Source organism: Lathyrus oleraceus, chromosome 7 (genome assembly GCF_024323335.1).
Source record: "Lathyrus oleraceus cultivar Zhongwan6 chromosome 7, CAAS_Psat_ZW6_1.0, whole genome shotgun sequence".
NCBI classification, from domain to species: domain Eukaryota; kingdom Viridiplantae; phylum Streptophyta; class Magnoliopsida; order Fabales; family Fabaceae; genus Lathyrus; species Lathyrus oleraceus.
The window spans coordinates 512,812,338-512,884,426 of record NC_066585.1 but is presented as its reverse complement, the minus strand read 5'-3'; positions in this window follow the sequence as shown (position 1 = coordinate 512,884,426).

Sequence of the window (72,089 nt, the reverse complement as noted above, 5' to 3'; positions counted from 1 at the left end):
GGTTTCTAATTTTTGAAAACAAATGTTAATGTTTGCACAAAATTTTTGGCTTGGGTTAGAGTGGAGGGAAGAAGAAGAATGACTAAGTCCTAAACATACAAAGATGAAGGAAAAGAAATAAGACCACAATTGAAGTTCCCTTATTGAGATCATAGTGATGATCCAAGTAGCTCTCATCATTTGGAATAAGCAAGCAAATAAGCAACTATTCAAGCAATCAATCAATCAAGCAAGCTCTTAGGAATCTTCCAATGGATCTTGTATCTCTCACTTTAGATGCACATGACAATGGTTCTTCAATTTGGCTCAAGTAGGAATCCCTAGCACAAGAACACGCACATCAAAAAGTTCTATAATGCAAACAAAAGAATTGACAAGAGTGAGTTTAGAGATTAGGTCCTTCCAATTCATCTTCAATATTAAGTCCTTTTTACTCCATTTTTTGAATAGGGAATGTCCTAAAGTCTAAGTCCTTTTGTCTCATTTGGTTCACAACAAACAAAACAAAACACAAGCACAATAGTATATACACAATTATATGCTCAAGTGAGCAAAAGGCTAATTGCATTAACATAAACATGTGCTCAAGTGAGCAAAGGGCAAAAGCAAATGAATAATATGTACAAGATATTAAATTGCATAAAGTAAATTGCAAGAATTAAATGACTTGAAGTAAAAGTTAATGGTCAATGGTTAGTGTTAGTGTGCCATAAGGCAATTTAGCGCTATGTTAAGCAATCATAAATGGACTAATGTAGTAGTCACACCTATCTGAGGCCGGTCAATAAAAATATAGGCAACAAACACAATTTAGAGACCTTGACTAGTAAGCCAAGCTCCTACAAATTGCCATGCCAAAAGAAAATGAAAATGATCTTGTATTGATTTAGGTTTTTTGCTTGATTAAGAAGCAGCCTATCCTTAATGCAAAGCCATTCACTTGATCTTTGGATCAAGATGAATTAGATTTGAATCAAGGAAGGTTAAACCTCCTATACATCAAGGCTAACCACCAATCTTTAACTCATTGATCAAAAAGAAAAAAGATGGAGAAGAAGATGAATAAGAATGTACATTAATTGAATTCAAATGAAATAAGCAAATCACATTGACCAAGGATAGATGAAACCAAGGTCAAACACTAGTAAACAGAAGCAAATTGAAACTTAGATGTCAAGAAACAAATAAAATATTTTTGGTATTTTTGAAAGTTAAAATAATACTTGAATTAAAATAAACAATTAAAGGTCAAATTTCAAATCCATTTCAAATCAACTTTGAAAAGTCCAAATGGATCATTGATCAGTGCATTTTGGATGCACGTTCTTCCATGTTTGTACTTAAGCATTTCTTCGGTTTACTTTGATTATTTTTATGTTTTAATGTATTTTCATAATTTATGTTATTTTTGCATTTATTTAATTTTCGTATTTAATTTTCAGCATTAACAGCTTTTGCGAGAAAAATCATATCTTGAGCTAGGAGTATCGGATTGAGACGTGCTACCAGTCGATCGAAAGCTAAGAAAAAGATCTACACCTTTTGTTCAGAAGTCAGAAGCTGATTCGGCCTGTAACAGGGCCAGAAAATTCGTTGAAGTTGCAGCATTAGTTTTATTTAAGTTTTGGATCATTAGTTTTGGGTTTGGGTTATGTTTTCGATCCAGTTGGGTTGTAAACCAAATTCCTTATTTTCCATATACCTAGCAGCCGCATAACATTAGGGGGATCACTGTTCACGAAATACTTGAAAGCTTTGGCAAGAATTCTCATGAAAAACTAATCGATCCAAACAATTTGCTGTATTCGGGTTCCGATACCTTGAGATTTTAGTAATTCTTATTCAGGTTTTTTATTCCTTTCAATATTAATATATGTATTTTGTTTGCTTAATCCGATTTATATATGCTATATTGATTTAATCTGATTGATTGTGTAATCCTAACTATAGTCACGATTTCGTTTGCTTAATTCGTTATCGAGTCCGTTTAATTCATGTTTGCTTAATTCATGAAACTTAATCCCGTTTGCTTAATTCGGATAATAGGAACATACAACTTATACTATCAATTACGCTTGTCAGTTGAAATTATAATCGAATAGGAATAGTTAATCTGCGTTGGAATTACGATAGTTGATGATAGGCAAAGACCGAATCAGTAAATTATTGCTACAATTTATTTCAATAATCACTTATTTTAATCTATTTTTTTAATTAAATCCTAAACCAACCAAAACCCCATTAATCGTTACTATCATTGGTTAATTCATTCAAGAATCCTTGTGAGAACGATAATCCGAGTCAATTTGTCGCTAACTACGTTTTGTCAAAAATACTCGTTTTTGATCCGCGCGCGACTGCGGATCAAATTGGCGCCATTGCCGGGGATTCTTGTTGAATTAGACAAGAGTTTAGTTTTAAGTATTGTGTGTTTTGTTGTTCTGCAATTTCCTGTTATTTTTCCGAGTTTTTCTACAGTTTCGCGTTCGGAGTTGCGTCTAGAGTTAGAAAAAACATGTTTTTGGAAAATTTGTGTTTGAGTGTATAAGTTTTTTGCCTACTGGAAGCAAAAAAATCGTGTGATCAATACTCCCTTAAAATAAGGGATTCTGACGTCAAATTTGCCAAATTCCTTATTTTTCTATTTTTAATTTTTTTTTACTGTTTTCATAGTGTCGAAAAAATCCAAAAAAAATCTCAAAATTTTTATTTCACGTCATTAGATTAAGTTTGGTGCTTTTGTATTTTTCTGAATTTATTTTAATCGTTTTTCTTCTTTCTATTTGTTTTTGTCTATTTCGGACATAGTTGGTATTTTTGTGTTTTTTTTTATTACATGGATGATCAAAGAACATTAAGGCAGTTTGCTGCTCCTGATGTTAATTATAATGACTTTTGTATTGAATATTCTGATGTTTCAGTTCCTTTTGAATTGAAATCTGGTTTAATACACTTGTTTCCAAGGTTTAGTGGTCTTGCAGGTGAGGATCCGCATGAGCATCTGAAGGAATTTGAGGTTGTGTGCTCTGCACCTTCTGGACCTTCACTAGAAGATATTGTCAAACAAATGGCTGCAAATAATCTCCAGTTTCAACAACAAGTAGATTCTACTTTAAAGACTTTGCAAACACAGATTGGGCAGCTTGCCACTTTGGTGGATTCCATGCAGCAAGCTCAAGGATCAAACCAACAACCCTTGGAAGAACATTATGTTTTTCAAATAGATTTGATTTCTGAAATTGTTGATGATACTTGTAGTGATTTGTTTGCATCTGATTTTCCATCATTGTCTGGTTTTGATGATGTTTATTCTTGTGATATTTGTACTGAAACTAAAATTTGCTATGTTTATGCTGAAATTGAGGTTGCCTTGCAAATTGATATTCTTACTGCAGATGAGGTTGCAAATAAAGTTGTCCATGTAGATAAAGCTCTTGACATCCCGGCTGCCCCAAACACTCCTTCTATTGAGCAGCCACCTTCCCTCGAGCTGAAGTAACTTCCTGAAAATATGAAATATGCTTATTTAGAGATGAATGAAAAAATACCGGCTATAATTTCTTCTAACCTTGATTTCGATCAAGAAAATAAGCTTTTGCAGGTTTTAAGGAAGCATAAAAAGGCATTTAGTTGGACATTGGCTGACATTCCAGATCAGATCACCTTCACGTGTCCATTTGACACTTTTACTTTTAGAAGATTCTTTGATCCTGGAATAAGAGGCGAAGATAGTAATAAAAATTTCAAGTTCAATGGACATTACCCAAAGCTATTCCATGACAGCCCCACTTTGGAAGAAGAAAATGTAGAATATATCTCTTTGGGAAATGCTGCTTATGTGATCATCTATCCTCCTTGACTACTCGGGTGTGTTCTTTCCTCTCTCTTCTCTCTCTTATTTTATGTTTGTTTCTTTCATTGAGGACAATGCATATTTTAAGTGTGGGGGAGGGAATACTTTATTTTCTTTGTTTTTGTTCTTTGTTTTGTTTTGTTTTTGTTTTCTTTCTAAAAAAATTGCATTTTTGTTGAAAGTTTTAGGCTATAGGTTACTTTGAGTCGAGTTTGCCGAGACTTGGGAAAAATTCACAAGATCGGTATTATTTTAACTCCGTAAGTCTCTGGCATATGGAAATTGAGTTGAATTTTTATTATGTTTTAGCCTTACATTCTCATCCTCTGACAGCTCTTGAGTAGTTTATTTCAGCAGTCAGCACCATCTCACACACACTCTACGCAGGGAAGCCGATGAATATAAGTGAGTGTTCCGAAAAGAAAAAAAAAAGAAAAAAAAGGAAAGAAATGCACCTTCTAAGTTTGGTGACCCTCACCCGGTCACTTAACCCAACGGTTGTGGAACCTTCAAAAAAAAGTTGGAAATAAGACTCTTTTGTAGTTGGTTCAGCGGTTTCTGGTGCTGAACTTGGTAGGGCGGATTACGGTCCGATCCCCCGCAACTACAATTGAGTAAACAAAGGGTTATGCCACTTAAGTACCAGAACCCCATGCAGAAAAGGATCAGAGTCACTAATCGGTCGCCTTGCTATGAGTGTGTGGAGATAACGGGCTTAATGTGATTGCGCCTAAATGAAAAAGAGCCAAAGAAGGATGAGTAAGTTAGGCTTTAATATAATAACATGATTCGAGTTGATTTGTGTATTCAAGAGGTTTATGTCTGCATAACTGTGGATTAGTGTTCTTAGAATGTCCTTAGTGTGCAAGATTAGTACCTATCGATGCAAACTTAACCGAAGATGACTTGTAGCCTAGAATGAGTAACTGTTGATGTGTCTGTGTTTTGTTTTGTTTTTCATTTTGCTCGGAGTGCAAAAGTTCAAGTGTGGGGGAATTTGATCAGTGCATTTTGGATGCACATTCTTCCATGTTTGTACTTAAGCATTTCTTCGGTTTACTTTGATTATTTTTATATTTTAATGTATTTTCATAATTTATGTTATTTTTGCATTTATTTAATTTTCGTATTTAATTTTCAGCATTATTTAATTTTCGTATTTAATTTTCAGCATTAGCAGCTTTCGCGAGAAAAATCATATCTTGAGCTAGGAGAATCGGATTGAGACGTGCTACCAGTCGATCGAAAGCTAAGAAAAAGACCTACACCTTTTGTTCAGAAGTCAGAAGCTGATTCGGCTTGTAACAGGGCCAGAAAATTCGTTGAAGTTGCAGCATTAGTTTTATTTAAGTTTTGGATCATTAGTTTTAGGCTTGGGTTATGTTTTCGATCCAGTTGGGTTGTAAACCAAATTCCTTGTTTTCCATATACCTAGCAACCGCATAACATTAGGGGGATAACTATTCACGAAATACTTGAAAGCTTTGGCAAGAATTCTCATGAAGAACTAATCGATCCAAACAATTTGCTGTATTCGGGTTCCGATACCTTGAGATTTTAGTAATTCTTATTCAGGTTTTTTATTCCTTTCAATATTAATATATGTATTTTGTTTGCTTAATCCGATTTACATATGCTATATTGATTTAATCCGATTGATTGTGTGATCCTAACTATAGTCACGATTTCGTTTGCTTAATTCGTTATCGAGTCCGTTTAATTCATGTTTGCTTAATTCATGAAACTTAATCCCGTTTGCTTAATTCGGATAATAGGAACATACAACTTATACTATCAATTGCGCTTGTCAGTTGAAATTATAATCGAATAGGAATAGTTAATCTGCGGTTGGAATTACGATAGTCGATGATAGGCAAAGACCGAATCAGTAAATTGTTGCTACAGCTTATTTCAATAATCACTTATTTTAATCTATTTTTTTTAATTGAATCCTAAACCAACCAAAACCCCATTAATCGTTACTATCATTGGTTAATTCATTCAAGAATCCTTGTGAGAACGATAATCCGAGTCAATTTGTCGCTAACTACGTTTTGTCAAAAATACTCGTTTTTGATCCGCGCGCGACAGCGGATCAATCATCCTAAGTTCAACAAAGTCAAACAAAGTTTGACAAAAAATTTCAACATTTTTAGAAACCAGAAACTATTTTTAATCAATTAAAATGCATAAAAAATAACCTAATTGAACTAAAATCTCGAATAAATCTCAAATCAATTAATAAATTGATGAGAATATTTTTCATAGATCCATCATCATTCAAAGAGGTTAAGAAAATATTTTGTATTTTTTGGATATTGAAAACTATTTAAAATAAATTAAAAATAACTAGAAAAGAGAAAATTCATAAGAAATATCAAATGATAAAATAAAAAATATTAAAAATCATTTTTAGAAACAAGAAATTAAAAGAGAAATAATGCAATTGGTCCCATATTTTTTGGAATTAAAATGCGAGAGATATGATTTTTTGAAATAAAATGAAATAAAAGAAATAAAATGGAAATTAAATCAGAAATTGGAAAATGCTAAAATATGTGGTGCGTTGGATCCAAGCTCATTAATTAAGCTGGCACATCCAAGGGTCCAGACATGCGCGCGCATCAAACACCTTAGTCAACTGAGACACATGTGGTATTTAAAAAAGTCATACAAATGAAGAGTGGAGATTAGATCTGGAGAATGCATCGCACGACTCACATTTGATCTAGCAAACAGACGGTGGTGTACACCACCGTCTTCTCCGGCGAGCTCATCAGCGCCGGTGAGAATTGCAGACATGGCAAACTCAACCAAATGGAGCGATCTATATATCAATGGAAAGCTGGGGTGATGTACATCACCCCTGTACCATTTATTTTCACTCTAGACCTCCATGGAAGGAGAAATCAGAGGTGGAAAATAATGGTGTTCAACTTGAACTCAATGGATTTTCAAAATTAAAAGCACAGTTCAATTGCCTCTGATGAGAGGACTTCAGCCAAACCAATAAATGCAAGAAACAAGCTACAATTAGTGAGTTTCGAAGAAGAAAAGTTTGAACATCCACCTCTGAAATGTGGATCTATGGAGCACGATTCCTCTTAGCTATTGATTGCAGTGTGATCTAGAGATGAAGATGAAGCAAGGCCAAGGAATTTTGAGTCTGATAATCAACCAATGAAGTTGAAAATCAGATCTGAAATTTTGAAATGAAAGAGTGAATTTCTTTAGGTATGGCTATGGAGTGAGTTTTGCAGCATAACAGGCGCTATCAGGTTATTGAATTATGAAGCCTAGCACTCTTATTTATAGCAATTGGCAAAGGTAAGCATGAACATTGTGTGTGCATGAATGAAGAGGGCCTCCATGCATGGGCCTGTACAGGCGCATGGAGGGCCCAAATCTTATTGCAAATGAGTGCTGATATCACACTAAGTTGAAATGGACGTGCAGAATTGATGCAATTGGCTTGTGCACACATATTTGGCATGGTTTCTAAAAATGCACAAAAACTTTCTCCTCTTTGAAAATATCCCTTCCAAAAATAAAACATGGCCTTGTGGGTAATGGTTGGAAAGCCCTTGACATGAGGATCATTTGTTATGTTGGACAAAACTTCATTTGGAAATGGTAAATTAGTGAAAATTGGTCATAAAGTTCAATGTGCAAAACATGTGCATGTGAAAATTTCCAAAATGGACCAACTTCAACCCCTTCTGTTCCAATGATGCAAGCTTCAAATGGAAAAACCTTCAACATCAAAGTTTTAGATATTTTCAAGGAAATAAATTTGGACTCAACTTTTGCATCATTTGGATTTTTTATGAGGAAGTTATGGGTACTTGAAGTTGGACTTTTTCACATTTCAATGCCTTTGGTCCAAAGTGACCTATAATGTTTTGCATTATCACATGTATTTATTCTAGGATTATGAAAATTTGTTCAACATAACAAATGAACTAGACATCTTAAAATTTCCAATGCATTTGATCCCACCCCAAAATCATAAAAAATGAGTGAGTTATGTTCTTGGGAAGTTGACCCAAAATTAGGGCTTCAGTCAAAATGACCTATAATGTTTTGAAATGAATGATAACCTTCCAAGCTTCAAATCAATTTTTGATGAACATGAAAGTTGTTCATGTGGTTCTTAAGAAATGTTTTTCTCTTGGGGTCATCTCCATTTGACAAACACATTAAAAGTTAGGTCTCAGTGTATTTCAAAATAGTCAGATGAATTGACTGATCAACTTTTCAAGTCCAAGCCTCAAATCTTGATGAATTGATGGTTGAGGACACTCCAATAATCTCAAATATGCATGAAATGATGAATGAAAGAACTTCCCTTGATTTTATTTGATCATGGTTTGAGGTTGCTTCATGAGCAAGGCACAGTTGATGCACAGATGAATTAGGGTTTCCTTGGGAAACAATCCTCAAGCCTTTTGGTTTTCTTTGATCAAATTGACAAATTGAGATGCTTGGGAGGCATATATGATGAATGAGAGCTTTGTTAACCATTGTCATGCTTGCTTTCCACCTTCACCTGGCCATTCTTTGAGCATAGGGACCATCTAGGAGCTTTAGATCTTATGATTGCTCAAGCTACAAAACAAAAGATGTTAGTGACATATTTTTGTGCTTTTGGTTAGTAAACAAAATAAGGAAAGCAATAATATACAATTCAAGCATGCTTGGTGGTCTCAAACCAACTCACACAAGTTCCCACCCAAAGGTTAGGAGCCAAGATGTTATGATCCTTGAGGCAAATGCAAACGCAATGATATGATGCCATGAGGGATCTTAGGGTCAAAATTGGGGTCTTACAAGAGCACGAAACACATCGTCTCAAGTTTTGCTATAATAAAAAAATGGGGAGTATGTGAGTGCAAATTCTGTTAGATGTATTTTGCTTGATGTCAAAACTAGGATACTTTAGCATTAATGTATATTGGACGGTATCATCTGATTCTATATGTTCATCTTAGGATTAGGAAGCATAAAACCTTTGGAAACAAGTTAGAAAAGGTCTCATGCATAAAAAATGCATAAAAAATATTTTTTATAAAAAAATGCATTATAGGTCGGCACATACGATTACAGGTCAACCTATAGAATTTTTCTTTTGGCTATAGGTCGACACATCCATCCCATAGGTCAAAACGTATGCTACACTATTAAAGCCTGTAGGTTTTGTTCCATGTGTCGTCTCTTCAGGTCGACACATAGGTAACACGTGACCTTTACAAGTCGACGCATGACCTTATACAGGTCGACACATGACTTTCATAAGTCGAACAATGCAACGAAATTTTTCAAAATTTCACAATTTTTTCAAATCTTTTGCATTCCTTTTGCCTCAAAATATGCATGCATATAAATACTTCATACATGCATCATTTACTAGTAAGGTTTCTAGTGAGTAAAACCTATACGAAACCAGGATTTGAAGGCATTCTCATCATCTCCAACCTCTCTTCTATGCATACAGATAATCAAACTACACATAATCATTTTTTGATTGGGTTCCATCTAGGTTATGATTGATAACGTCCAATTTAGGTTTGTTGTATTGTCAAATTGGGTTGAGAAATTTGAGGGTTTCAAATCAGAAAACCTAGGTGGGGTTTTCCGTCAAGATGTTTAGGGTTTGAAGGTTTTGAACAAGACTACGCAATCCGGATTCGACTGAGGGAAGTTTTTGAAGAATGAGAAGCTCTTCGCAAAGGAGTAGCGTGGGACGGTGGATCACATTGGTAAATATTGGGTTTCAACAAGTGTGCGCTTGGAATTAATTCGACCGAGTGAAAGCTTTGAATAACAAGGGGTTTCATTCAAAGAAGTAGCATGAGACGTTGAATTGAAGCGACATTGTTGGTTACTTGATAAATCTTTGATCAAGGGAAGAGAATGTGGTAAAATCAACATCAAGCCCAGGGTTTGTAACGTTAGATTGCTACATCTATCTTGTATTCATACATTTGTAAAGTAAGATATATTACACTATCTCAATTCGCATTCGAATTGAGGGTAGACGTACCCATAACGAGGTCATCTGGGGTACCTCCTAAACAAATTCTTGGGGTATTCATACATTTTTTTTTTCGGTTTGCAAATTGTCGATTGCATTTGATTGATCAATTTTGTTTAGATCATAATTTAGAACACATTTTGAACTTGGTGTTGTTGTGTAGATCACAAACAATTTGGTTGTGATTGGATTTTTAGAACAACAATACCACATAGAAGTCCAAACATTATTGATCGCACACTAAATGTTCGACAAATTAATTCACTTGATTTTTCGTGTGAATTTTCGTTGGAGATAGACTTGTCCTATTACTTTGCATTCAAGTAGTTGTGATTAGTTGTTGTTGATCGATTTGCGAATCACTATCATAATGTTGTCGTTAATCCGCATATTCGATCTTGTTGATAGCGGGTTCAATTAGATGATTTTTGATCCGGGATATTTGTAACTTGCTTTTGCACCATAAATTTTTCAAACTATTTTTTTTCAAGTTTTTAACTCGGGATATATTCACCCCCTATAGATATAAGTCTATCCTCTAGCAATATTAATAATAATAATAATAATAATAATAATAATAATAATAACGATAATAAATTCATAGAATAAAATAAAATTTGTAAAAACTAGAAAAATAATATTTTAGTTATTTTGGGGTGTTACATACATTGCCACATTGTCAAATAAGGATTCAGAAGATGGTGATGAAGGAGAAAATGCAAACAACTTTGTAACATTCATAGCCCGTGTGAGATCCAAAAAAAATTGTTCATGATAATAAGTTAAGTGATGAATATCTCTCAGATGAAAATGTTTCTAAAGCATGCATGTTGTTGTATCATAAGTGGAAATAGGAATGCCTTTTAGATGAGAAACAAACGGCAAGTATTAATTTTATGCTTCAAGACGAAGCAAATTTTATCAAAACAAGCTTGAAGGTATGAGCAAATCAGTTTGAATGCTAAATTATGGTTGTAATACTCTTGATGATATCTTAGGGGTTATAAAGACAACAAGAGATATGAAAGGAATTCGGTTTCACTATAACTCAATGAATGTAGAAAATAAGTTTGTTCCTCATGTCAGAAAGAATGAGTTCATAATGTCAGACTATATGTCACAATATCATGATTGACATCATTACCGACACAAAACTGTCTACAACAAAGCATCATGGATGTGTCACTACTATGGCCAACAAGGCCATATAATACTTTTTTGCTACAATTGTATGGAAGACCCTACTTCGAACATCATAATCATCCTATCATAAAAAGTTAAGGAATGGACATCCTCAACAAGTGTGGTGAGTCAAAGAGGCAACTACAAGTCATATTTCTCACACCTTGCTAAGAGCCTCCTCCTGAGAAGATTGGTATTTTGACAGAGGTTTCTCCAGACACATGACACATGAAAAGAACTAGTTAAAAGAGGTAAAACCTTCGTCAAATAGTTATGTCACATTTGGTGATGGTGATAAAGGAAAGATCATTAGAAGAGGGAAACTAGATTATTCAGGCCTTCCTAGTTTTGATGATGTTCTTCTAAATGAAGGTCTCACTACAAATCTCATTAGTATCAACCGATTATCTGATCAAGAATAATGTGTTAATTTTAACTGTTTTGAATGTATTGTAACTAACAAACATCTAACTCATCAGACATTTTCTATATGTCGAGTCCAAAACCAAAGGATCAGTCTCTAACATGCATGATATCTAAAGAGGATAAAACCAAGTTGTGTCATAAAAAAAATTGGTCATCTAAATCTCCGAAGCATGAGGAAGATTATATATGAAAAATATATCATTGGTTTTCCTAGTATTAAGATTGAGGAAGGGAAAATTTATGGAGACTCTCACATAGGTAAACAGACAAATATGTCACACAAGAAGGCGCAACATCTTACCACCACTGTTGTTATTGAATTACTAAACATTGAACTCATATGACCCATGCAAGTAGAAAGCTTGGGTGGAAAAAGATATGTTCTTGTATGTGTTGATTACTTCTCAAGGTACATGTAGCGGTAAATTCATGACCATCAAGCTATGGATAAGCTAGACGTCAATAAAACCAGAGTCGCCACCGCGCTTTTATTGTTTTCAAGGGAAAAGGGAAAAGTACGAACAAAACCCAAAAGATAAGAAGTTTTCAAATCAAAACTAATAAAATGCCAGAGATTACAGGTAAGGGGGTTGGTTACACAGAGGGAAGGTGTTAGGCACCCAAAGTGTCCTAGGTACTCCTAGGGAGCCCTTTTTTGTGTGCATATGTATTTTTGTACAAAAGATCTTTGCAATAAATAGAGTGGAGAGATGAGAAAAGAATTTATTAATTATATTTTTGTGTTTGACAAGACCTTCGGACTTGTGCCTATGTACCAACATAAAATGAGGGATCAAAACCTCGTAGTTCGTGGTAATAATTTCAAATTGAGTGCATTGTTTTTTAACAAAAATTTAAGTTTATCAAAGGCACAAGAGGCCTAAAAATGGTTTGAATGAGTGTTAGTTCTTTTTGGATTTTGAAATTTTAAGTCAAGTATGATTAAGTTAATTTACAAGTTTAATTAAGAAAAGAGTTTAAAAAAAGCAATGGCATAAGGCCAAAGTTTCTAATTTGCAAAATGGTATTAGTTTAGAAAACAAACACAGTCGAAGAAGATTTTAAAAGGAGGGAGAGATTTGAAATTAAATAAATGGGGAGGAGATGAAGAGACTAATCCTAAGCACCAATTTAAAAGTTAAGAGTTGAAGAGATCTGACCAATGGGCTGCAATCCAATAGACAAGAATGTCACATAGAAACCCAAAATTCCCTTGGACTTTAGAATCAAGCAATATCAATACACAAATAGTAAAATGAAGAGAAAGGCATCAAATAAAGATAGCCACATCCAAGCTTAGAAACTCCATGATCTTCTTCATAATCTTCCATGTATCAGATGACTTCAAAGATAAGCATTAGACATAGGTTCAAAGTAACATCTCCAAAAGATCATGTTGCAGATGAACTCAAATGGGATCACAATACTTGCATCAGATAAAAGTTCACTTCAGGAGCACTTGGTTTCATGAAAGTTGGCATTGGCGGAGTCCTTTTTCATAGGGAGTGTTGCCTAGTTCTAAGTCCAATGTCTCAGAGCAAACCAACAGTCCATACAAAAATATCTTTTAGGGTTTTTGTTATTATTATGTACATTAAGGTCAAAAGAACACAAACAAGTATATACAATCACAGAATAATCACAAGATATGGATCAAATGAGCAAAGTGAAAATGACATTAAAGTAAACAAGTTAAATGGTATGAATAATGGCAAATGAATAAGAGCTCAAAATTAAAGTGTATAAAAAATAAATGGCTTGAAATTAAATGTTAGTTGTTAATTGATTAGAAGTTAGTATTGCTTTTGCTTTTGTTTTGTTTAAGTCATTCTTTAGAGAACACTCAACCAACTATTCACAAGCATGAAACCTTGAACCAAGATATCTCCCAAAGGAAGGAAAAAGGCCAAGTTTCCACACAATACCATGAAAGAGGGGAGACTTACAATCTCACTTACTAGAATGATATGCCTTTTGTGTCACAAATTTAGCGTTATATTAGGCAATCTAATTTGACTTATGTAGAAGTCACAACTATTTGAGGTCGGGCAATAGAAATTTTGGTGTTAATGCATGTTAGAGACATAGTATAATGAACTATGCTCCTAAAACGTACCACACACAAAAAGAATATGCAAAAGAGGTGGACCTAATCTCATCCACACTTATGTTGATTTTGCAATCAACTAGCCTTATGATATATAGATATCATAGGTCCATCACATGAATGAATAGATAAGGGGATTGAGATGAAGAGGGAGGGGGAATGCAATCAACACAAATTGGTCAAAGGAGGACTTTTATCAAATTAAAATCATTCATTCATTTTGGGAGATGAAATGTACATTTCATCAATCCCCTAAATCCAATGATTTTAACCCAACAAAGTCAAATCAACCTTGACCAAGGTCCAACAACACAAGTCAAACTCAACAAGTTAAGGTTAGAAGCTCAACACAATTTACTTTGCAATTAAACAATTAAAATCAATTAAATAATGCATTAAATTAAATTATGGTTTCAAAATCCTAAAACCTCATCAAAACACCAAATAAATGGCCATGAGATTTATCATAGGTCAAACAAGGTCAAAGGACCTTGGAGAAATTTTTTCATAATTTTGGAAACTTAAAAGTATTTCTAAACAATTAAAAATATTCACAAAATCAATTAAATCATGAAAAATATCAATAATGATCCAAAAAATGATTTTAATTCAGAAAATGAAAGAGGAATTTAATTAAAATTTGTTGGTGAAACTCTCATATTTTTTAGATCAATATTAAAATTAATATGAATTAATTAAAAAACCAAATAAAATGAAAATAAGAAAATAAGAAAAAACGTGGACCACTTGATCTCCCTCATTAATTGAGGTGGCAGATCAAGTGGCTGCTAGCGCATTCCACCATAGTCACGAGTCAAAGCGTAACACAAGTGGTAATTAATTTCAACGCGCGAGATTAGAACATTTCAAATGGATCATGTGGTTCTGATGAGTGTCAACGCATCACCGAAGGCAAAGCTCCGGTCTCGTTCTCCAGTGAGCTTCATCGGACTGGTTCACTCACAACCATCACCAAAATTAAAAATAAGGACATGAAATTAAAGTAAAAATGTCTCTGAGCTCAAATTTGGCCTCAATTTGTCCTAACTCCAAGTATGTTGAGAGATACAAGGAGTTGAAATTTGAGGTGCACAACCTGAGTTGCTTCGATTTAACCTTAAAGCAACTCAATCTTGTTGCCTACATTGGTAGGACTTCATACAACCAAAGATCCAAGAGAATTATGGAGAATTAAGTGAGAATCAAAGAGATGAAAAATTATGGAAAATACCTTCAATGCAGGTCTGTGCTTAATTGATCTTGCTCTTGCTTGCTCTTGATCTTGTCAGGACACTTGAAGGAGTAGAATTGAATGGATGAAAAGCTCAGGTGTCTTGGAGTTTTGAATCTCAAAATAGTGAGATTCAAACTCAATTTCCAATGGAAATTATCAAGGTTATCCTTTGAAATGAGAGGGTTTGAAGGTATGGATTCAAAGTAGGCGCGCAGGGTCCTTGTTTCTGAGCATATAGGGCTCTATTTATAGCCAAATGGATTGATATTTGCACACTTGAAATGAAATCCAAAAATAGCAATGTACATTGCATGGGTGCATGGGCGTGTAACAGACCCATGTAATCACTTCTTCTGATCCATAATTGAGTACAAGCCTTGCTGAGATCATGTTGGAGTGTTATGCATTGGTGTATGGAATGTTTGAGTTCAATTTGTGTCAAATGATCATTCATGTTCAAGCCATACGCAACCCATTCAAATCTTGTCCAAAATGGATGAAATTGGACTTTTGGGAAAGGTTAGATCAAGAGGAACAACTTTCGTGTTTAATACTTTTTCATTTGAAGCTTGGATCATGATGAATTTTAAGGTGGAAGTTGGGAAAATCAAACATGTCAAAAAAAATTATCAGTGTCAAGCCATATGTTCACTTATTCCACCTTGGCTAACTTTTTATGTGAGCTTCAAATGAGAAAGGTTCCTTCATAAAAGTTGTAGCTACCTCAAATTCCTTTAAAATGGTCACAAATTTGACCTCATCTGGATTAAATATGAAGGAGTTATACATTTTTGAAGTTGAGGAAAATCACTTGTTCAATGGCATTGGTCCAAAATGACCTATAATGTATCCTCATATCACATGCACATAAACGTTGAATTTTCTCTTCCTCCAAACATCAAAGTTAAATTATACATATTGAATTTGATTGTACAACTTGGAAATCCTTCATCTTATAAAAATTGAACAACTTATGGCCTTTGGAAGTTGACCTCCAAATTAGGGTTTAGACAAAATGACCTATAATCTTTCACCATAAAAAATGACTTTCCAAGAAAAGCTAGATCTAGACCTCAACATGAAAGTTGTTTGTAATGTCATTTAGAGTAATGTTCCTCTTGGAATCATTTTCATATGACGAATATTACAGGAGATAGGGTCTAGGGAACCCAGTTTTGATCAGATGAATTCCTTTAGTCAACCACCACCAACCAACTTGCTAACTTGCAATTATCTTGACCTTTGGGACTCATGGGAGATCATATATGCATAGGATGATGAATTTTTAAGTATCCCTTGAATTATTTGATCAATTGTTGAAGAAGCTTGTTGAAGAAGTTACACAAGATACCCAGATAAATTAGGGTTTCCGAGGCAAACGATCTCCAAACTCTTGATGATTACTTTTATCAAACTAACATGTGAAGCTCATGGGTGTAGCGGTGTATTCGTCGCTATATGATTTATTGATTAAACCATAAGCAAAGCATACAATGAATTCGAGTCGCCACCGCACTTTTATTTATCCAAAGGACTGGCTAAAAAGCGAACAAAAGCCTAAGAAGTTTTACGCGTAGAAAACTAATGAAAAGATCAGAGAGTCTGGGTAAGGGGTAAATTACGCAATGGGAAGGTGTTAGGCACCCACTACGTCCTAGGTACTCCTAGGGAGCCCTTTTCACACTTGTTGTATAAAATTGTTATTTGTTATGAAATATTCATTGTGCAAACATGATTGGGATGATGAGAAAAGAATATACAATTTTTATTGTTTTTGTGTTCGAACGGATGAACCCGTTGCCTACGTACCTTCCATCAAAGGTAAGGATCAAAACGCCGTAGTTCGGCTAAAAGATTTCCAAAAGTTAGTGGATTCAATTTTAAACACAAGCCCTAAGGTCTTACGTTATCCACGGGAGAAAACTCAACCTTATACAAACAACAAGTGCACCATGTGAGAACAACTTCAACTTGCTAGTGAGGGGTTAACCCTATAATAAGCAAGGAAGACTTACAATTCAATCAACTAAGGACAAATAGGTGAGATTGACATCAACCAACTAGGATAAATCAAACCTATGGCTAATGTATGAAAGCTTAACAAGAATGGACAAAGCCACAAAACAATTGAATGGGTGAAGTTAATTGATTATGATTATTCACAAAAGGAGGGTCAAAGTATGATTAAGATTGATTCAAAAGAAGTATTATGAAATGGAGTTTGAAAAAAGTCATGGACTTGGGGTCCAGGTTTTTAATTTGAAAGCATGAAGATGTTTGCACAATATTTATCTCAAGTTTTGAAAGTAATGTGTGAAAAGGTTTAGGACAAAATGGATGAATGGATGAAGATGGAGTGTAAAAATTCCTAGAAGGTTCACCTCTTGAAATCATATAGAAGATGATTCAAGTGTGTCCTTTGGAATAGACAAATAGCAGACAAGCAAAGCAAAAAGAAGAAAGTCAACAAAAGCGGATACCGGATGCCAATCACTGGACTTATACCAATCTCCTAAAACAGAACTGGATATCAGAGGCCACTCTATGGACTTATACCAATCTCCTCAACAAAGAAATAAAAAAGTGGATACCGGATGCCAATCTATCTGGACTTATACCAATCTCCAACAGAAAACAAAGCAAACACTTGGATGTCAGATGCCAATCTATCTGGGCTTACTCTAACCTTCAACATATGATCATAGGAAAGCAAATGCCAAATTACACGGACTTACAATTGCATCCTCACATAAATCAAACAAATGCATCAAGCAAAGAGAAGATGAGTGGCCAATGAAATGGTCTTATACTCACTTCCATATCATAGGAACAATGGCCAATGAATGGTCTTACAATTGTCCTCAATGGGCAAACAACAAAGATATGTCACAAAGACAAATGAAATGATCATGCACTAATGAGCAATTAATGATGATAAATGTACAAAGCATGCAAGCAAACATGTGCATATGAAGTAAGCAATCAATCAATCAAAGGCATTCAGCACACACTATAACCAAGCAATTAGGCTCATACAAAGGGTTAGGCATTGAAGCCAACTGGAATAGGGTTAATGGTGCTCTTAACCTTGACATTGAGAGCCAAGGTGAAGCAGATGAAAGGATATGTGGGGTGTGCCTCATGCTCTTATCCCTGGTCAGGGAGAGCTTCAAATATCAGAAGGTGTGGGAGTTCAGAAAGATGGAACTCTCTCCACAAGTTAGACTCGATAAATCTTGGGTATTTACTCACTATGCATCAACACAAGTAGTGTGAGCAAGGTGAGTGACACACAGAATAGTAGGAGATAGGTTACATATCTCTTTTGTCTACCAATTGCCTTATTCAAAGGACTTTTCCTGCTTGGGACAAAAGTAAACAAGCAAAAACATCGCCTCTTAAGGAGGACTTCAGACAGTTGCCTGGCCAAGTAACAGGCCAGGTCTTCCAGACTACATGAAGAAAAAGGATTCTACCTCAATGCAAATGCTATCAAGCAAAGCAAAGCAAGTTCTTAAAAGAACTGAGCAACTAATGGTACCTGAAACCAGTCAAACAGAATCAGTATACAACTCAAAGTCAAACCAATATAAGGTAAAGATCAACAGTCAACACAATTAGTCAAATGTGCAATGCACAAAAGCTCAAAGCATATGAGCTAAACATCCTACAAAACAAACAAGTTAGTTCATGATAATCAATCAAACTCAAGCAACTTGCATAAATTTCCTTAAGGCATTTGCTTCTTAACCTGAAAAAATGAACTCAAACATGAGCAACAAGACCACTAGGACAAGCCTAGGGTCAAAAAGAGATAAGAAATTCAAAACAGCAAGTGAAATCTATCCCAAATCAAGTTCAAACAATTAAGAAATAAACCCAAGTGGTTTCATGTTCATATCATTCATCATTATCATTTCACAAGCAACTCAGGTCAAAGCATGTCATATAGAACCTCAAAGAAGTCAACAGAATGATTCAACTCAAATCCAATCACAAACATTTCAAAAAATTCTCAAATAATTCATGATCAAACATCATCCATAACATGATAAGCATACCAAATTTCAGCTCATTTTGATCAAAGGAAGTAGGTCAATGAAAATCAGAAAGTCAAAGCAAGTTCAAGCATACTCATACAAAGCATCAAAACATGCACCAACTTCAATTAATCATAAAACAGTGACAACACATGATAAATGAATGGGACTAAAACCATGACAAACTTTAAGATGTCTACAAATCACATGTCAAATTTCAAGTCCATCCAATAATGCATGAGGATTTCACAAATCATATACAAACATGTGTCACAAAACGTCAACAAATGACCAAACAGGGGAGAAAATTCCAAACAAATAGAAAATGCCATCAATAATTCCAGAAACATTCACATGTAATCTCAACATCCATAAGTATGTTCATGCAAAAATCCAGACCATTTTGAGTTCAATAAACATGGTAATAAAAATCAAGAAGTTGGTCATGAATGGTGTGACACAAATTGTCACACCCCTATTCAAAAAATGATATCTCAACAACCAGCAATGATAAATTCACAAACTCTACACCAAAATCACCATGAACATGTCTAGTTTAAGCACAAAAAAGTTGAGAAGCATTTGATTAAGTATCATCATTTCACAAACAATTTGGCAAGGCATACATAAAATGGACAACATGAACAAACCCTAGCACATTTTAAAATCCACACATGCAAAAAATCTGGAAAAATCATCATAAAATACTAGAGGTCATAAGGATCATTTCACAAAAAATCCCATCAAATTTGGATTAAAAATGAAGGACTTATGAATTTTGGAAGATTGGCATATCAAATGAAATAAATATTGAAAAATAAAATGATTTAAATAATTATTGAAACCGGCAGTGGCAAACTTGTACTATTTGGACTCACTAAGTGAAACGCCGCGTTTCACTTAGTGAGGTGGCACACAGCAATTCGTACATGGCAATGGAATAGTGATTCTTCATGCAAAACACAAACTCCAGCGACCAAACACGATCTGGGCTTAAGCAATTAGGGTTTTTGAGCTACAGTACATGTTCATCATTTCCAGATTTTCCAGCACAACTTTTTGCAACCAAAATCGAAAAACAACATATCAATGAATTCATCTCATCATGTACATCAACAAACCAACAATCATTAACACTAATTCATACTGAAATGGAAGCATCAAGCAAAACAAAGTTTAAACATCAAATTTCATTTCAACACAACTCACTTAATACTCAACCATTTTTCACGATTCAAAGTTCAAAATAATCAGCATGGCAAGATCTTCATAAAGCATAGCATGATTTTGAAAATAAAGAGATTCGAAATCTTACCAAATTTGAAGAACAGTGATGATTTGATGATTCTTTGGTTGTGTTGAGCTGAAACAGCAGTGCAAAGATGTTCCAAGAGGTGAATGGAAGAAGGGTTCTAGCTCAACAAAGCTGGGTTAGGCTCAAATCGAAAACTGCCATGGAAAAAGCTCAGTAGAACAGTGCTGGAGAAAGGCTTTACAGCTGAGAGATAATGCTTGCAATGGCTTCCAAAATGTTGGTAGATGATGGCACAATGGACCCAGGCTCGAGCTCTTTTGATAATTTTCAGAAAAAATTCCAAGTGAAGAAAATGAGAGCTTGAGAGAAAATGAGATTTGATCTGGTTTGGTGAAGTGTGCTAGGGCTTTTGCAGTCAGAAATGTCAAATATATACTCTGATTAATGTTGCATAACCTTGGTTAATGGAGTGGTAATCACAATTTGCTTAATGGAGTGTTTTTGGTTAATTGATGAATTTCACTTAAGTGGCAAGGTGCATGTGCTACAGTGCGAAATGGGCTTAGGCAACATATCCCAAATGAGTTTTCTGAACATTTTCAATTGGTAGCTGTCGCATTACGCGAAAAACCGGCGGGAAAACAAGAACAACAAAGCCGCCACCGTGCGTTATTTATCCCAGAAGAGGGAAAGAAAACGCTCAGAGTAAACCTGGAAAAAAGCATGGTCTCGCGACCAAAGAGAATGGGATCGGGAGTCGGTTATGCGAAGGGAAGGTATTAGCACCCCTACGCATCCGTCGTACTCGACGGGATCCACGCACAAAAGGAAGGAAAATGGTTGCTAAAACACTGCTCAAACACACACACCCTGGCTGGAAGAGACACAAGGAAACAAACAAGACTGACTCGGCAGGATATCGCATCCTGGGCCTACTTAGTCTATCAGGCATAGACATCAGAATCAAAGTAGTTCGGACTGGGGAAACGACACATGCTCGCTAGGATATCGCATCCTATGCATACGTATCTCCTTTGGACGAAGGAGAATCAGAGCATTCGTAGCTCGACTAACACGCACACAAACAAACACAGGCAAAGGCAAACATGGAGCCTGAATGCCAATTGCTGGACTTACATCAGCATCCGAACCCAACACACACAAAGAGTGTGGAGACACAAAGGTTGAAAAAAGAAAAAAGGCGCCCGGAGAGATCAGCTCAATCTCCTGCCTACGTACCTCATCTGGTATGAGGATCAGGGCGACGTAGTTCCCCTACGGAGGGACACAGGACTAGCCTAACCAGATAACAGAGGGAGACACAACTAGGGAGACTACGACTCGAGCCTAGATGTTATCATGCAAATCATCCCTAAGTCAAGGTTTCTAGCTAACTTGCACAGGAAGCAAGCCTATCCTAAACATGACTTGCATAGGAAGCAAGCCAAACTAAACCTAACTTGCACAGGAAGCAAGCTAAAGCAAACACACAAGCACAAATAGCACACACTATATGCAATCAACGGGCTCAATCAAGGTTAAGTTTTAGTCGAGGGGTCATATCAACCTCAACAAACAAACCACTGTAACAGGGCAATGTTAGCTCTTAACCCTAACATTGAGAGTTAGGGTGAAGCTGATGAAAGGTGAGTGAAGATGAGACTTCACAGCTCTTATCCCTGGCCTGGGAGAGCTTAAGACAAGAATGTGTGGGTTCAGAAAGTGGGAACCCTTCTACACATTTGACACTGACTCAACTGTACAACTGTACAAGAGCTTGGGTTAGTATCTACAATGCATCTACACAGTGGTGTGAGCAAAGCAGATGACACACAGAATAGCAGGGGATGGATTGCACATCCCTTGTATCTGCCAATGCCTCTTCACTTAGGAGGTCTTTGAATAAATGCCAGGACAAAGGTAAACAGTCACAAACATTGCCTCTTAAGGAGGACTTCAGACAGGTGCCTGGCCAAGTAACAGGCCAGGTCTTCCAGACTACATGAAGTAAGGAAATTATACCTCAATGCAAATTGCTATCAAGCAAAGCAAAGCAAAGTTCTCAAAGAACTAAAAGCAACTAATGTACCTGAAATCAGTCAAACACAATTAGTATACCAGACACAAAGTTAAAACAAACAGCATAAACCAACAGACAACACAATCAAATATGTGTGCAAAGCATAAGCTCAAAGCAAGTGAGCTAAGCAACCTACAAAACAAACAAATTAGTTCATGATAAACAATTAAACTCATTCAACTTGTATTAATCTCTTTGAAGTATTTGCTGCTTAACCTGAAACAACAAGCTTAAACATGAGCAACAAGACCACTAGGACAAGCCTAGGGTCAAAAGGAGATAAAAAGTTTAAAACAGCAAGGGACAAGTGCCCAAAGTCAAGACAAATCAATCAAGAAGCAAACCCAAGTGGTATCACATTCGTATCATTCATCATTATCATTTCACAAACAGATTAGGTCAAAACATGGCATATGGAACCTCAAAGAAGTCAACAGAATGACTCAAATCAAATCCAATCACAAACATTTCAAAAATTCCTCAAATAAATCATGATCAAACATCATCCACAACATGATAGGCATACCAAATTTCAGCTCATTTGGATCAAAGGAAGTGGGGAAATTAAATTCAGAAAGGCAAGGCAAACTCAAGCATACTCATTCAAAGCATCAAAACATGCACCAACTTCAATTAGTCATAAAACAGAACCAACACATGATAAATGAATGGGGCCAAAGCCATGATGTACCTTAAGATGTCTACAATGCACATGTCAAGTTTCAAGTCCATCCAATAATGTATGAGAATTTCACAAATCATATGGCAACATGTGTCACAAAAGTCAACAATTTGGTCAAACAGGGGAGAAATTATCAATCAACTAGGAAATGCTTCCAAAAAATCCATAAAATTCACATGTATTCTTAACATCCATAAGTATGTTCATGCAAAAATCCAAACCATTTTGAGTTCATTAAGCAAGGTAATTAAAATCATGAAGTGGGACATACATGGTGTGACACAAATTGTCACACTCCTATTCAAAAAATCATAACTCCACAACCAGCAATGAGAAAATTACAAACTCTACACCAAAATCACCATGAACATGTCTAGTTTAAGCACAAAAAATTTGGGAAGCATTGGATAAAGTATCACCATTTCACAAGCAATTTGGCAAGACATACATAAAATGGACAACATGAGCAAACCGTAGCACATTTTAAAATCCATACATGCAAAAAATCTGGAAAAAATATCATAAAAAACTAGAGATCAAGAGAAGCAATCCACAAAAAATCCCACGAAATTTGGATTAAAATTGAGCAACTTATGAATTTTTGAAGTTATCATGCCAAAATGAAATAAAAATTAAAAGTGAAATGGATTAAATGATATATTAAACTGGCCAGTGGCATAAACGTAATTACTTGGTCCCTTAAGTGAAACTCTGCGTTTCACTTAAGGAGGTGTCATGCGCGGATTGGTTTCATGGCAATGGAACAGTGGAATCATGCAAAGCAACAACAAAACACGATCCAAAACAGAAATCTGGGCAATGTTCTAGGGTTTAATGCTACAGTGTCGTGTTCATCATTTGGATGAACAAATTTTCCAGAAATTGGAATTAAGCACACCAATCGAACCATTCAAACATGTACATCATGAATATAGCCTTGATTTTCTCTAATGCAAACTAACAATGAAGAACAAAGCAAAAACATATTTGACAACACAACTATAAATCCATGTTTCTCCCTCAATACACAACCATTTGCTACGATTCAAACTTCAAAATGATCAGCATGGAAAGACCTTTCTAAAGCATATCATAATTTCAAGAATGGCTAGGTTCGAGTTTTACCTAATCTTGAAGAACAGTGATGAAATAGGAGTTGTTTGGCTGTGTTGAGCTAAAACAGAAGTCCAATAATGCTCCAGATGATGATTGAATGAGTTCTGAAAGTCCAGTTGCCTTGCTTTTAGCTTCAAATTCGAGCTGCCATGGAAGAGAGCTCAATGGACAGTGGTAGAGAAAGGCTTTACAGCTGGGGTTTGATGCTTGCAATGGCTCCCAAAAAGATGGTGGATGATGGCACGATGCTCAGGAACAAAAGTTCTTTGACAGTTTTCAGAAAAAGGTTCCAAAATGAGGAAATGAGAATTTGAGAGCAAATGAAGTTTGATCTCGTTTTGTGTGTTGTGGCTAGGGTTTCTCCAACAGAAATGAGCACTATATACTCTGATTAGTGAAGCTTAAGTTTGGTTAATGGAAATGATAAGTGGAATTTGGCTTAATGAAGTGTTTTTGACAATTGCTAAAAAACCAACCAATTTGCATGGGGTGCATCGCTAATGGACGAAAATGGGCCTCAAACAAATTCCAAATATGATTTCTGAACCTTTGTAATTGGCATAATGCATTGGAAATGAATTATTTGAAAGTCCATTTTTCAACTCACCTCTTTTTTAATTCATGTACTTGGAAAAAGGCCATTTTGAATGAAAGATTTTTGGTGAATTGTGATGAAAGATTTGGATAGAGCACATCAAATATGACTTGTAGCAAAAAACCCCACCCAATTTGGCCAAATGGTTTGGAAGATATGCCACTTTGAAGTTCAAATATTTTTGAGAATGATTTGATCATAACTTTCCAACCATAAATGGGAAACGAGTGTTCTTGGACTTTTAGGAAAGGTGTGAACAAGATCTTCAACTTTCATGTTGGACAAAATTTCATTTGAAGCTTGTATGATGATGTAAATTTGAGGAGAAAAACCTTCTATTTTTGGCAATTTCCAATTACAGGTCAACTTACTATTTTAGGAAACTTCTTGTCTGACTTTATTTTCTCCAATCTTGATCTTTGAAATGTCAAATGAGACTTGTATGGACATGAATGAAGCCTTTCAAACCATCTCCCACCTTGAAATCCATAAAATCAGGCACAGTTGACCACAGTTGACCATAGTTGACTTTCTAGGGTTTCTGGTGAACTGCACAATGACTGATGACTTCTGAGCATCCAATCCCTGACCAAACTACTTCAAAAGGACCCCTAGGTCATGTGAACATGTTGGACCAACCCTAGGGCCTTGTCTCAATGAAAATTGCACTTGCTTGCTTGACTGACTGATCTCCTGACCAGTTTGACCTAATTTGTCAGTTGAACTTGCACTTGGGCCAAGGACAATGCAATGCTATGCAGTGGACTATGTTATGTTAATGACCTAATATGAGAATGTATGTACAAAAGGTAGGTGCAAATTTGAGGTGCTACAGCTGCCCCTATTCAATCAGCTGGGAACCCGAACGGATGAGAGCAACGACTATCAGACTTTCAGGGTACACAGGGATTGAATACCAAAGAACCGCAAAAATTTGCACTCTGCTGGATATGATACAAGAAAAACCAAATCATTTACCGATGACGGCTGCACGACAACTTCAGAAAAGCGAGACCATTTACCGATGGCTAAATACTCGAAACTTGATATTTACCGATATCAACTTCAGCGAGACCATTTACCGATGGCTGCTGGGAAACAACTTGATGTTAAAAAGGAAGCAGGACTATTTACCGATGGTGGCTTCAAAATAACTTGATATTTACCGATATCAACTTCAACCAAACCATTTACCGATGGCTGCTCTAACTGGGGATTCGATATTTACCGATATCGAAGAAAGCGGGGCCATTTACCGATGGCGGATGAAACTGGGCATTCGATATTTACCGATATCGAAGCAAACGGGACCATTTACCGATGGCGTCTCCACTTGGGGGAACAAAGATATATTTGTAATGGAATCAGACAAGACGTTTACCGACGACTCTTGGGGATTTCGATTCTATCAACAAGAAAATAACGCACGACAGACATTTACCGATGACTGGGATGAGACTCGATGTTTACCGACATCGGAAGATGATGTTTACCGACATCAAAGAAAATGACCAGACATTCACCGATGACTGGGAAATACTTGAGAGGCTCGGTGTTTATCGACACCAACGGAGAGGTGAATACTTTACTGGGGAAGGAAAAACAAAACTTGCAATCGGAAACCAGACAGGACGTTTACCGACGACTCTTCTGGGGATCTCTAGCTGGGGATTACCAGACATTTACTGATGACGGGAAAAACTCGACGTTCACCGACATCGAAAGATGATGTTTACCAACATCAAACAAAGGCGACCAGACATTTACCGATGACTGGAGTGAGACTCGATGTTTACCGACATCGAAAGATGATGTTTACTGACATCCAAAAAAATGACCAGACATTTACCGATGACTGGGGAGAGACTCGATGTTTACCGACACCGAAATAATGGTGTTTACCGACACCAAACAAAGAACACACGCGGGTGCTGAAATGACACTTACTGGTATCACAAGAATGACATCTTAAGTATGCCAAGGCAAGGCTGACCACTTGCTGAGGATCTCACTGGGGAGAAACAAACTTTCTGTCACCAACGGGTGAGGAAATAAACCTCTGTGGGGATATCGATCCTGAATACTGTCAGGAGCAATTGTAGCAGACGTGTTGTGCCGATGTTGAACAAAATGATCCGCCTCTGCCGGGGATACGGTCTGGTTGGGTTAACACATGAATGCATATGTTTGAATTTTTCTATGGCGTAATGCTCCGAATGGAATGGGAATGCTACGCAGTTTGAGGATGCAATGATCACTACATGCAAGATGCAAAATGATGAAAATTCCGCCGGGGAATACACAGGACGACTGTGCTGAGGAACCATCAATACAAGCCCGCTAGGGGGAAACAAGGCAACTTGCTGGGGAGTAATAAAACAACTTGCTATGGACAAACCGGCAGCCTTGCTGGGGAAAGCCCAACCAATCCACAAGTAGGATAAATTCTGCTCTTGGAAATAACTGCTGGGGAATGCTCACAGATGACGACCTGCAAAACAGAACAACAAATGCCCCCAGGGGATACATGGACAAGATACGCTCAAGTGTCCTCAACATTCAAAATGATTTTCAAATGTTTTATCTTTCTGCAAGTGATTGTTCAGCCTTCATGTTTTTATATGCAATGTTTATCAAAAATTCGGACGTTTTTGCAAACAAAACAGTAAAAATAAAAAACAAAGAGCTATTTATCTGAATAACGACTTTTATTGATTGAAAATGTGCCTGAAAAGGCGAATACATTGGGAAGCAATTCCTAGGAAGAGGTAATTGCGCACAAAAGGAAAATAAACTATCCTAATGGCAATGTGAACACGGCATCCACTATTTCCCAATTCTGTTATAACTCATAGATCATCAGTTTTTCTCCCAACTTCCTTGCATTTTGAGAAGACTGACTGGACCGATCACATCTTTCGAGATGGCAGCTGACGAAGCGCGATGAAGTACAGATGACTCAGACTGTAGCCTTCGCTTTAATCCCTCTTTTAGCTGGATCGCCCTTTCGGGTTTTCAATCCACCGGGATACCCAATTTTGCCTAAGCCGCCCTTGCGGGTTTTCGACTTACCGGGTGTACAAATTCTTTTCATTTTTATCCCTAATTTTTGCCCGAACCTTTTCTTTCTGTTTTTTTGGTTCGCCGGGATGCCCTTTTTTTCCTGGACTCTTTTATTCTTTTTGTCCAGCGGGTCAATTTATGCGAAGTATTTTTTGACTACATCTGAGTTAACAGGGGATGGAAAATCTTCACCATCCATAGTTGTAAGCATCAAGGCTCCACCGGAGAAGACCTTCTTCACAACATATGGACCTTCGTAATTAGGAGTCCACTTGCCCCTGTTATCTGTATCGGGAGGAAGGATCCTCTTCAAAACCAGATCGCCAGTTTGAAATGTCCGAGGACGCACTTTCTGATCAAAGGCTCGCTTCATCCTTCTCTGATATAACTGCCCATGGCATACAGCTGCTAGCCGTCTCTCTTCAATAAGGCTCAACTCGTTAAACCTTGTCCGAATCCACTCGGCTTCGTCCAGCTTGACATCCAACAATACCCTCAGAGAAGGGATCTCCACTTCAACTGGTAGGACTGCTTCTATACCATACACAAGGGAGTACGGGGTTGCCCCGGTCGACGTACGCACTGAAGTACGGTACCCATGCAAAGCGAAAGGCAACATCTCATGCCAATCCTTGTACGTAACGACCATCTTCTGCACAATCTTCTTGATATTCTTGTTAGCCGCCTCTACAGCACCGTTCATCTTCGGTCTGTAAGGAGAAGAATTGTGATGTTCAATCTTGAAATCTTTGCAAAGCTCTTTCATCATCTTGTTGTTGAGATTCGAACCATTATCAGTGATGATTCTCTCAGGAACTCCATAACGACAGATGATTTCTTTCTTGATGAACCGGGAAACCACTTGTTTGGTGACACTAGCATAAGAAGCTACTTCTACCCATTTGGTGAAGTAGTCAATCGCAACCAGGATGAAGCGATGTCCACTCGAAGCAGTAGGCTCGATCTTCCCAATCATGTCAATGCCCCACATGGCGAACGGCCAAGGCGAGTTCATGACATTCAACGGGCTTGGTGGTACATGCACCTTATCAGCGTAGATTTGACACTTATGGCACTTCCGAGCATACTTGAATCAATCAGATTTCATAGTCATCCAGTAATAACCGGCTCTCAACAATTTCTTTGACATCGCATGACCACCAGCATGGGTACCAAACGAGCCCTCGTGTACTTCTTGCATCAACATGTCTGCTTCGTGTCTATCCACGCATCTGAGCAAGACCATGTCAAAGTTCCTCTTGTACAACACGTCATCCTGATTCAAGTAAAAGCTTCCAGCTAGCCTTCTCAGGGTCTTCTTATCATTCTTTGACGCACCTTCAGGATACTCCTGAGTCTTGAGGAAGTTCTTGATATCATAGTACCACGGCTTCTCATCAATCGCAACAGACTCGGCTGCAAACACATATGCAGTCCTCTCGAGTCGGTTCACCGCAACATGTGGCACATGATTCCACCAATGAACTTTGATCATGGACGATAAAGTAGCCAAAGCATCAGCCATCTGATTCTCGTCCCGGGGGACATGATACAACTTCACCTTCTTGAAGAACGTCAGTATTCTTCTGGTGTAATCTCTATACGGAATCAAATGTGGCTGGTTCGTATTCCAATCTCCATTGACCTGATTGATCACTAGAGCGGAATCTCCATAAATGTCAAGCGTCTTGATTCTCAGGTCGATGGCTTCTTCTATCCCCATGATACAAGCCTCGTACTCAGCTTCATTGTTGGTGACGTCGAAAGTCAATCTGGCAGAGAAAGGTATATGAGCCCCTTTAGGATTAATGAGCACTGCCCCAACACCATTACCGTTCATATTCACAGCCCCATCAAACATCAGTGTCCACTTGTCATCAGGATCCGGTCCTTCCTCGACAGGTGGCTCTTCGCAATCTTTCACCTTTAGATACATGATGTCTTCATCAGGGAATTCAAACATCATTGGCTGATAATCATCAATTGGTTGCTCGGCGAGATAGTCTGACAGAATACTACCCTTGATGGCCTTCTGTGACGTGTACTGAATGTCGTATTCTGTTAAAATCATCTGCCATCGAGCAACGCGCCCGGTGAGAGCCGGCTTCTCAAAGATGTACTTTACTGGATCCATCTTAGAAATCAATAGGGTAGTATGGTTCAACATATACTGCCTTAGTCGGCGAGCAGCCCAGGCCAAAGCACAACAAGTTTTCTCGAGCAGTGAATATCTTGTTTCACAGTCGGTAAACTTTTTGCTAAGGTAGTATATGGCATGCTCTTTTCGACCAGACTCGTCATGCTGTCCCAATACACACCCCATCAAGTTCTCGGTTACTGATAGGTACATTATCAGAGGTCTCCCTGGCACTGGAGGGATCAGGATTGGAGGATTCTGTAAATACTCCTTTATCTTGTCAAAAGCTTTCTGACAGTCATCATTCCACTTGATTGCCTGATTCTTTCTCAGCAATTTAAAAATTGGTTCACACGTGGCAGTTAGGTGAGATATGAACCTTGCAATGTAGTTCAACCTCCCTAAAAACCCACGGACTTGCTTTTCCGTTTTCGGTTCAGGCATTTCTTGAATAGCTTTGACTTTTGCTGGATCAACCTCAATCCCTTTCTCGCTGACAATGAAGCCCAACAGCTTCCCTGATCTCACCCCAAACGTACAATTGTTCGGATTCAGCCTTAGTTTGAACTTGACCAATCTGTCAAACAACTTCTGCAAATTAACCAGGTGCTCCTCTTCTGTCTGCGACTTCGCAATCATATCATCCACGTACACTTCGATTTCTTTGTGCATCATGTCATGAAAGAGAGTCGTCATTGCCCTTTGATAGGTAGCACCGGCATTCTTCAGCCCAAATGGCATCACTTTATAGCAGAATGTGCCCCAAGGTGTAATGAATGTCGTCTTTTCCATGTCCTCTGGCGCCATCTTGATCTGATTATAGCCCGAGAAACCGTCCATGAAAGAGAATACCGAGGATTGAGCCGTATTATCCACCAATACATCGATGTGAGGTAATGGGAAATCGTCTTTCGGACTCGCTCTATTTAAATCCCGGTAATCGACACACATTCTGACTTTGCCATCCTTCTTCGGCACAGGAACGATGTTGGCTACCCACGGTGGATAACTGGTAACAGCCAGAAAACCTGCATCCCACTGCTTTTGAACCTCTTCCTTGATCTTGACAGCCATATCAGGACTAGTTCTGCGGAGCTTCTGTTTGACCGACGGACACTCTTCTCTGAGGGGTAGTCGATGCACCACAATGTCTGTATCCAACCCAGGCATATCTTGATATGACCAGGCGAATATCTCCACATATTCTCTCAGCATCTCAATCAGCCTCCTCTTGACAGAGTCTTCTAAAGCAGCCCCAATCTTGATCTCTCTTCTGGCGTCCTCAGTACCCAGATTAACAATCTCCAACTCCTCCTGATGAGGTTGGATGACCCTCTCCTCTTGCTTCAGCAATCTGACCAATTCTACGGGGAGTTCACAGTCTTCCTCACTCTCCTCTTCAGCTTGGTAGATGGGATTATCAAAATCATGATGAGGCATAACAGAACTGTTCATAGTGGATGCCATAAGGTCACTTCTGCATGTTTTAATGTTTTGTTTTAGAAAAAGAGTTCAATAAAGTCACAAAAAACAAAAACATTGCCATTTTTATTGTTTTTATTTTTAGAAAAAGTGAAAACAAAAAATAGAAAGACAGGGATCACAAAATTTGATTGCAAAACATCCTTTATTTATGATAATCATTAAAACATGATGAGGCCCTACAATGAACCACTACGCCTTGGGCAGAACGTAGGGTTTCCATGCAAAAATGAAAAAACAAAAGAAAATTACTCTGTCAGAAGAGTAACTTGGACCACTTCTTCAGCCGTCCAGTTGTTGATAGACTCCCCTGGGGCACACGGGCGGACCCAGATGTCTAAATCACAGTCGCTATCACAGTCTTCACCACCGGTTGCAAAGACGTCGCCATGATTCATCAGCCCAGCGCTGGTGAAGGTACTCGGACCCGTCTGCATGCTCTGCTCTGCTTAGAGAGGCTCATAACCAATGCCGAATTTGTCTTCCTTGACGGGCAAGTCTACCATCTTGCCCCAGCCCTCAGCTCTGCCGGAATCAACAACTTCCTTGGCTTGCTTGTATGAAGCAATCGAAGCACCCGACTTCCTCTGATCAGCATAGGCTACCTTCTCCAGAGCCACGGTCTCAAATGCCTGGCATAAAGTTTCGTGGATCTCGCCATCCACCTCGACATACTTGAACGAGGATAGGTGACTCACCAGAATCTCTTCTTCGCCACACACGGTCACAATTTGGCCGTTCCAGACATACTTGAGTTTTTGGTGGAGAGTTGACGAGACTGCTCCTGCTGCATGAATCCAAGGACGCCCCAACAGACAGCTGTAGGCGGGTTGAATGTCCATAACATAAAAAATGATGTCGAAAACCTCTGGACCTATCTTCACTGGCAAGGTAACTTCACCAAACACAGAACGTTTGGATCCATCAAATGCGCGCACAATAAGGTCACTGGGAGTGAGCACAACTCCTTCAACATCAATCTTCTTCAGAATCTGCTTCGGTAAGACATTCAACGACGACCCGGTGTCTACCAACACGTGAGACAAAACTGCCCCCTTACATTCCATAGTGATATGCAAGGCTTTGTTATGATTGCGACCCTCAGGCGTTAGGTCTAGGTCAGTGAATCCTACACCATGCCTGGTGCTCACGTTGGCCAACACACCCTCCAGCTGGTTGACGGAAATCTCTTGAGGTACGTATGCCATGTTCAACATCTTCAACAAAGCATCACGATGTGCCTCAGAGCACAGTAACAAAGAGAGAATTGAAATTTTGGACGGAGTCTGGTTGAGCTGATCTACGATCTTGTAGTCACTCTTCTTTATGACTTTCATGAATTCCTCCACGTCCTTTTCAAATGAACCCTCAGCCTCCTTCTGAGCCGGTTCCTCGTCAACAACAACCTGTTTGCCTTTAGCCCTAGCAGATGCCTCAGCATTAGCATCTCTCAACGGCTGAGGAGAAAACAGTCGTCCACTCCGAGTAAAACCTCCTGGTCCACCTACGTTGTCCACAACAGGACTCACAACGGCCGGAGTTCTACTGGGTGCACTGATCGTCACAGGCGCTTGACCTGCTGGCCTTACCTGATTATCAGCCCTTCGATTGCTGCGATAGGCATTATCATACCTCCATGGCACAACCCTACTATTCTCAACTGGTCTTCTTCCAGACGCCACTATAGTAGTTGGAGCACTGATGGTTACCGGAGCGGAAATGGTAACTGGAGTACCACTTGCTGCAGATGAACTAACAACCCCTTGTCCTCGTCCTTCAGCCGGTTTAAAGTAAATGGGGACAGTTGACACCGACCCATTATCTCTGACAGCCCGACTGAACTGCACACGGCCTTCATCAATCAACTTTTGAATACCAGCCCTCAACTGGTCACAACCGTTATCAGCTTCTACACAATCAAAACAACCCTCATCACAACCCGGGTAGACACCCCCTTTCAGCAGACGGCCCTTTACAGTCAACAAAGGAGTCCGAATCTCATCCACTCTGACAACAAAATCTTCAGCTTCGGCCCCTTCAACACAATTCACCCTATGTCCTCCATGTTGAGGCATAGGATTGTTCACGACGTTAGGCATGGGAGAAAAATTGATCGCCTTGGAGTCGATCAAATCCTGGACTTTGTGCTGGAAAGCCTGACATTTTTCAGTGTGGTGCCCTGGTGCCCCAGAGTGAAAATCACAGCGGACGTTGGCGTCGTATCCGGGAGGCAATACTGTTGGTGGAGCCATCGTACGCAACTCTACAAATCCCAACCTGAGTAGTTCGGGTAACAGTTCGGCATACGACATTGGTAGCGGATCAAAACGTCGATCAGCCATTCTTTGTCTGGGCTGATACGGACGTTGTTGCTGTTGTTGTTGTTGTTGCGGTTGTTGAGCCCTTTGTTGTTGTTGTTGGCGAGGTTGAGGTGCAGGAATGATCACTGCAGCAACCGGACGATATTGATCCCTATTCACACTTCCTCTGTACACATTCCCCCGGTGTTGTACAGCGTTGGTTTCACCTTCTCTACGGCGAGGTGCCCTAGAGAAAGGTTTCTTTGATGACGAAGAAGAACCCACATCTTGAATTTTGCCGGCCTTGATCAGACTTTCAGTTCTTTCGCCACAGATGACGACATCAGAAAAACTACCGAATGGGCAGCTTCCCATCCGGTCCATAAATATACCTTGAAGAGTGCCGATGAACATATCTGTCAACTCCCTCTCCAGCATAGGGGGTTGAACTCTTGCAGCAAGTTCACGCCACCTCTGGGCGTACTCCTTAAAGCTCTCGTTGTTTTTCTGGCACAGACTCTGCAGCTGAGTCCGGCTAGGTGCCATATCCATGTTGTGTTTGTATTGTCTGAGGAACGCTTCTCCCAAATCCCTCCAGCATCTGATCGAATCTCTTTTTAACTCCATATACCAGTCCAAAGATGCCCCAGATAGGCTATCTTGGAAAAAGTACATCCACATCTTCTCGTCGTCAGTATACGCCGAGATCTTTCGATAGTATGCCTGCACATGAGTGCGAGGGCAAGAAGTGCCGTTGTATTTGTCGAAGGACGGTGCTTTGAACTTATACGGGATTCTCAAGCCTTCCACTAACCCCATATTAGTTACGTCAAAACCGAGAGAATTTTGACACTCCATAGCCCGGATCTTTTCAGCAAGGGCCTCAACTTTGCGATCTCTCTCATCAACCCTTCCCAGAACATCCTCGTCTTCACTGAGCATAGTAAAGATATCCTCTTGTCTGTCCACCATCGGAGCCTGATTACGGGCCGGAGCACGGACTGCTCTAGCATTGGCGGTCTCTGGAGCAATCGGTTGACCGTTGACTCGAATACCTCTTAATTCATCCCCTACAGCATAGTTGTTGATGGGAACAGCAGCAGTAGGGTTGTCATTGATCGGGCCTCCCTCTGGCAGGGCTTGGTTGGGTGGTGGAATTACAGCTTCTTGCCTCTGAACTAGAGCTCGGAGTTCTTCTTGTCCTTGTGCAACCCCTTGCATCATGTGCATGAACTGGGCCATGTTAGCCCTCATCTCAGCTAACTCAGCTTGCACCTGATCCATATTCCTTTGATGGTTGAGTCTTGTTGAGTAGCGATGCGGTCTCTGATCAGCTATCCTGCCTAAACACAGGAACCAAAGTGAGAAGTCGGCACAAGAACACCTGTTATGCAAATGAGATGAGTATGATGTTAATGATGTGTATGATGCACATGATATGCTCATTTCTCAAGCATTCAAAGAGCCCGATTCATTCTCAAAAGATGGCAACCTGCAGCAACAGGAGAACAACAAAATACAAGGTAAATGAGAACAACAGGAAACACCAACAACCTTATCTATAAATAAGAACAAAAAGATCATACAACCAAGTCAACACATATTCGAATAAACGGAGTACAACAACGAATCCCATCCAACAAGCCTGGAGGTGATTCTCAACATAGACATCAAAGAATACAAGCTAAGATAAACGGTCTTCCGGAATGAGGGTCTTCAGGTACTGGCACTGGTCTATCAACAGTGTGCATTCTGAACATTCTGGTAGAGGGGTGATCTTCTCCTTCAATTGTCTTCTAAGCTCCATGACTTCTCCTCCAAGATATTCCTCTGATGTCTGCCTCAAATCTACCTCTTTCTTCAACTGGATGTCTTTGTCTCTGAGTTGCTTCTCCAGGTCTCTAATCTTCTTCTGGTAGCTGGCTTCTGCTCTCTGCAGCTTCAAACATTCCCGATGTTCTGAATCTAACATGGATTCCATCTCTTCGTAGGATCTCTTCTTGTTTCTCACTCTACTAGCATCCTCTCCTTGCACTTCCCTGAGTTGATGGGCCAAGTGCAACCTATCAGCTTTGGCTTTGTAGAGCTCCATCTGGGTATCTTGCTCCTTCTCTCTCAACCGGCGATTCTCCATCAAGGCTTGCTTATAGTGCTCAGCAGGCACACTCTCAGCAAGGATCAAAGGTGGTTGCTCCTGCAACGGCTCCATCCTATCGTAGGGTAGCAACAAATTTTCCACTCTCTTCTTTACCCAATCGGTGTAATCAGGCATAGCAATGGAAAACTTCTTCCCTAAGACAGATCCATCCTTCACTCTCACAGACCTCCAAGCTCTTCCAATCTGCTCCAATCTAGTCGGGTCACTCTGCTTCTCAAAATACACACTTTCAGCTATCTCAGCTTCAAGTGGTTTTCCCTTCATTACAAACCCTAACCGACGAAGAGAAAGAACTGGATTATAATTTATGCAACCTTTGGTCCCCACGGGTGGCACATTCCGGAATTCTCCACAACTCATAATAACATTCTTCACATCCATCCGGTAAGATTGCCATCTGATGTCATAAGAGGTGAGCGACATGACCCTCTGAGTCCACTTGTGAGTGCTCTGAGCATCCACAAAGGGTCCACTGGCCGGCAGAAGGGACATGAACCATCTGAGTAGGAGAGGTAGACAACATCTGATAGCTCCACCCTTACCATGCCTACTGTGAATAGCATAGTAAGTGTCAGCTAACAGAGTGGGAACTGGATTCCTTCCAATGAAGACACTGATGGCAGCATGGTCAATGAAATTGGGCATGCTCGGGAATAGGACGATCCCATAGATCATGGCAGCAAACTGGGCATGAAAAGCTTCCCAATTCCCCTTCTTTGCTTCTCCTATGGCAACTCTCAGCAGAAACTTCAACGGCAGATCCACAACATCCCCACTGGGCTTCCAATTATCACAGACTTCTTTGACACTCAACTGGAGAGCTCTGGCAACAACTCTGAAGTCAACCTCCTTTGGTACGTCCAAGAAAGGAACCTGATGCTGAATCGGGACACTCAGCAGAATAGAATACTCCTCGAGAGTAGGTGCCAACTGATAGTCTTGGAAGGTGAAACATCTAAGCTCCGGGTCGTAGAACTGAAGAAGAGTCTGTAGCGGCACCGGGTCTACTACCATCTTCAACAGCGTCAGAATATCCCCAAACCGGTCAACAAAACCCTTCAGCTGATCACTAGTCACAAGGTTACCCAACTCTATCAATGAAGTCAACGGCTCACGATGAAAGCTGTAGGAACAGGTCTTCCGCTTCGGCTCCGGGACTATTGTCATCTCTATCGGTGAACAAGCTCTGGAATGTACCTGAGAAATGATATGCATGCAAAGATTAGTTTTTTTTCTTTTTTTTTTCTTTTTTTTTTTATATTTTTTTTTATTGCGTATCTTTTGAAAATAAATATGCTATGATGCACATGATGCAGACAGGACTGGCTGGCAGTGCATCTCTGAACACAAGGTCGAAGCTTCGGTCTAAACTCAGAACCCAAATCCGATTTGAAAACCCAAGGTCAACTGAGACACTGTCGTCTGAACCCAAAGTCACCAACAGAACCACAAGTCACCAACGATACCTGTAATAATGATCAAACCCTTCCCCACTCACGGGTGTCGTCTAGGCCAGGGTAAAGTCGAGAGAAACGCAGCATAAATAACCTTTTGCAGAATACCATCATATACACACCCGAAGTATGTAACGACAATATCCCACCAGGGTCTGAACTGCTCGTGATATCAATGTTCCGCTAAGTGGCGCAATACCACCCGCTTCCCATGAATCACTCTATTCCTAAGCATCCTAGATTTCACTCATGGTCTGGGTATTGGACCTTTTACCTCAAGTTACTCCCACCCCAACAAAGAGAAACAGACAACCAGCCAGCCAGATAAACAATGAATGTGAATGAATGCAAACATAAGTGCAAACATAAATGCAAACAAACAGAAAATGAATGCAAACAATAAATAATGAATGCAATAACAAAAAAGCAAACATCAACCAAAACCCTAACCTAGAGAGCGCTAGGAGAGACTCGCTCAGGGAAGACGGACCAGCACAGGTCAACTTCTCTTTATCCCCAGCAGAGTCGCCAGCTGTCGCATTACGCGAAAAACCGGCGGGAAAAGAAGAATAACAGAGCCGCCACAGTGCGTTATTTATCCCAGAAGAGGGAAAGGAAACGCTCAGAGTAAACCTGGAAAAAAGCATGGTCTCGCGACCAAAGAGAATGGGATCGGGAGTCGGTTATGCGAAGGGAAGGTATTAGCACCCCTACGCATCCTTCGTACTCGACGGGATCCACGCACAAAAGGAAGGAAAATGGTTGCTAAAACACTGCTCAAACACACACACCCTGGCTGGAAGAGACACAAGGAAACAAACAAGACTGACTCGGCAGGATATCGCATCCTGGGCCTACTTAGTCTATCAGGCATAGACATCAGAATCAAAGTAGTTCGGACTGGGGAAACGACACATGCTCGCTAGGATATCGCATCCTATGCATACGTATCTCCTTTGGACGAAGGAGAATCAGAGCATTCGTAGCTCGGCTAACACGCACACAAACAAACACAGGCAAAGGCAAACATGGAGCCCGAATGCCAATTACTGGACTTACATCAGCATCCGAACCCAACACACACAAAGAGTGTGGAGACACAAAGGTTGAAAAAAGAAAAAAGGCGCCCGGAGAGATCAGCTCAATCTCCTGCCTACGTACCTCATCTGGTATGAGGATCAGGGCGACGTAGTTCCCCTACGGAGGGACACAGGACTAGCCTAACCAGATAAAAGAGGGAGACACAACTAGGGAGACTACGACTCGAGCCTAGATGTTATCATGCAAATCATCCCTAAGTCAAGGTTTCTAGCTAACTTGCACAGGAAGCAAGCCTATCCTAAACATGACTTGCATAGGAAGCAAGCCAAACTAAACCTAACTTGCACAGGAAGCAAGCTAAAGCAAACACACAAGCACAAATAGCACACACTATATGCAATCAACGGGCTCAATCAAGGTTAAGTTTTAGTCGAGGGGTCATATCAACCTCAACAAACAAACCACTGTAACAGGGCAATGTTAGCTCTTAACCCTAACATTGAGAGTTAGGGTGAAGCTGATGAAAGGTGAGTGAAGATGAGACTTCACAGCTCTTATCCCTGGCCTGGGAGAGCTTAAGACAAGAATGTGTGGGTTCAGAAAGTGGGAACCCTTCTACACATTTGACACTGACTCAACTGTACAACTGTACAAGAGCTTGGGTTAGTATCTACAATGCATCTACACAGTGGTGTGAGCAAAGCAGATGACACACAGAATAGCAGGGGATGGATTGCACATCCCTTGTATCTGCCAATGCCTCTTCACTTAGGAGGTCTTTGAATAAATGCCAGGACAAAGGTAAACAGTCACAAACATTGCCTCTTAAGGAGGACTTCAGACAGGTGCCTGGCCAAGTAACAGGCCAGGTCTTCCAGACTACATGAAGTAAGGAAATTATACCTCAATGCAAATTGCTATCAAGCAAAGCAAAGCAAAGTTCTCAAAGAACTAAAAGCAACTAATGTACCTGAAATCAGTCAAACACAATTAGTATACCAGACACAAAGTTAAAACAAACAGCATAAACCAACAGACAACACAATCAAATATGTGTGCAAAGCATAAGCTCAAAGCAAGTGAGCTAAGCAACCTACAAAACAAACAAATTAGTTCATGATAAACAATTAAACTCATTCAACTTGTATTAATCTCTTTGAAGTATTTGCTGCTTAACCTGAAACAACAAGCTTAAACATGAGCAACAAGACCACTAGGACAAGCCTAGGGTCAAAAGGAGATAAAAAGTTTAAAACAGCAAGGGACAAGTGCCCAAAGTCAAGACAAATCAATCAAGAAGCAAACCCAAGTGGTATCACATTCGTATCATTCATCATTATCATTTCACAAACAGATTAGGTCAAAACATGGCATATGGAACCTCAAAGAAGTCAACAGAATGACTCAAATCAAATCCAATCACAAACATTTCAAAAATTCCTCAAATAAATCATGATTAAACATCATCCACAACATGATAGGCATACCAAATTTCAGCTCATTTGGATCAAAGGAAGTGGGGAAATTAAATTCAGAAAGGCAAGGCAAACTCAAGCATACTCATTCAAAGCATCAAAACATGCACCAACTTCAATTAGTCATAAAACAGAACCAACACATGATAAATGAATGGGGCCAAAGCCATGATGTACCTTAAGATGTCTACAATGCACATGTCAAGTTTCAAGTCCATCCAATAATGTATGAGAATTTCACAAATCATATGGCAACATGTGTCACAAAAGTCAACAATTTGGTCAAACAGGGGAGAAATTATCAATCAACTAGGAAATGCTTCCAAAAAATCCATAAAATTCACATGTACTCTTAACATCCATAAGTATGTTCATGCAAAAATCCAAACCATTTTGAGTTCATTAAGCAAGGTAATTAAAATCATGAAGTGGGACATACATGGTGTGACACAAATTGTTACACTCCTATTCAAAAAATCATAACTCCACAACCAGCAAAGAGAAAATTACAAACTCTACACCAAAATCACCATGAACATATCTAGTTTAAGCACAAAAAATTTGGGAAGCATTGGATAAAGTATCACCATTTCACAAGCAATTTGGCAAGACATACATAAAATGGACAACATGAGCAAACCCTAGCACATTTTAAAATCCATACATGCAAAAAATCTGGAAAAAATATCATAAAAAACTAGAGATCAAGAGAAGCAATCCACAAAAAATCCCACGAAATTTGGATTAAAATTGAGCAACTTATGAATTTTTGAAGTTATCATGCCAAAATGAAATAAAAATTAAAAGTGAAATGGATTAAATGATATATTAAACTGGCCAGTGGCATAAACGTAATTACTTGGTCCCTTAAGTGAAACTCTGCGTTTCACTTAAGGAGGTGTCATGCGCGGATTGGTTTCATGGCAATGGAACAGTGGAATCATGCAAAGCAACAACAAAACACGATCCAAAACAGAAATCTGGGCAATGTTCTAGGGTTTAATGCTACAGTGTCGTGTTCATCATTTGGATGAACAAATTTTCCAGAAATTGGAATTAAGCACACCAATCGAACCATTCAAACATGTACATCATGAATCTAGCCTTGATTTTCTCTAATGCAAACTAACAATGAAGAACAAAGCAAAAACATATTTGACAACACAACTATAAATCCATGTTTCTCCCTCAATACACAACCATTTGCTACGATTCAAACTTCAAAATGATCAGCATGGAAAGACCTTTCTAAAGCATATCATAATTTCAAGAATGGCTAGGTTCGAGTTTTACCTAATCTTGAAGAACAGTGATGAAATAGGAGTTGTTTGGCTGTGTTGAGCTAAAACAGAAGTCCAATAATGCTCCAGATGATGATTGAATGAGTTCTGAAAGTCCAGTTGCCTTGCTTTTAGCTTCAAATTCGAGCTGCCATGGAAGAGAGCTCAATGGACAGTGGTAGAGAAAGGCTTTACAACTGGGGTTTGATGCTTGCAATGGCTCCCAAAAAGATGGTGGATGATGGCACGATGCTCAGGAACAAAAGTTCTTTGACAGTTTTCAGAAAAAGGTTCCAAAATGAGGAAATGAGAATTTGAGAGCAAATGAAGTTTGATCTCGTTTTGTGTGTTGTGGCTAGGGTTTCTCCAACAGAAATGAGCACTATATACTCTGATTAGTGAAGCTTAAGTTTGGTTAATGGAAATGATAAGTGGAATTTGGCTTAATGAAGTGTTTTTGACAATTGCTAAAAAACCAACCAATTTGCATGGGGTGCATCGCTAATGGACGAAAATGGGCCTCAAACAAATTCCAAATATGATTTCTGAACCTTTGTAATTGGCATAATGCATTGGAAATGAATTATTTGAAAGTCCATTTTTCAACTCACCTCTTTTTTAATTCATGTACTTGGAAAAAGGCCATTTTGAATGAAAGATTTTTGGTGAATTGTGATGAAAGATTTGGATAGAGCACATCAAATATGACTTGTAGCAAAAAACCCCACCCAATTTGGCCAAATGGTTTGGAAGATATGCCACTTTGAAGTTCAAATATTTTTGAGAATGATTTGATCATAACTTGCCAACCATAAATGGGAAATGAGTGTTCTTGGACTTTTTGGAAAGGTGAGAACAAGATATTCAACTTTCATGTTGGACAAAATTTCATTTGAAGCTTGTATGATGATGTAAATTTGAGGAGAAAAACCTTCTATTTTTGGCAATTTCCAATTACAGGTCAACTTACTATTTTAGGAAACTTCTTGTCTGACTTTATTTTCTCCAATCTTGATCTTTGAAATGTCAAATGAGACTTGTATGGACATGAATGAAGCCTTTCAAACCATCTCCCACCTTGAAATCCATAAAATCAGGCACAGTTGACCACAGTTGACCATAGTTGACTTTCTAGGGTTTCTGGTGAACTGCACAATGACTGATGACTTCTGAGCATCCAATCCCTGACCAAACTAATTCCAAAGGACCCCTAGGTCATGTGAACATGTTGGACCAACCCTAGGGCCTTGTCTCAATGAAAATTGCACTTGCTTGCTTGACTGACTGATCTCCTGACCAGTTTGACCTAATTTGTCAGTTGAACTTGCACTTGGGCCAAGGACAATGCAATGCTATGCAGTGGACTATGTTATGTTAATGACCTAATATGAGAATGTATGTACAAAAGGTAGGTGCAAATTTGAGGTGCTACAGTAGAATGTATTAGAAATGGTCAATTTGAAAAGTCACTTTTTCACCTCCTTTATTTTAAATTCAAACCACTTGAAAAAGGCCATTTTGATTGGAAGATTTTTGGTGAATTGTGATGAAGGATTTGGATAGATCACATCAAATATGACTTGTAGCAAAAAACCTCACTCAATTTGGCCAAATGGTTTGGAAGATATGCCATTTTGAAGTTCAAAACTTTTTGAGAATGATTTGATCATAACTTGCCAACCACACATGAGAAATGAGTGTTCTTGGACTTTTTGGAAATGGGAGAACAAGATCTTCAACTTTCATGTTGGACGAAAATTCATTTGAAGCTTGTATGATGAAGTAATTTTGATGAGAAGAACTTTCTATTTTTGGCAAATTCCAATTACAGGTCAACTTTCTATTTTTGGAAATTTATCATCTGACTTCAAATTCTTCACTGTGGATGTTTGAAATGTTATATGAGGCTTATATGGACATGAATGAGACCTCTCAGACCAATTCCCACCATCAAATCACTGATTAAATGCACAGTTGGCCAAGGTTGAATTCAGTTGACTTTGCTAGGGTTTTGCTTGACTGAACCATGTTCTGATGAATTCCAAGCCCCTACCACTTGATATCTTGATCCAAAATGATGTCACAACTCATATGAACTCTTGATGAATGATCATGGTGCCCAAATTCTTCAAGAATGGCCACCATCTATCTCAATGACTGATTTTGACTGATTTGACCTAATTGGCTTCATCTGCAAGTAACATGGTTAGATGACAATATTTTTGTACCTTTGGTTAATAGACAGATGAAAAGCAATGATATACAAATGCAAAACATGCTTGGTGATCAAGAACCACACTCACAAGATAACCCATCCACTAGGAGGGAAACAAAGGTGCACAAAGATCCTTGAGGCAATGATATGGTATGATATGATGCCATGAGGGATCTTAGGGCCAAAATTGGGGTCTTACAGATGCCCCTATTTAAGGTCATTCTAGCCGGAGAAGTGAAGTTTAGAAATCTTCAACTCGACGTGGTAGAATGGGCTTAAATAACAGTAATGAGACAAATTTTGGTCCCTAAGAGACCTCATGATGCAAATGTATGTATGCAAAAGACATAAACTCTATGGGGAATACAGTTCACACAGAAGAAAAGAAGATCCATCGGATTAATACACTCACCAGGAACAGAGACTCTAACAAGGCTCTTGTTGGGGATAGTAAAAGAAAAAGAATGCGTGAGCAGGACACGACTTTGAGTTGGGGAAAAACAAAACTGACACAGTGTGAACAAGACACGACTCTGATTAGGGTAATAACAATCAGACTGGAGACCTCACTGGGGAGTGAAGGACTCACACTGGGGAAAAGAAAATTCCAAAGGAAAAACACCTATTGGAGAGACACAAGCTGACTCCTGGGAAAAGCAACAAGGAACCCCACTGAGGGAGCACCAAAGAATGAGATGTTACCGGTATAAGGGCAACAAACTCAGGAAGAATGAATATCTAAGACCGGTATAAGGGTGAGGGATATCAATCAACCAAATATCTGAGAAAGACCTGAAAAAGGTACATAAACTCAGGAAAATCTGACTCCACAAGGGGACCGAGGTCATAATAGGGAGCAGAAAGGAAGGAACACCAGGGATACCGAAGTATATAATAGGTGACCGACCAAAGCGTGAATTGGTATATATGCCAAAACACTCATCATCCGAAAGGAGGGCTTGAAAAAGCAAATCGACTTACAGGATGGACATTCGAATCCACAACGGGAAAACGAACCTTACTCAACTGGGGACACAAACCCAAAGAGTGCATGAGATATAATATCCATTACCGGCAGACCGTGGATAGGAAAACTCGCATGAGATATATTATCTATTACCGTCAGAACGTAGATAATAAACTCACATGGTAAGAAACACCAGAGATACCAAGGTATATAATAGGTGATCTACCGAACACGTGAATTGGTATATATGCCAAAACACTCATCATCCGAAACGCAAACTGGTTAGAGGATGGATATTCGATTCTACAAAGAATACGAATCTTGCTCAGCTGGGGAAAATCAACAAAGGATTCCAACTAAAGAGCGCATGAGACATATTATTCATTACCGGCAGACCGTGAATAATATACTCGAAAGGAAAAGACACCAGAGATACCGAAGTATATAATAGGTGACTAACCAAAAAGAGAGACAATCGATACCAAGCATCCGGGTAAATGAAAGACAACTCAAAGGGATAAATCGCAAGCATCCGGCAATTATCCAACACAACAGATAATATTCGATTCCACAAAGGGAAAAAACGAATCTTACTCGACCAGGGAAACACAAAAGGCTTCGACTGAAGAGTGCATGAGATATATTATTCATTACCGGCAGACCGTGAATAACATACTCGCATGGAAGATTATCCACAACCGGTATAAGGGTTAAAAAAGGATAAATCAATCGAAAAGAAAGGCATCGGGATACCAAACTAGGTATATAATGATGACCAATCAAAGGGAGCAACAAACATTACCAACAAGAGGGTAAATGAAAGGCGATCTGCTGAGGATTCACTGGTGAGAATCAATGATCCGGGGATGAATTGCATAAACAGCAATTATCCACAACAACAAGTTGGGGATATATTGATGACAATCAACTATCCGGGTAACGCAATCACTGACAAACGGTGAAGGGACCCGCTGGGGGATAAATTGCAAGCATCCGGCAATTATCCAACTGTACCACAAGGCACAAACTCCACTGGGGAGAAACATCAACACTTGGGATTTACAACTACCGAATACGGGGTAGAAGACCACAAACTCAACTGGGGATAGAAATCACCACAGGGAGATACCAACTCTGTTAGGGATAAAACCACTACAACAGGAATCCACTTATAATCAGGACGAACCACAAAGGTTACTCTGTTAGGGGAAAAAGAGATAGGACTTACAACTACCGAATACGAGGTAATAGCCATACTCTGGTGGGGATAACCATGAATTAGGGTTTACATCTACCGAATACGGGGTAGAAGACCAAAAAAACTCTGCGTGGGGATAGAACAAATCACAAATCCGCACGGGAAACCAAAAAATAAGTTTTATAACAAAACACAAACTCTATTGGAGAGTAAGAAACAGGATTTACGACTACCCCCTACTAGGTAGAAAACCAACAATTCTTGCCGAGGAATAAAAGGTATATAACCACCAATTCCGCTGAAACGGCAAAGAAAATAGGACTTACAACTACCGGTATAAGGGTAGAGGCCCGAAAAAACTCCGCTGGGGAATAACCCACTGGGAAGCACAAGACAGTTGACAAATAGCCAATCCGGGAACAATCCGAAAAAACAGACTGAATCAAGACACGTCCTAATGAGGATGTAACTCAAATAGGCAAATCCATCCCAATATATATGTTGGGAGGAAACGGAAGAAACTGTCATCCACGAGGATATATCTCAGTGGGGAACTGCAGAAGGAAAGACAACAGACCTTTTCTGCTTATGGGGTTGACTCTATATGGAGAGATTTAACACCCAACATCTGTTAGGGAGATCTATTAGGGATCTGCACCACCAACAGGAGATAACAAACAAAAGATATATGGCAAAATGCAACATGAATATCTGAATGTTTATGAATATGCATGAATATGCGTGATTTATGTTTGATGAATGCTGACAAAACAGACATATCTAACACAAACAGGTCCAGGAGTCAAACGCCCGGTATTATACTTCCAGGGGAAAACCAACTGGAAAGTCAATCTGCGGAGATCTACATGTTATAAAGCATAGATCTGCGGGTACTGCTGGAGAAGCAGAGGATCAGAGATATCAGGGAACACCAAATCTCTGAGTGATGGATCAGCAAACAACCCAACCAGGGTACAGAAAGTCACAATGGGCAAAGCAGCCACCAAGACCAATCTGTTGGGGAACAAGAGAAAATCTCGAAGATCCACAGGGGATCTCAGCATCAACTGAGAAACAAAGAGCTTTGTAACTCCAAACAACTCCGGGGAACAACCCACTGAAGGAGAAAAACATCATCCAAGTAGAATCCAACTGCATAAGCAACTCTACTGGGGAAACTGCTGCTGGAGAAAACTGAGTCTTCAACAATACTTTGCTTGCAACTAAGCCGGGGAACAACCCCATCACAAGATCTAGAGAAAGAAGATACAACCAAACCAGGAATATGAACCAAATGTCTTACCTGTTGGAGATCATGCCACCCTTGGGAGAGCACTGAGATATCTTTGAGTATCCTTTCAACATTGTGAATATTCACTTTGTTTAAAACAACAATTTTGAAAAATTTGATTTGTTTAAAACAATGACATTTTATCAATTAAAACATGCAAAACATTTGTTGAATTGAAACAAATAAGAGTGCAAATAATTGGATAAAAGCTCAAATTGATTTGATGGAATGGTAGCCTGCAAATGGCAAGACTCCATAGATCTGTACAAATTTGAAATCACTGATATATATTGGAAGAGGGCTACATTGAACATAATGATCCTTTCTCTACCAATTTGAATCTCGATGTATTCGAAGCTTCAGTTGACGACGAATCGAGAATCCTCTGACGAAAAGACAGCTGTGGAACAGAAAGTCTTGTCAGGATGCAGTTACTTGCCAAATCCCTAATTTTTGCCTAGATTGCCCCAGAGTGAGGTACTCAATCTAGCGGGATGCAAATATTCTCTTTTTTTTTTTTTTAAAGTCTCTAATTTTTGCCTGGATTACCCTTGCGGGTTCTCCACCGAGACGCTCATTTTTGCCTAAGCCGCCCTTTCGGGTTTTCAACTTAGCGAGCTATTCTGTTTTTTCATTTGCATATACTTTTTTTTCTAGGCAAAGTATCTCTTGACTGCATCTGAATTCACAGGACGAGTGAAATCCTCCCCATCCATTGTTGTAAGCATCAAAGCTCCGCCTGAAAAGGCTCTCTTAACAACATATGGACCCTCGTAGTTTGGAGTCCACTTGCCCCTGGAATCGGGTGCGAAAGACAAAACTTTCTTGAGCACAAGGTTACCTTCTCGGAACACACGAGGCTTGACCTTCTTATCGAATGCTTTCTTCATTCTCTGTTGATATAACTGACCATGACACATGGCAGTTAACCGCTTCTCTTCAATCAAATTCAATTGGTCATAACGACTCTGCATCCATTCTGCATCAGTCAACTTGGCTTCCATCAAGACTCTCATTGATGGGATCTCCACCTCTACTGGGAGAACAACTTCCATGCCGTAAATAAGAGAGAAAGGGGTTGCCCCTGTTGAAGTGCGTACAGACGTACGATATCCATGCAAAGCAAATGGCAGCATCTCATGCCAATCTTTGTACGTGACAGTCATCTTCTGGATAATCTTCTTGATATTCTTATTAGCAGCTTCAACAGCCCCATTCATCTTGGGTCTGTAGGGAGAGGAATTATGGTGTGCAATCTTAAATTCAGCGCACAACTCATCCATCATCTTATTATTCAGATTAGATCCATTATCAGTAATGATCCTCTCTGGCACACCATAACGGCAAATCAGCTGGTTTTTGATAAACTTCACAACCACCTGCCTGGTTACATTCGCATACGAAGCGGCTTCAACCCACTTGGTGAAGTAATCAATTGCTACGAGAATAAACCGGTGTCCATTGGACGTTTTCGGCTCAATCATGCTGATCATGTCGATTCCCCACATAGAGAAAGGCCATGGTGATGAAATCACATTCAGAAGTGTCGGAGGAATATGAATCTTATCCGCATAAATTTGACACTTGTGACATTTCTTCACATACTTGCAACAGTCAGACTCCATTGTCAGCCAATAATAGCCTGCTCTCAACATCTTCTTAGCCATGGCATGTCCATTGGAATGAGTACCAAATGAACCCTCATGGACCTCAGTCATCAATAGGTTTGCTTCATGTCTATCCACGCATCTGAGCAAAACCATATCAAAATTTCTCTTATACAGCACTTCACCACTGAGGTAGAAACTGCCTGACAACCTTCTCAAAGTTTTCCTATCTTTCACAGATGCCCCAGGCGGGTAGACCTGGTTCTAGAGGAAATTCTTGATATCAAAATACCTAGGCTTGTCATCTTTCACTTCTTCAATTGCAAATATGTGAGCTGGTCTGTCCAAACGCATCACAGTAATATTGGGGACATCATTCCACCATCTAACCATAATCATGGAAGCAAGCGTAGCAAGAGCATCTGCCATCCGATTATCCTCTCGAGGAATGTGATAAAATTCAACTTCTGTGAAGAATGTTGAAATCCTCCTTGCGTAATCTCTGTATGGGATGAGACCAGGTTGATTCGTCTCCCATTCACCCTTGATCTGATTAACAACCACGGCCGAATCACCATACACATCAAGATACTTGATTCTCAAATCAATGCATTCTTCAAGTCCCATAATACAGGCTTCATACTCCGCCATATTATTCGTGCATTTGAAAGTTAGCCTTGCTGTAAACGGAATGTGTGAACCTTGAGGAGTAATGATCACTGCCCCAATTCCATTTCCATATTGATTAACAGCGCCATCAAACACCATCGTCCATCCGGAACCAGGTTCCGGACCTTCATCAAGTGTAGGCTCATCACAATCTTTCATCTTCAAATACAGAATTTCCTCATCAGGGAAGTCATACTGAACAGACTGATGATCTTCGATCGGCTGGTGCGCTAAATGGTCAGCCAAGATACTACCTTTGATAGCCTTTTGAGCTCGATACTCAATATCATATTCGGACAACAACATTTTCCAACGGGCAATCCTCCCAGTTAAAGCAGGCTTCTCGAAGATATACTTAATCGGATCCATTCTGGATATCAACCAAGTTGTATGATTTATCATGTACTGGCGTAAACGCTTAGCAGCCCAAGCTAAAGCACAACACGTCTTCTCAAGCGTAGAGTACCGAGACTCACAATCAGTAAACTTCTTACTGAGGTAGTATATAGCAAATTCCTTCTTCCCTGATTCATCTTGTTGACCGAGTACACAACCCATCGAGTCTTCAAGAACTGTCAAATACATGATCAGAGGTCTTCCTTCCACAGGCGGAGACAATATCGGAGGTTCAGACAGATAATCTTTGATACTGTCGAAAGCTTTCTGGCAATCCTCAGTCCAATCATGAGACTGATCTTTCCGGAGGAGCTTGAATATCGGCGCACATGTGGCAGTCATGTGGGATATAAGTCTGGAAATGTAATTCAAGCGGCCAAGAAAACCTCGGACTTGCTTCTCAGTTTTGGGTGCAGGCATCTCTTGTATTGCTTTGACCTTTGCAGGATCAACTTCAATACCTCTTTCACTTACCACAAAACCCAACAATTTGCCAGAACGGACTCCAAATGTACATTTGTTCGGATTCAGGCGAAGTTTAAACTTCCTCAAACGCTGAAAAAGCTTCAACAAATGCTCAATATGCTCAACTTCCGTTCGGGACTTAGCAATCATATCATCAACATAGACCTCTATCTCCTTGTGCATCATATCATGAAACAAGGTAGTCATAGCTCGTTGATACGTGGCTCCGGCGTTCTTCAAACCGAAGGGCATCACTCGATAACAGAATGTTCCCCAAGGTGTGATGAATGTTGTCTTCTCCATATCCTCTGGTGCCATCTTGATTTGATTATATCCGGAAAATCCGTCCATAAAGGAAAAGACTTTGAATTTAGCTGTATTGTCTACCAACATATCAATGTGTGGTAGAGGAAAATCGTCTTTCGGACTAGCCTTATTCAGATCTCTATAATCAACGCACATACGGACTTTTCCATCCTTCTTAGGAACAGGCACAATATTGGCCACCCATTGAGGATATGTAGAAGTCACCAGAAACCCCGCATCAATTTGCTTCTGAACTTCCTCTTTGATCTTCACTGCCATATCTGGATGAGTTCTTCTGAGCTTCTGCTTCACAGGCACGCACTCAGGCTTTAAAGGCAGGAAATGTTGCACAATATCTGTATCTAAACCCGGCATGTCTTCATAGGACCAAGCAAAGATATCTGAATATTCTCGTAGCAAACTGATCAAATCTTCCTTGACAGACCCTTCAAGAAGTGCCCCAATCTTCACCAGGCGAACACAATCCTCAGACCCCAAGTTGACTGTTTCCAAGTCTTCGAGATGCGGCTGAATGATCTTCTCTTCGTGCTCAAGGAGACGGGTAATCTCATCAGGAATCCCCTCAACGTCATCTTCCTCTGCCTCAAATACAGGGAATTCAAATTGGGAGATGGCGTTGGATCATTATGTTCAATGGGTTTTAGGATCAACCTGCATAATGATTTTGGTTAATGAAAAACTTAGAATTTAAACAAGCAAACCATTATGCAGATGAAAAAGATTGCTTTTATTCTTGTTTTTATGGGTTTTTTGTGATCACTGATTTCATGCAAAAAAGCAAAAAGTGAAAACAAAGGAAAAACAAATGTTTAACAATGCATTAATTGAATGAAAACATCATTGTATATATGCTTTGCCAACAATGTCATCACTTCTCCTTTTGGCATGGGAGAAGGGTTTTAAACAAAGTGAACAATTACTCTGATCTATGGATGACTGTAGGAACATCTACAGCGACCCAATTGTGGCAGACACCACCAGGAATAACGAAGTTATTCACGTCTTCTGCATACTCTTCCAAGATAGCAGCAGCTTCCTCCTCAGGTTGATCATCATGGATGAATCCTCCACTTGTGAACAAACCTTGCTCATTACATGCCCCAGAACAGTAGCCAATGCCAGCCCGTGATCTATTATCTTCAAGTTCAATCACCTTCCCTAATCCAGCAACTGCACCACATTCAATGGCCAGCTTTGCATCTTTGTAGGAAGTGAATGAAGGAGACCTCTTCTCGATTGGTTCATCAATAGATAAAGCTTGGAACGGAGTTCCAACTTCATCCTCAGCGTCAATGTATGAGAAGGAAGACAAATGGCTAACCAGGAGAGCCTTTTCTCCCCCTACCACGACCAGTTTCTTGTTTTTCACGAATTTCAACTTCTGGTGTAGGATGGATATCACAGCGCCAGCCTCGTGAATCCATGGTCTGCCTAAGAGACAGCTATAAGATGGGTGGATATCCATTACCTGGAAGGTAACTTGGAAATCACTTGGTCCAATTTTGATTGGGAGATCAACTTCCCCAATCACGGTCTTACGCGACCCATCAAATGCTTTCACAACAACCCCACTCTGCCTCATAGGAGGACCTTGATATGACAATTTGGAGAGTGTGGTCTTTGGCAATACATTTAAAGAAGATCCAGTGTCCACCAGCACATTGGACATTGCATCAGATTTGCAATTCATGGAGATATGTAAAGCCATGTTGTGGTCTCTTCCCTCCTCAGGGAGATCAGCGTCACAAAAGCTCAAAGTGTTGCAAGCGGTGATGTTTGCAACAATACTATCAAATTGCTCAATGGTGACGTCGTGATCAACATACGCCAGATCCAAGACTTTCTGCAGAGCCTCCCTATGGGGTTCTGAATTCAGCAGCAGAGAAAGAATGGAAATCTTGGATGGCGTTTGTAGAAGCTGGTCTACAACGTTGTACTCACTCTTTCTGATGAGCCTCAGCATCTCATCAGATTCTTCATCTATAATGCCACTCGGGCCAACTGAAGAAACGGGAGTTTTTTGTACAGAGGAGGATGGTTTGGCAACATCACGTGCCTGATTCTGAACATTCACAGCGGTCCCAACCGGACGCTCAACCGTATCAGAAGCAACAGCCTTAGGAGGCGCAGAAAACACACGACCACTTCGGGTCAACCCACTTACATCAGCGACGTTGGTCACAGAAGTTGAAGGCAAAGGCACTTCTACCCCATCTTGCACAGCGACAGGATTGTATCTGAATGGTACGGCCTTATCAAATGAATAGGGCACAGGGCCGGCAGGTTTAATGACCAAAGAAGGGGAAGCCTTCGGCTTGCTGCTATTGAAGCGGATAACAACAGGCTCAGGCAACTTGAATACTGGAGATATAACATTAATCTCAGGCTCGTCTTCGTCCACATTGCGATTCTGCAGAATCTCAATGGTACCTTCATTCAACAGCTTCTGGAGTTCTCTTCGTACTTGATCGCAACCCAAGCGGTTAACCGAGCAGACGCGGCACTTGTCGTGGTTATGCTCCAAGTAGCTGTACTGACACAACAAACGATGTAATTCAACCAACGACTGCCTGATGTGGCTCACATATCTGACCTTGTACTTCCCAAGGCATTCCTGAACCATATTAACTGATTTCCCATGCGCAGGCAATGGGTTCTTGGTGACGTTCGGGCCTGAATCTTCAAAACTCAAGATTCCATATCTCATAAGGTCTTGAACCTTAGTCTTGAGTGGGTAGCAATTCTCGATGTTGTGGCCCGGAGCACCGGAATGGTAAACACAATGCTGATCTGGTTTGTACCACCATTGTGGGTTTGCAGGAATGGCAGGAGGATCCCTGGGAGAAACCAATTTCCTTTCCAACAGGGAAGGATAAAGCTCTGCATATGTCATAGGAATTGGATCGAAGCTGATCTTCTTCCTATCATAATTCACGTTAGCTTGATTGGTTGTACTGCCACGAGGCTGGTAAGCCTGTTGCTGTGGACGGTGTTGTTGCTGGTACTGAGGTTGTTGATATTGCTGCTGATGCTGATATTGCTGATGCTGCTGAGCATTGTCTTTAAAGACAGGTGCTATATGAGCCACCTGGTGCTGATGACCGGCACAGCGTGCAGGCTTCCTCTGAGCAGAGGGTCTTCTGTGCTTGGGATGGGATTGCACAGCATGTGCTTCCCCATCTTTCCTCTTAAACGCTCCATATCGCTTAGAGGAAGAGCTCTCATCCTTCGCCAATCATCCTTCACGGACACCTTCTTCGAGACGCATCCCCATGTTCACCATCTCGGTGAAATCAGAGGGAGCGCTTGCTACCATCCGCTCATAATAGAATGAGTCAAGAGTTTTCAAAAAGATCTTGGTCATTTCCTTCTCCTCGAGCGGTGGAGTAATCTGAGCTGCCAGCTCTCGCCATCTCTGGGCGTACTCCTTGAACATTTCCTTGTCCTTCTGCGACATGGACCTGAGTTGATCTCGGTCAGGCGCCATATCGACGTTGTACTTATATTGCTTGACGAAAGCTTCGCCAAGGTCATTGAAGGATCTGATATTGGCACTGTCCAAGCTCATGTACCATCTGAGCGCGGCACCGAACAGACTGTCCTGGAAATAATGAATCAAGAGCTGATCATTATCAGTTTGGGTCGACATCTTCCTGGCGTACATGACCAGGTGAGCGAGTGGACAGGTGTTCCCTTTGTATTTTTCAAAGTCAGGTACTTTGAACTTAATCGATATCTTCACACCGGGAACGAGGCACAACTCGGCAGCAGACTTGCCGAATAAATCTTTGCCTCGAAGAGTCTTCAATTCCTTTCTCAGCTCAAGGAACTGGTCGTTCATGGTGTCCATCTTTTCATAAACGTCCGGGCCCTCAGACGGCTCAGAGTGATAGATGGTGTCGTCTACCCTTGGCATGGTATGCACGACAGGAGGAGCGGGAACAGGGACCGGGCTAGATGCCGACATATGAGCAAAAGTTGGCGCAGGCCGATCAGGCATAAAACCTGGAGGCATTCCCCAAGGGAACCCGGCTGGCATAACATTGGGCACCGGAGCACTGACTGGCACAGTCGAAGTGGAGACCTCTGAAATGACCGTCCTCTGGGCAGGCGTTGCAGGAGGTGGAGAAGGTTGATTTTGAGCAGCGAGGAGTTGCTCCATTAAAGCGCCAAGTCTGGCGACCTCTTCTTTCAATTCTCGGTTCTCTTGTTCTAGCTGCTCCATTACTCTCGCAGAATTGACTCGAGTATAATACCGGTGAGTCAGCTTGTCTTCAAAATAAATGAAGAACAAAGAGTTAGGACAAGAAGACCAGAAACAAAGGGTACCTGCTTATGCAAAAATGATGCATGGAATGCTTGTGCAGATGCTTTATTTATTTTCAAGGAACCCTTAGGGTATTATTTGCAATATTTTGAATAGTTAAAGCATTTTAATTTCTCGTGGAAAATATTTCATTCAATATATTGAGACAAAGAAGTACAACATTTTGATCATTACAAAGAGAAAAGGGAAATAAACATCCTATGGATCCCTAGAAGCTCGGGATGCTGGAAGATGAGAAGTACACAGCTTCTTGATCTCTCTCTCATAGGCCGCTTCCATATCCGCTTTCTCCTTTGCAAGTCGATCATACCTCCTCTTCCAGAATTTGGAAGACTGAGGAAGCAGAGAGGTCCAAGTGTCGTTCGGATCATCGATCACTCGATGCTCGAGGAACTCAATCATAGCGTCCTTCTCCTTAAGCTGCTGCAGCAATTCCTCTCTTTCACGGATCCAAGCACATGAAAGGTCTTCTTCTCTCAACTCCTCTACACGTTGGGTAGGGAGGGTTGAAGGCCCAGCCACATCCAACGGTGTAGGTCTCGAATGATCATACGGCATCAAGTACACGGCAACTCTCTGTCTGACCCAAGAGGTGTATGGCTCCAAAGCAATGCAGTTCTTTGGACCCAACTCGTTCCTACTCTTCTTGTGAATACTGCGCCAAGCACGGACAAATCTGGCTTTCAGGCCTTGGGGATCTTTACCCTCCTGGAAGAATACACCTTCTAACAGAATGTTATGGGGTTTATCCTTCAGGGGGAACCCAAGCTGACGTCGTGCGAGAATGGGATTGTAGCTGATCCCACCACATGTGCCAAGAAGAGGCACATTAGGGAATTCACCACAATAGTCAATGATCTGGACGGTATCATACACGCGATCATACCAAGTGATATCATCATTGGTGAGAGACATAAGTCTCTGAGACCACCGTAGACATCCCTTGTTCTCCTTGAAAGCAACTGTCTGCGGCAAGTGCGAAATAAACCACTTGTATAGCAGAGGTAGACAGCAGACAATAACTCCTCCACCCTTTGCGTTCCTCAGATGCAAAGAGACATAGGCATCGCCCAACAAAGTCGGAACGGGATTAAGAACTGAGAAGATCCTAATGGCGTTCATGTCCACGAACTTGTCGAAGTTGGGAAACAACACTAATCCATAGATGAGCAACACAAACAAAGCCTCAAAGGCATCCTCACTCATGGCCTTCCCATAAAAGGTAGCTTGGGCAATGAGGAACTCGGAAGGAAAACCCTGAATTCCGCCTTTGGTAGTCAGATTAGCCCTAATCAAATCTTCATCTATGTGCAACAAGTTGGCCATCTCTCGAGCAGTCGGGATACTCTCTAGGCCACTGAACGGCACTTGATCCAGAATCGGAATCCCAATGAGATGAGAATACTCCTCCAAAGTTGGCAACAGCTGGAAGTCCGGAAAAGAGAAGCAGTGATACAGCGGATCATAAAACTGAGCCAGAGTACTCATCAACCCTTCGTCAACCTGAGTAGTCAGCAGAGGTAGAAGCTTCCCATAGCGAGCTTTGAAACCCAAGGGATCTAATACATAAGATGTCAGATTCCTTAACTCCTTTACATCAGGCTGTTTAAAGCTGTACTTCTTTGTGTGCCTTTTTGGTCTTTCCATGTGTGAAAATTTTGCAAATAAACCCTTTTTAAGTTCCTTGAAAATTTTCTGATTTTTTTCTGATGACATGAAGTGCAGATGAATGCATGAATGCATGAATGCAACAATCACACTCAAGGATCAAGCAAGTCACACCAAACAAAGGTCATGGGAAAGCTCATTGTATCCCTAATATCAATCATCCATTTTGGTGGATTTAGGTTTTCACCTTATCGACACCCAAGTTCCATTGATATTAACGGTACATGAACCAGCTCGAACATCCTTAATATCAACCATCCATTTTGGGGGATTTAGGTTTTATACCTGATCAACGCCCAGGTTCCATTGATATTAAGGTTGTATGAACGACTCAACCACGAATCACGGGTTTGTTGAGAGTCACGAGCATGGAGTTTCGGTTAAGAACCACCCAAAGGGAGTGTACTAGGGTTTAAACCTGCCAGACATGTTCTATCAGAGGTTCCCATAATCATCGTTCCATCTTTCGAATATTATCGGAGGAACGAATACTCGTATTCCAAAAATATTCTCAAGAGAAACTCTTATGAGTGTAGTATCGCGTAACAATCGCATCAGAACTTACATCTGAACGACCTCCGCACTACGTTCCTAAAAATAGGCCAAGATGGGCTTGGTAAACTACGGTCATTGGCTTCTGCGGCACATGATTGAAAGAATAATGCCTAACCACAAATAACTTGTGTGACATTATTAATCCAACATGACCTCCACCAAGTGAATGGACTCGCAAGTCAACTGGCTAAGGAATACTCCATACCAGTAAACAAGACTATGCCATTCTCCTATCCTAGAGTGCACTCGAGTTCGGGTATAGAACTCATCTCACAGATCACCAAAGCAAACAGCAATTGTATATCAAGCAATTCAATCATTACAATCAATACAGTCATCCCAAATGGTACAAAAATATGTCATATAACAAATAACAATATATCACACAACAAGGGTGAAAAGTAGGCAATACCACCAAGGATCGATTTGTCCCCAGCAGAGTCGCCATTTTTCTGTAGCGGTGTATTCATCGCTATATGATTTATTGATTAAACCATAAGCAAAGCATACAATGAATTCGAGTCGCCACCGCACTTTTATTTATCCAAAGGACTGGCTAAAAAGCGAACAAAAGCCTAAGAAGTTTTACGCGTAGAAAACTAATGAAAAGATCAGAGAGTCTGGGTAAGGGGTAAATTACGCAATGGGAAGGTGTTAGGCACCCACTACGTCCTAGGTACTCCTAGGGAGCCCTTTTCACACTTGTTGTATAAAATTGTTATTTGTTATGAAATATTCATTGTGCAAACATGATTGGGATGATGAGAAAAGAATATACAATTTTTATTGTTTTTGTGTTCGAACGGATGAACCCGTTGCCTACGTACCTTCCATCAAAGGTAAGGATCAAAACGCCGTAGTTCGGCTAAAAGATTTCCAAAAGTTAGTGGATTCAATTTTAAACACAAGCCCTAAGGTCTTACGTTATCCACGGGAGAAAACTCAACCTTATACAAACAACAAGTCCACCATGTGAGAACAACTTCAACTTGCTAGTGAGGGGTTAACCCTATAATAAGCAAGGAAGACTTACAATTCAATCAACTAAGGACAAATAGGTGAGATTGACATCAACCAACTAGGATAAATCAAACCTATGGCTAATGTATGAAAGCTTAACAAGAATGGACAAAGCCACAAAACAATTGAATGGGTGAAGTTAATTGATTATGATTATTCACAAAAGGAGGGTCAAAGTATGATTAAGATTGATTCAAAAGAAGTATTATGAAATGGAGTTTGAAAAAGTCAAGGACTTGGGGTCCAGGTTTTTAATTTGAAAGCATGAAGATGTTTGCACAATATTTATCTCAAGTTTTGAAAGTAATGTGTGAAAAGGTTTAGGACAAAATGGATGAATGGATGAAGATGGAGTGTAAAACTTCCTAGAAGGTTCACCTCTTGAAATCATATAGAAGATGATTCAAGTGTGTCCTTTGGAATAGACAAATAGCAGACAAGCAAAGCAAAAATAAGAAAGTCAACAAAAGCGGATACCGGATGCCAATCACTGGACTTATACCAATCTCCTAAAACAGAACTGGATATCAGAGGCCACTCTATGGACTTATACCAATCTCCTCAACAAAGAAATAAAAAGTGGATACCGGATGCCAATCTATCTGGACTTATACCAATCTCCAACAGAAAACAAAGCAAACACTTGGATGTCAGATGCCAATCTATCTGGGCTTACTCTAACCTCCAACATATGATCATAGGAAAGCAAATGCCAAATTACACGGACTTACAATTGCATCCTCACATAAATCAAACAAATGCATCAAGCAAAGAGAAGATGAGTGGCCAATGAAATGGTCTTATACTCACTTCCATATCATAGGAACAATGGCCAATGAATGGTCTTACAATTGTCCTCAATGGGCAAACAACAAAGATATGTCACAAAGACAAATGAAATGATCATGCACTAATGAGCAATTAATGATGATAAATGTACAAAGCATGCAAGCAAACATGTGCATATGAAGTAAGCAATCAATCAATCAAAGGCATTCAGCACACACTATAACCAAGCAATTAGGCTCATACAAAGGGTTAGGCATTGAAGCCAACTGGAATAGGGTTAATGGTGCTCTTAACCTTGACATTGAGAGCCAAGGTGAAGCAGATGAAAGGATATGAGGGGTGTGCCTCATGCTCTTATCCCTGGTCTGGGAGAGCTTCAAATATCAGAAGGTGTGGGAGTTCAGAAAGATGGAACTCTCTCCACAAGTTAGACTCGATAGATCTTGGGTATTTACTCACTATGCATCAACACAAGTAGTGTGAGCAAGGTGAGTGACACACAGAATAGTAGGAGATAGGTTACATATCTCTTTTGTCTACCAATTGCCTTATTCAAAGGACTTTTCCTGCTTGGGACAAAAGTAAACAAGCAAAAACATCGCCTCTTAAGGAGGACTTCAGACAGTTGCCTGGCCAAGTAACAGGCCAGGTCTTCCAGACTACATGAAGAAAAAGGATTCTACCTCAATGCAAATGCTATCAAGCAAAGCAAAGCAAGTTCTTAAAAGAACTGAGCAACTAATGGTACCTGAAACCAGTCAAACAGAATCAGTATACAACTCAAAGTCAAACCAATATAAGGTAAAGATCAACAGTCAACACAATTAGTCAAATGTGCAATGCACAAAAGCTCAAAGCATATGAGCTAAACATCCTACAAAACAAACAAGTTAGTTCATGATAATCAATCAAACTCAAGCAACTTGCATAAATTTCCTTAAGGCATTTGCTTCTTAACCTGAAAAAATGAACTCAAACATGAGCAACAAGACCACTAGGACAAGCCTAGGGTCAAAAAGAGATAAGAAATTCAAAACAGCAAGTGAAATCTATCCCAAATCAAGTTCAAACAATTAAGAAATAAACCCAAGTGGTTTCATGTTCATATCATTCATCATTATCATTTCACAAGCAACTCAGGTCAAAGCATGTCATATAGAACCTCAAAGAAGTCAACAGAATGATTCAACTCAAATCCAATCACAAACATTTCAAAAAATTCTCAAATAATTCATGATCAAACATCATCCATAACATGATAAGCATACCAAATTTCAGCTCATTTGGATCAAAGGAAGTAGGTCAATGAAAATCAGAAAGTCAAAGCAAGTTCAAGCATACTCATACAAAGCATCAAAACATGCACCAACTTCAATTAATCATAAAACAGTGACAACACATGATAAATGAATGGGACTAAAACCATGACAAACTTTAAGATGTCTACAAATCACATGTCAAATTTCAAGTCCATCCAATAATGCATGAGGATTTCACAAATCATATACAAACATGTGTCACAAAAAGTCAACAAATGACCAAACAGGGGAGAAAATTCCAAACAAATAGAAAATGCCATCAATAATTCCAGAAAAATTCACATGTATTCTCAACATCCATAAGTATGTTCATGCAAAAATCCAGACCATTTTGAGTTCAATAAACATGGTAATAAAAATAAAGAAGTTGGTCATGAATGGTGTGACACAAATTGTCACACCCCTATTCAAAACATCATATCTCAACAACCAGCAATGATAAATTCACAAACTCTACACCAAAATCATCATGAACATGTCTAGTTTAAGCACAAAAAATTTGAGAAGCATTGGATTAAATATCATCATTTCACAAACAATTTGGCAAGGCATACATAAAATGGACAACATGAACAAACCCTAGCACATTTTAAAATCCACACATGCAAAAAATCTGGAAAAATCATCATAAAAAACTAGAGGTCATGAGGATCATTTCACAAAAAATCCCATCAAATTTGGATTAAAAATGAAGGACTTATGAATTTTGGAAGATTGGCATATCAAATGAAATAAATATTGAAAAATAAAATGATTTAAATAATTATTGAAACCGGCAGTGGCAAACTTGTAATATTTGGACTCACTAAGTGAAACGCCGCGTTTCACTTAGTGAGGTGGCACACAGCAATTCGTACATGGCAATGGAATAGTGATTCTTCATGCAAAACACAAACTCCAGCGACCAAACACGTTCTGGGCTTAAGCAATTATGGATTTTGAGCTACAATACATGTTCATCATTTCCAGATTTTCCAGCACAACTTTTTGCAACCAAAATCGAAAAACAACATATCAATGAATTCATCTCATCATGTACATCAACAAACCAACAATCATTAACACTAATTCATACTGAAATGGAAGCATCAAGCAAAACAAAGTTTAAACATCAAATTTCATTTCAACACAACTCACTTAATACTCAACCATTTTTCACGATTCAAAGTTCAAAATAATCAGCATGGCAAGATCTTCATAAAGCATAACATGATTTTGAAAATAAAGAGATTCGAAATCTTACCAAATTTGAAGAACAGTGATGATTTGATGATTCTTTGGTTGTGTTGAGCTGAAACAGCAGTGCAAAGATGTTCCAAGAGGTGAATGGAAGAAGGGTTCTAGCTCAACAAAGCTGGGTTAGGCTCAAATCGAAAACTGCCATGGAAAAAGCTCAGTAGAACAGTGCTGGAGAAAGGCTTTACAACTGAGAGATAATGCTTGCAATGGCTTCCAAAATGTTGGTAGATGATGGCACAATGGACCCAGGCTCGAGCTCTTTTGATAATTTTCAGAAAAAATTCCAAGTGAAGAAAATGAGAGCTTGAGAGAAAATGAGATTTGATCTGGTTTGGTGAAGTGTGCTAGGGCTTTTGCAGTCAGAAATGTCAAATATATACTCTGATTAATGTTGCATAACCTTGGTTAATGGAGTGGTAATCACAATTTGCTTAATGGAGTGTTTTTGGTTAATTGATGAATTTCACTTAAGTGGCAAGGTGCATGTGCTACAGTGCGAAATGGGCTTAGGCAACACATCCCAAATGAGTTTTCTGAACATTTTCAATTGGTAGAATGTATTAGAAATGGTCAATTTGAAAAGTCACTTTTTCACCTCCTTTATTTTAAATTCAAACCACTTGAAAAAGGCCATTTTGATTGGAAGATTTTTGGTGAATTGTGATGAAGGATTTGGATAGAGCACATCAAATATGACTTGTAGCAAAAAACCTCACTCAATTTGGCCAAATGGTTTGGAAGATATGCCACTTTGAAGTTCAAAATTTTTTGAGAATGATTTGATCATAACTTGCCAACCACACATGAGAAATGAGTGTTCTTGGACTTTTTGGAAATGGGAGAACAAGATCTTCAACTTTCATGTTGGACAAAAATTCATTTGAAGCTTGTATGATGAAGTAATTTTGAGGAGAAGAACTTTCTATTTTTGGCAAATTCCAATTACAGGTCAACTTTCTATTTTTGGAAATTTATCATCTGACTTCAAATTCTTCACTGTGGATGTTTGACATGTTATATGAGGCTTATATGGACATGAATGAGACCTCTCAGACCAATTCCCACCATCAAATCACTGATTAAATGCACAGTTGGCCAAGGTTGACTTCAGTTGACTTTGCTAGGGTTTTGCTTGACTGAACCATGTTCTGATGAATTCCAAGCCCCTACCACTTGATATCTTGATCCAAAATGATGTCACAACTCATATGAACTCTTGATGAATGATCATGGTGCCCAAATTCTTCAAGAATGGCCACCATCTATCTCAATGACTGATTTTGACTGATTTGACCTAATTGGCTTCATCTGCAAGTAACATGGTTAGATGACAATATTTTTGTACCTTTGGTTAATAGACAGATGAAAAGCAATGATATACAAATGCAAAACATGCTTGGTGATCAAGAACCACACTCACAAGATAACCCACCCACTAGGAGGGAAGCAAAGGTGCACAAAGATCCTTGAGGCAATGATATGGTATGATATGATGCCATGAGGGATCTTAGGGCCAAAATTGGGGTCTTACAATGGGGATTCATATATGATGCCTAGAGCCATATTAGACCACTTCTTGATTGAGCTCCTTACATTGAGGGTCTTAAACCCTATATATGAGCTTGATGAATCAAAGGTGAGCATGTGCACTACCTACAAAAGGGATAGACAAATACAAAGACATATTTTTGGTATTTTGGTTAGCAAATGATAAAGATACAAAGTATGATACAATCAAATAGTGTTTGGTGATCTTTCCCAATACAAACCCAATGAATGAGGGGTAAGGAGGATGCCAAGTTGTGATCCCAATGCCAATGCATATGATGAGAAAGTATGAGGGATCTTAGGCTCAAAATTGGGGTCTTACAGTACACTTGGATTGACTTTTTTCGAGAAAAATATAACACTTTCATCACATTTGAAAGATTGTGCCAACGATTTCACTGTGAGAAAGTGATAAGTTCCAGATTTAGGTTAGATACATTAGAACTTATCTGCTTATTTTTCAAGTAAACATCATAAAAACCTTTGATTTATTTATGAAAATTAAAGAAATACATGTTCCTATTTTTCTTATAGGCATATATCAAAAATAGGTAAAACGAACGGGAAAACCTTGAATCAGAATGAAGAAAATGGGAAAAAACAAACCCTAAAGAATCAAGGCTCGTTGTGCCCCATTTCCAAGCGCGTTGGGTGCAATGTAGGGCTAGGTGGAAGCACCTGGTACAAGTACCTCATGATGAAGAAAGAGTTAGTGTGGTAGTCGAGAGGGAGGTGCGGTGGGCTAGCAAAGGCGACCAAGGACACATGAAATACATGCAAGCATTACTTACCTAAGAAGATAGTAGGTTGGTCAGGGTGTCAGAGCGGGGTAGGAGCGATAGGCAATAGAAGGTGCGCTCAACGCGAAGCTAAGAGTTTTTCCTATAAATAGAAAAATCCAAATTAGTGCAAATGGAGTTTTAGTGGATCGGAGGAGTACAAAAAATTTGTAGGTTCACTTTGATCTAGAATAAGAGGATAAGAAAAGAAGTATGAAGGAGGAATCACTGCTCATGTGATAAGGCATATCACGTTTTTGAATTCGACGTCTCTAGAAAGACCAACTGTTGCACTAACCATGTGTAAGCGTAGATAAAATTTCTATTCTTGGGGTTAGATGTAGTCATTATATTCATATACTAAATAGGTCATGGCATTCCGTATAAATCTACTCATAGTGTAATATTGGTGACACTTTAACCTTACTGCTTGTTTTAACTTTGTAACCTAAAACTTATTTTCATTGTGTGACATCACATCAAAAGGTGTGTTTCATTTCTAGATCCAAGATAATCACATATTGACTGCTAAGCAGAAACATAGGTATAGGCTCAATATCTACACACATTGTAGTAGGGCCGATTTGGAGTCATGCTCCTTTGCGACTGTTGGGACTTAATTCTCTTAGTTAGTTAATAATAATGTATATCGTTCTATTGGGTAATATGTAGCACCCTAAATCCATAATAAATTGTTTTCTTATATTTTGAAGTAAATAACTTGGCGGAAAGAGAAATGTATAACAATGGTGACACATCAACATAAATACTAAAACTTTTATTTCAGTTAGTAGTTGAATTCAAACATAACAATGGTATAAGGTCTTTTATGGTTCCAACATAAAAAATATCAAAAAATATTCAATAAAATTAATCCCAACCCCAACGTTTAAATATCAGAGCTTTTATTATACCTCAATTTAACTGGCCAACTCAAGAGTTTAGCAAAACGTAATCCTAAAGAAGGAAAAACTAAGTGGCCTTCCATGCCATCTTCAATAATAATCCGCAATGACTACTGCTCATTCATAACTTGAGAATACTCTACACATGGGTTCGTACGGAGAAACAAAGAAACAAGAGAGGCGAGAATACATTCTACAAATTATCAATGGTATACATATATTAAGGGTAGCATAAATAAGAGATGCACAATTATCATGCATTTTATACGGTCACCTAACATTCACATTATACTTGTGGCATCACATAATCCTTAACCATAAACGTACAACATTATTTGGCATTTCACAATAATCAAATAACTTCAATTCTTATTTTACATCATACATATAACACGATTTAACCTTTTACAATAAGAATATAACCTTAAGTAACATTTTATATATATATATATATATATATATATATATATATATATATATATATATATATATATATATATATATATATATATATATATATATATATATATATATATATATATATATATATATATATATATATATATATATATATATATATATATATATATATATATATATATATATATATATATATATATATATATATATATATATATAACATAGAACTTTGGATTCAGGTCCTAGAACATTTACAACTTATCACATAAACATTTTAAGAATAGATCTTAAGAATGTTACCATGCTAACAAATAATTCATACATATAAACATCTTAAGAATTTCACCATGTTCACAAACCATTCACACAAATAAATATCATGAGGCATTAACATATTCACGACATAATTTAAACATCACAAGACATTACCATAATCACAACATCATTTACACATTTAAGAATCATGAAGCATTACCATAATTAAGACATCAATTACACATTCAAGCATCATGAATTAATTTCCCTAAGAAATAGATATATCTTAGCTTTCCAACGCCTCCGGCTACGTCTCAATCTGAGTTACAAAATTCAAATTATGGTCTCAAATATTACACAGGTGTTGAAACGAGAGGGTTGCTACCATCACCGATAATAGCCATTACGAACCGTAATAGATCCTAGCGAAAAGGGCTTATCTCAAAGTGCAATTTTTCACAATTGGGACTTGAGAATTACCCATTTTTCCATCCAATTCACACGATGCAAGTTCAATTCAATATATTTTTCACACAAGGTTAATTCATGATCTTTACAAGATGATAGTGGAGGAATACTCTAGTAATATAATTCCTATCAAAATGATCATGAATTATGTTTTCTACTAATTATATCTCAAATTCGAGTAATTATTTAAAATATCAAACAGAGTTGGAATCAACTAAATGAACATGTTTTTGAAATCTTAGAGTGCTTATTTTAGGAATATGGTTTTTATTTTAGCACTTAAGATCTCAAGTGGTACAGTTTAATCAAACAATAGGAACTGGTGCAGACACCGGACGTAATGTTTTATCCAACTTATAATTAGTGTTTCTCCTACTGTACTTAATGAAATGGGATACTTGGTAATTTTAATATGTAGTAAATTTTGTGTATTTTCGTATGGTATAAGGTTTCATCTCAAAGGACTTGTGTAGAGTAAGTTGTGTCTAAATTACAAACCGCATATCAAATAATTTTTCTGCAAAATTTCAAAACATTAGTTGAACTTGCAGTTTAGTTTTCTCATCTTTGCCACAATGATAATGAACTGAATTAAAGTCCATCTTGTACTAAATCCTATCTTGTTTCTAATGGTTTGGTTTCACTCATAAAATATTTATGTAACTAAAATTATAGACAAATGATTTATAAGGTACACTAATAACAAGATGCAGAATTTTAATCTTAGCTATTTCTCAGTAATTCCATATAATTTATACTCTTAGGGCTATAGTACTGAAGGTGACGAGAAACACAAGAAAGGGGGGGGGGGGTAAATTGGGTTTCTAAAAACAAAATATTTCTCTAGACAACACAACAGACATGAAACAAAGAACAAAAATAATGAAACAATTGTTTATATCATGGTTCACTGTTAACTAAGATACCTTCAGTCCACCTTCCAAGGTGATTTCTTCTTATCAATAAGGACTTAATCCACTATAATCAAAATTTATTACAACACAAAAGACTAACTGTCAATGTTTTCTTGAGTAATACTGACTAAACCCTAATCACTCGAGGAAATACAATCAAACAGATTGAGATACAAAGTGTGTTTACAAAGTTCTTCTAAGAAAGCAGAATACAAAAATGAATTACAAGTATATCACACAAAATATATTCTATGAAGAGTATACACAAAAGTTCTTATGTGTGTTTCTTATCTCTCAAATATTTCACAAAGTGCACGGTTCACGTATATGATAGTCTTTAGAATGTGTAGCACTTTTTCATTCTTCCAAAGCTTCTTTATATAGGCAATGCAGATATTTGTTGGAGGGTAGAATTGGAATACCAAAATGCAATTGTATCCTTATATAACAAATTGTTAAAATGCGAGACAAAATGGTACAATAGTACAGTCTTTAGCCCACGAAATCAATGTGGTGGAGGAATATTCGATCTTGTACTATGTACTAGTTTTCTCACGTAAAACCTTTTAATCTTATCTTCAATATTCAAATGCTTCTGATTGATTGATAATGAAGCATCCATAAGAGAAGAGTAAGAGTCTGGTTGACAGAATCTTCAGAAACTTTGGTCTTCAAAGTCTTGATCCAGTTCACCAGAACCTGGTCTTCAGGGTCTAGAGACACAGTTCAGAGTTGTTTGATCGTAAGGCCTCAGAGCATATCAGTGTTAGAAGCTTTAGAGTAGCAAAGCTTTGGATGAGCAAAAACCAAAAGTATTGAGTACATAATCCAGAGCTTGATTATCTTGTAAACCATATACTACCTCCATTTTTTATTATAAGTCGCTTTAGAAAAACATTTTGTACCACAGTATAAGTCGTTTTATAATACCAATGAATCATTAATGTTATTTTTCCTATTATACCCTTAAATATTTATTATTCTCTTTCCTTTCAATTATGTCAATTTATCTTTTCAATATCATTAGTGAAGGACAATTTTGTAAAACCCTTCATAATTTATCTTTTTCATACAACAATTATTACATTTCTTAATACGTGTGAAAAGTCAAAAACGACTTATAATAAAAAATGGAGGAAGTATCTCAGAGTTAGGGTGCTCTAGGTTTAGAGTCTGAGGATATCACATGTCACTCACTCAGAGTCAGAACTTATATCTAGTATATGCACACTAAATAAATTGATTAGGGTACAAAATTATTCTCTAAGAGTCTACAAATTGTTATCATGAAAACATAAGGCTAGATGCAGAACAAAATCTTGTTCTTTTAATGTCCCGCTTTTTTATGATGATAAAACCATAAATTTTGATGAATAATTATTACTTGGTTTAATCACATAAAAATATCAGAGTGAGATTTGTAATCTCCCCTTGAATTTTATACTATTAAAATTATTTTTCAACTTTAAACTTCAGAGTTAGGTTTGCAAGCTCCCCCTGAGTTTAAGACTTAAAATAATATTAACACATAAAATATTTCAATCAACATGAGAGAGATAATTTCCCTGAATAAAGAAGCCTAGTTTAAATGTCTTTGGAACTAACTTTGGCCTCATGTGTCAGAAAGTCTGGTTATCAACAATGTGGCTTACCTCATAAACTAGTTTATACTTTTATTAAAACTTGATTAGAAATCCACAATTTCTTATGGTAGGGTCTGATTGTAAACTATCTTGAGTCAAAACTTTATTTAAAAAAGCATAGGTCTGGTTAGCCCATATAATCCTGGTTAACGCCTTCTGACTATGAAGTTTCTGAACTTCTGAATGATTTTAACTTCTGAATAACCTGGTTAGCTTGATTGAAAAACTTAAAAATAACGGCGAACTTATTCAAAGTTCCCAGATTAGTGATCAGAGTAAAAAAAATATAGAAGTATCAAAATTAAATGTTTGGGATTCATAAGTATATCAAAATAGTGTCCACTCTTCTCCTCCTTTGTCATCAATCAAAAATATAAATAGAAAGATAAAGACAAAGTATAAACACAAAAGAAACCTCATTTCATTCAAAATGAAAAAGAAATACATAAGAAAAAGATAAAGACTTAAACATAAAAACAAGAAATCAACTAGTTTTTTTAAAAGTAGATATCTAAGAAGGGGTGGCAATATGGACATAATGGATTGAAGAATCCCTTGAATATTGGTGTTAGTCTGAGCCTGTTCTTTTAACATGTCATCTTACTTACCCATGCAGGACCTAACAACTTCATTCTCTTGTTTAAGCTCTTGCAGAACCTTCAGCACCAAAGGAATAGGTTCAACTTCCACTACTAGATTTATTCCAGATACAATTGCGATCTTAGTTACTAGAGGAGGAGTGACTACAAAATCAACTTCTACTTCATAAGTGAGAATTTATGGGACAACATATTTTGGAAGAGGAAGAGCTTTTGAAGGAGATCTTGGAGTAAATATTTCCAAAAGAGGCTCTATAACCTCATAAAGATTGTAATGAAATCTTCTTTGAGTAGCTGTATAGCAGAGTTCTTTCATCTTCCAGGAACGTGAGCTCATCCATCTTCTGAAATCAACCCAAACAACATCACTCTAAGCATGACTGATACAATATGTGCAATCTTGTTTCACAAAGTGTAGATGCTCATTTACTTCTGATTCGAACTGCCAAACTAAATCATCAATCTCCTAGGGGTTAGTGATGGGTTGAGGTTCAGGTTCATATTCTATCTCAGTATCAGATGATATGTTTGTGGTTTAGTCAGAAGAATCAAGGGTTAAAGGTTCATTGCTTCTGATATTTTCCATGAAAGTGTCAATGACTGGTTTATCTATTTGGATAGGTTGAAGAGGTGGAGTTGGTGGTGTTGGTGTGTCTTCAAGAAAGGTACGAGCTTCAAGGGTAGTGTGTGTGAATGAAGAGGGAGTGAAAGGGATTGTATCAGAAGAGGAGTCTTCTAGTTAATTTGGTTAAGGGTCAGTTGGGATTGTTTCAATAATTGGTGGTTGTGTTGGTTCATATGGTTATTCAACGGTTATAGTGGGTTATTCAGATGATGATATTTGTGGTGGTTCATTTGTTTTATTTCCAGATGTTAATGATACATAAGTAGTGATTGTTGAAAATATGGTAGGTATAGGAGTGGTCACTATTACAAATACAATTAGTGGTGTTGAAAATGGTTGGAGAAGAGTAGATAAAGTAGAAAAATCAGAATAAGCAGAATTAAACAGAGTCTCAGTCAAAGGAGACTTACCATGAGGTCTATCAGCAAACACTTCAACTGACTTAGGACTTCCATAACAAACAACTTCAGCTTCTGGTCCCATTGTGTTCCTCAAGATCTCATAAGTTCTGGAAATCTTGGTTAGGGGTCTGGCTGTTCCAGAAAGTTCATCACCAGTTGACTTGGACTTCGTATTTCTCTTGAGAGAGTAGACATCAGGAGCATTATTTAGGACTTCATCAAACGAGTATGCTACTAGAGTAACATCTTGAAGATATTCCTTGATGAAGCAACAATTTTCCTGTCAAGAGTTTCTAAAGGGTCAATGACAGACGTGATCAATGACATATTCTTTAAATTCCTTCCATTGAAGGTCTTCCCAATGTCGAATTTAACTTCCTTTTTCAAACCCACCTCTATTAGGGTTTGAACCAACTTGCTCTCAAACAGGATGTTAGAAATAAGTCTTCCTAGAGGTATCCATTTTCTGGGCTTCGGAGATCCATCTCTTGTGTCGCTGACCAGCTCCCTCAGATACTTGAATAATATATAAGGAAAATTCATCTTGGTCCAAGATGACAGAGAGTACAACATATACTTATGATTTGTGTTAATGTAGTCAAAAGAGTTTGTTGAGGGTCTGTGATGAATATAACCCATAAGAATCTTGAACCAAACCCTTAGATGTTTGTGTAGACTCTTGGCGTTGGAGGAGTTCTTTCCATCCAAGAAAGTCACTCCAACAATCTCATCCATTTTGTACTTCTTAGCAAGCATGTCAAAACATCTCTTCCTAGAACCATCAAGATTGAGAAGTTTTTCTATAGACTTATTAGAAATACTAATATTGTGCCCTAGCATGTAAGACATAACTTGCAGGTTTGAAGATTTTATAAAGATCCAAAGTTGCTTTACCAATTCATGATAAACAGGTCCTTTCAGACGATCAAAAAACCCTTCCTAGCCTTAAGACTTAACTTCATCTGTGAGATCAAACCCATTTGTTTTGGATTTTCAAAATCCACAATTAGTTCACAGAGAACTTCTAATTATGTAATAGGAGTAGAGAAAGTGAGTTCTTGAGTTCCTTCTTTCATTTGTTCTTGTTATTGTGTGGATTGTTGTTCTTGAGTAGCTTGTTGTTGTTAAGCTTGTTGTTGAGGTTCAACCATGGTGATGAACGAGGTTTTAGGGTTATTGAGAAAATGAAGGTTTGAAAGAGACAAAGTGTAGGGGATGAGTAGCGTAAGTATGTGAAATGTGAGTGAAGTAGGTTTTATAAAGGTTTTGCAATCATGAAAAAATATTGAATAATGCAATAATTCTGACAAGGGGAAGGTGTACAGAGATTTTACTTATTTCCAAGAAATCTTTTCCCCCAACGTGTCACTCAGATGTTAGAAGCGTTTCAGTTTATAAGATAGTTGTATTTAAAACTAATCCATTAACCAACACGGATTGACAACTAATTAATGTATTCATTATTCAGTTTCCAGAAGATAGAACGTTTAAAAAAGAGGTTTTGTCTAAATACTTCTGAACCATGATATATTTCTCACTTCAGAAGACTCAATGTTTGGAGTTAATAAATCTCAGAGTCTCATTAAACTATTATGAGAAATTAAACATTCTGAGATAATCATCTTTTTCATTCTGGACATAAATCCATTTTCAAATTCTTCAAAATGAAAACAAATCTATCTTCAGCAAGGGGTTTTGTAAAGATATCATCCCATTGATAATCTGTATCAATGAATTTAAAATTTAAAATTCCCTTCCAAACATAGTTACGTATAAAGTTGTGATACGGTGAACTGACGTTGTGTTTTTGCTTTTGAAAGCTATGTTGCGGATAGCAAGAGTCGTCACCTACTTTTCTTTTATCCAATAAGGAAAGGCGGAAAAGAACAGGAAAGACGTTGATTAGATTTTGAGTTCGGGAGGTACATTATACAAAGGGAAGGTGTTAGCACCCTTTGTATCCATGGTTATCCATGGGCTCTTAATTGCTTAACTCACTTATGTTTTCCTTGTTTGAGAAAGTGTTTGAGAAATGTGGTGTGTTTTGAAAATATTTTGAAAGGAGAGTTTAACTTTGTAATGATTCTTGTGCGAATGTATACAAAGTGTTTATCTCGTTTGATTTTGAAAGATGTTTAGAAAAATATAACTCGGCGATGATTCTGGTGCGAATGTATACCAAGTGGTGATTTTCTAAAAGATGTTTTGAAAAGTGTGAGGTGTGAAAAGTATTTTAAGCTGTGAGCAAGAATTTAAGAGTTATACCTAACCAAGGTCTTTATAGGTATTTCCTATCCTTATGAGGGTAAAACTGTCCTTACTATTTGTAATACCTCAAAATTTGCCCCCCTCATTCATGCATTCATTTTTAGGTCATTTAACATTTCATATTGCATTTCATCATGTCAGTCGGAATTAGATCCAAGAAGCTTGAATATCATCCAAGACACTTTGTGGGTCCTATCTGGGTGATCAGTCAACACAAG